Here is a 72089-nt window from a genome sequence, read left to right on the forward strand (position 1 = left end):
CTAGGGTGTGTATGGACGAATTTCTGTCATGAATGGTTAGTGTATGTATCTTTTGTGGCTGCACAAGGATGTTTATTTAAAGGGATTTCAGGAATTAAAACCCTAGGTTAATTAGGTAATCAGAAATTAAGTCTAAAACTTATCTAAATAGGAAATAGAATCAGAAAACTAAAGGGAAATAGGCTAGGAGGTGCGGCTAGGGTATGAAACACAAAAGGAATGTGTTTTAATTCAGAAAATAGGAAAGAATCACTCTCCCTTGCACGGCAAGGAAGAGGAAAGGTCAAGGGATGCGGCTGTGATGTAGGAAAGGTTTAGGGAAAGGTTTAAATGTCCTAAAACTGAAGGGAAAGGGTTCCCTTGCACGGCAAGGAAGATGGAATTGTGGAAAAGGCATGAGAGGTGCGGCATTGATGTAAACCATGCAAGAAATGTGTGCTTGATGTCCTAGAATACTTAGAAGACCTTCAAAGTTGACAACACTTAGGGACACTTAGGAAAGGTCAAACCAAAGTAGGAAACCTTGGCTTAACTTTCCTACTTCAAGTAGGAATCCTTGTTGGAGTTGGAATCCTTGTTCTTCTAGGAATCCTCATGTGATTAGGAATCCATCTTCAATTAGGAATCCTTCGTCGATTAGGAATCCTTCGTCGATTAGGAAATCTAATTTCTTCAAGTCTTCAATTCATCCACTCCTTTTTGCTCCAAAAGGCTCCAAATTACATCATTTTGCACACTTTGACCTTAGAATCTGAAAACACACAAAAGTGACTTTAAACACTGAAATAACTAAAGAAACACAACGTAAAAGCATGAGAACAAGCCAATTAAGTCGCATAAATATGCTCCTATCAAGGGTGTGTAGTCAGAAAATGTGTGAAAATAGAGAGTATCTTGTAAGGAATTGAGCAAATTCTCTAAGGCATGTTACTACATTCAAAACATCATTTTAATTGGTTAAATGTGAACTAGTAAGTGGTGACTGTGATTAAGTATGTACTCAAGTGTAAAGATAACTAAAATCTGTGGGAATAATGATTTTTAACATGTCATGTGCATTGGAAATCCCTAAGGCAAATGTTGGAAGGATTAGAATGTGTTTTGTTTACTTTGTTTTGTTTGTTTGTTTTGTTTTGCTCAAGGACTAGCAAAAGCTAAGTGTGGGGGAATTTGATAGGAGCATATTTATGCGACTTAGTTAACATGTTTTCTTGCATTTACTTAGTTAGTTATTGCTTATAAGAGTGTTTTAAGCTATTTTCGTGTGTTTGTAGGTCCTAATAACAAAGTTGGAAAGAAAGTGCATTTTGGTGCAATTTGGAGCAATTTTGGGCCAAAATGGATTGCATGCATATGGAGCAAGTGGGATGGACGTTTTTGGTCTTTTAAAAAGGGTTTCAACACATGCAAAAATCTGAATAATGAAGTTGAAGTGTGAAAGTGTGCAGATACATACACTTGAGGAACAATTTGAAAGGAAAAGAAGTGAAAGATGCCATTTGTTGGATTACTTTACAAGATGTATCCACATTTTCAGCAACTACAAACATAATTGCAAGCTGAAATGATGCATAGCATGTGTGTAGAGGTGTAAAGTGGCCGAAAGTTGATGTTTGCAAGATGAAATGATGCAAAACATATGTTTGAAGGTTGTCTAACAGCTAGTACATGTGGAAAAGGGATGGAATACAAGGCAAATGCATCAAAAATTGAAGAATGAAGGCACATGGACCGCTACAAAGGAGTTGAATTAGCAAAAGAGGAATGATTGCCTTTTGTTAAAGGCAAGACACAATGATAAAAGAGCATGTAAACTAGCTGTTTTTGCATCACTTTGGTCTTTGTTTGTATTGTTTATTGAAGCCACTTGAGTGATTCTTTGCTTTGGAGCTTCTATAAATAGGGAGTGAAGGGAAGAACACTACACATCACACTACATCAAAAACACAATCAGCCACACCACCCATTCTCCATCCATTCTTTTAGCCAAACCCATCTACACATTCATACACTACGTCACAAACACATTTTCAGCCATCTTTCTCTCTTTTGCCACACCCCCCATCCATCCTAAACACCACCATACCATCTCCCATCCATTCCTCCATACAAATACCATCCAAACCTGTCCCCAAAACCTTGTGCCGCAGCAAAGAGGAATGAGGAGAAGTCTTGGACGTGCATGCCATTCAAGTTAGGATCGTTGGAGCGTTTAGGTGTTTTCTTTCTTTTGATTTCAATGTTTAAATTCTATACTCTTTGTTTTGTACGTATGAGGAACTAAACCCCCCCTTGGCTAGGGGGGATTCGAAACCATGTTTATGCTTGCTATATGATTTGATTACTTTTAATTGCGTTTCATAAGTTGTGAATTCAATTTACTTATCTACATGAATTAAAACTGATTTGTGTGTGTTGGTTGAGAGTGCACGCTTAATTTTCATGCATAAGTTTGATGCTAGGATATAAGGGAATTTCACCTAATCGTTATGAACTTATATTCAAAAGTAGTAAAGGTTGTTGATCACAATCGTGTTAAGTAAATTCTTGGCAGAAGTTTCATGCAATTCATAGTAACGAGTGCCTCGCCAATGCTTATGATTTTCATAGAACTTAATGATCTTTGCTTGTATCTTTGTTATGCAATTCATGTAGGGAACTTGTGAGGAATGCTTTGGGTTGTCATATGCAATTCATCCAATTCGATAACTTTAGGAAAATCTGAGGGTTAATTAGTGCAATTCACGGTTAATTTGGGGCGTTGGGAATTCATGGTTTATTGAGAAGCAATTGGAAATCGTTTTGTATGCAAGTGTGACATGTGTGGAGAAGAACTCCCTAGCTAGCTTCCCATCCATTCACTTTTATCAAATTCGTTTTAGAATCTGTTCAATTTACAAAGTTTGTTCTTGTTTTCAATTTTCGTCAAAACTCAATCCCCATTTATTTTGAAGTGTTAGATTAGTTAGAAATCAATTTAGTTTGTGTTTTTAAGTGTCTTGAGTCAAGTCATAACCCAATTTCGTCCAATTTAGTGTTAGGTGTTCAAAACTGCCCAGAAAGTGTTTTTAAGGCAGTTTTGAGTGTTTATTTACTGTTTTGAGTCTTTTGGTTTGTTTTGGTGTTTTATAGTTTAGTTTTACATTCTTTGAGTCTAGTTTAGTGTTTTAAACTTTGTTTTTACGTTTTGAGTCAGTTTCAAGCGATTTGGCAATCCCTCCTAATCCCCGGCCTAGAACGATCCCTACTTACATACTTTGCTACAATTGATAAAAAGAGGGTTTAATTTGTGTGCTTATATATTTCGCATCAACAAACACCATCCAATCTGTCCAATAAGGGTAAGAACGTGTCCAATTCAGTTCCTACTAATGTTTTTCCTTCAAATGTACCCTTTCCTAGTAGGTTCATGCAAGCCAAGAACGAAGAGGAGGAAAAAGATGTTCTAGAGACATTTAGAAAGGTGCATGTCAACATTCCCCTCCTTGATGATATAAAGCAAATCCCGAAGTATGCCAAGTTTTTAAAGAAGCTTTGTACAACAAGGAAACGTGTCCGGGAGAAAGAAGTGGTACATGTAAGCGAGAATGTCTCCGCAATGTTGCAAAGAAAGCTGCCACCTAAATGTAAAGATCCGGGTAGTTTCACAATTCCTTGCGTAATTGGTAATACAAGGTTTGAGCATGCTATGTTAGATTTAGGTGCATCAATTAATGTCATGCCATATTCTGTTCATGCATCTATGAATCTAGGAGCACTTAAACATGATGGTGTGATTATTCAATTAGCCGATCGATCTAATGCATATCCAAAAGGGGGTGTTGGAAGATGTTTTGGTGCAGGTAGACCACTTGATTTTCCCTGCAGATTTCTATTTGCTTGATATGGAGGATTCAGGCCACTCTTCACCATTACCGCTCTTACTTGGACGACCTTTCATGAAAACGGCTCAAACCAAGATTGATGTGGCCAAAGGATTAGTAACTATGACATTTGGTGGTGACATGATTAGTTTTAAAATTTTTGAATCCATTGAGACTCATAATGTTGTTCGTTCTTGTTGTGCCATTGATAAAATAGAAAAGATAGGACCGAACCGTTCAGCACCAAGCACAAAGGATGCATCAAGAACCATGCAAGACGAGGGAATTGGAGTGGAGCACAAGGACCATACGGCCACTGCCCTCAAAGTGCTCAAATTGGTCGAAAGCACCATGGGGAAGAATGTTCACATTGCTGCCACTTCATCACAACACATAGGTAAGCCACCTAATCCAAATCCAATTCCCATTAAAATTGATAGGTGGTTCCCTTCTTTGGTGCAGGTACCCAAGCAAATCCCCGATGGTGGGCGTATGTACATGAACCTTAGGAAACACAACGCACCCATCAGCAAACATCACTATCCATTTCCGTTCAAGGATTCAATGTATGAGAACTTTGTTGAGCATGTCGTGGAGGAGATCCCACTGCATGCCGTGGGCTCCAATGGGGAATGAACATGTTCTTCATCCGGTTGTACGACGTTAAAGCAAGCGCTATGTGGGAGGCAACCCATGCATACAACAAAGGAAAGCCCTAGGAATCACTCCAATTCCAGATTTGCATTCCTAAAACCCTTCTCTTTGTTGTTGTTTCTATTCTGCCATGTTAACTTGTTTAGTTGCTGTTTGTGTGTTTACTTGTGTTTTGTGTGAATTTATGCTTGAAACATTGAGGACAATGTTTGATTTAAGTGTGGGGGGGTAATTAAGTGTTTTTGATGCAAATTCGTGGGATTTTATCACCCATAACTTCAAGTGTTGTTCCGTGCTGTTTTTAAGTGTTTTTAAGCTGTTTTAGTGTGTTTTAGTGTGTGTTGTTTTAAAAATCCGAAAATCTCATAAAAATTTGAAAAATTGTTTTGAAAAAGCCAAAAAGAGTTGTTTTTGTGTGTTTGTTTGTGTCTTAAGGTACCTTCTGATGCCAAATATATAAGTACACAAATTAAACCCTCTTTTTATCAATTGTAGCAAAGTATGTAAGTAGGGATCATTCTAAACCGGGGATTAGGAGGGATTGCTAAACACTTGAAAACTGACTTAAAAATGTAAAAACAAAGTTTAAAACACTAAACTAGACTCAAAGAATGCAAAACTAAAATTTAAAACACTAAAACAAACCAAAAGACTCAAAACAGCAACCAAACACTCAAAACTGCCTTAAAAACACTTTCTGGACAGTTTTGGACACAAACACAAATTTGGACGAAATTGGGTTACAACTTGAACCAAAACACTTAAAAACACAAACTAAATGGATTTCTAACTAATCTAACACTTTAAAATAAAGGGGGATTTGGTTTTGACGAAATTGAAAACAAGACAAAACGTTGTAATTAAAACAGATTGTAAAACGAATTGGGAGGTTAAATGGATGATGGATTAGTTAAAGGCTTTTTCTCCACACATGACACGTATGCAAACGACTCGATTTTAAGTTATTCCTTCATAGAATTATGAACGACATTGCCCAAAATTAACCGTGACATCACTAGCTAACTCTCAGATTTTCCTTGTATTATTGGATTGGATGACATCATTCGACAACCCAAAGTATTCTTCAAAGGTCCCCTACATGACATCATAATAGAGATACGATCAAAGATCATTACGTTCAATGAAAACTATAAGCAATGACAAAGCACTTGCAACTATGACATCATGTCACTCATGCTAGGAATTGAACTTAACGCGATTGTGACTAGCAACCTTCACTACATATGAATATAGGTTTGTAACGATTATGTGAAACATCCTTATACTCTAGCATCAGATTTATGCATGCCAATCAAGTGTCGACCCCTAATTAACAAACACAAATAAGTTATTAATTAAATAGTTAAACCAATTGCATTCACGATTCAATAATTCATAATTGGAATTTATCAAATCAAATTGCACACATAGTCATGGCTTTGAAATCACCCCTAACCAATAGGGGTTTAGCCACTCATGTTCATAGCAAAACAAAAAGAAAAGAAATTACACATTGAGATCATAAAACGAATTACACCTAGAATGCACCAACAATGAAGCTTGGATATCCAAGGGTCCTTCCTTCTTCCTTCTTGCTGCGACACACAAGTGGGTGAGCGTATGGATTGTGTTGAGGGTCAGAAGTTATGGAGATTGGTGAAGGATGGGCACGGCAAAGGGAGGTTGGATGGTTTTTGGCGTGAATGGGTGATTGAATCGTTTTTTGTGGCTGCAACAAGGAAGTTTATTTAAAGGATTTCAGGAATTAAAACCCTAGGTTATTTAGGTAAACAGAAATTAAGTCAAAAGCTTCTAGAATTAGGGAAACAAATCAGAAATTTAAAGGAAATAAGCTAAAAGGTGCGGCATGGGATTAAAACACAAAAGGAATGTGTTTTAATTCAGAAAATAGGAAAGAATCACTCTCCCTTGCACGGCAAGGAAGATGAAAGGTCAGAAATCCCTCACAAGGTGCGGCATGGGTTTTAGGGAAGGTTAGATGTCCTAAACTGAAGAGGAAGTGGATCCTTTGCACGGTAAGGAAGGTGGAATATGGGGTAAGTGCGGCAAAGGTCCCTAAGGGCCTTTGTTTTGTGTCCTCAAGTGCATATGAAGTCCTCAAAGTGGCTGGAACATAAATATTTTTAGAATTAGGAAAGGTCAAACCAAAATAGGAAACCTTGGCTTAACTTTCCTACTTCAAGTAGGAATCCTTGTTGATTAGGAATCCTTCGTTGATTAGGAATCTTTCGTTGATTAGGAAACCTAATTTCTTCAAGTCTTCAATTCATCCATTCCTTTTGCTCCAAAAGGCTCCAAATTACATCATTTTGCACACTTTGGCCTTAGAATCTGAAAACACACAAAAGTGACTTTAAACACTAAAATAACTAAGGAAACACAACGTAAATGCACGAGAACAAGCCAATTAAGTCGCATAAATATGCTCCTATCAAGTACTTCGAGAATATGTGTGTGTCTTTGGGTCAAACCCAAACAATAATTAATTAGGCACAAGGTCTAATTAATAAAATACTAACGCGGACAAGCCTACTTGTTTACCAAGTCCAACGAATAAGCCATCAACATCATAGTCCGTAGCCCGCAACCCGCAATATTGATAACCCACTGTTGTCTCAATAAACAAGTAATAGATTCCCGAGAGTGCAAAATTACCTTTTTGCCCTTCATTAGGAAATGTACATTGATCATTCGATTTACACCTCATTCACACTCCTGTGTTTGTAAGACATGTGTCGTGTTCTTTTTAAGTGCAAATATAAGGATAGTATAACGACAGAAGTAAGGGTGTCGAACCACAAGGACTAATTAGACCTCTACAAATTACTAGCTTTATGTGAATCCTAACTAAACAATGAAACTAACAAATTGAGTTTTGATTTTGATTTGAGAAGTAAAGTAACTTAAAATGCAAGAGAATGTAAATATGAATAATAGAATGATTAAAAAACAATGGGAATGGAACTAGGGATACCGATTTCACCATTACAAGTCAATTCCATGAAAATTAAGTCAAAACGCATTCAACTCTCCAATCCGCAACTAGGGTTCGTTTTACTCATTTATGATCATCCATTTGATGTGTGGGTGTGATCAAGTACTCCTAATCTACAACCTAGTTGTGATGTTCAACTTAGATTACCAACTAAGAATCCATTAAGAACAAGAAAACTTCAAAGAACCAAAGAAATCACATGGCAAGATGTATGCATAGCAATTTCTTCATTCATTCACATGTCCACCAAGATTAAGCATGATGTGCATTATAACCTTGATCAAATAATTCATAAGCAGCCCTAATGGTGATCAAACATTAAGATTAACTAACAAATTATACTATAAAATCAGTGAATGAAACAAGAACACATATTGGTAATTTGAATACTTTAACTTAATAACACAGAATAGATTTGCAAGGCTACATCGAAATTCCCATCTATGAATTTAATTACACAACATGATTACAGAATATATAAATATCAAGAACAACATGAGTGAAATTAAAGTTCATAGAAGAAACCCCCTTGAAGCAATTCTGATGTTGAACTTCTCCAAGAACAGCGCGGCTGTGTGGTTTCTTTGGTGGCAGTAGATGGTGAAGGGAAATAGGGTTTAGTTTCTGGAAGAAAGGCCAAAGAAAGAGAAGAGATAGAGCTCTGGGCGACCCCCCAAGGGGGGCTTTGTCTAAAAGTGATCTGAAACCCTAGTATTTATATCCTAAATGGGCTGCAAGATATTCCAAAGTGATCCTAACAACTTAGCCTTTAATTTACACATTTTTGCCTGATTTGCCACCTCCAAATCAGGCTAGATATCTCAATTCCTTTCCCATTATGTTCCTGTTCTTTTAACAAGCCAGATTCATCTTGGATTATTTATTTGGGCTTCAAAACAGGCCACGAAACTTCTTTCCACTTTTGAATAAGGGTCAGCTGCAAAAATGGCATGTTTCCACTTCTTTTGCCTTCAAATTGATCGTAAAGTACATGTAACTGCACATTAACACAAAATAAGTTAAAATACAACCAGTTTAACTCAAAAACATCACAAAGAGACTATAAATGAATGGTATAAAGGACAAAGAGTTAATAGTACTCATACATCCACGTAGGAATTCCATGTAGGATTTCCATTTAACTTGTCAGGGGCATTTTCATAATTTTACAATGTTAGGGAATAAAATAAGATTTAATTCGGGACACATTGGCACAAGATAGTCGCACCTTATGCAATAGTTTAGTATCTTCAATAACACAATTGTAGGTGTAAGAAAAGCCTAAAGCAATTTTGTCATTGAATAACACACCCATATCATTTTAATATACTTGTTGATAGGAGCATATTTATGCGACTTAGTTAGCTTGTTCTTGTGCATTTATGTTGTTATTTCTTAGTTACTTTAGTATTTCAAGCCATTTTTGTGTGTTTGTAGGTCTAAAAGGTTAAAGAAACAAAAAAGTGCATTTTGGAGCAGTTTTGGGCACCAAATGGATAGCTTACATATGGATGAAGGTGGATGGACGAAATTGAAGACCTAAAGATGGAAGGATTCCTAGTTGAAGAAGGATTCCTAGCTGAAAAATGATTCCTAGTCAAAGAAGGATTCGTAGAAGAAGGATTCGTAGAAGAATGATGATTCCTACTCAAAGAAGGAATGTTAGCCAAGGTTTCCTACTTTGGTTTTGACCTTTCCTAATCCTTAAAATTCCCTAAGTTCTAGCAACAAAGAAGAGTTCTTAAAAACTTTGGGATACTTAATATAGGTTCTAGAATACCTAATCCCTGCACAAAAGGGATTGCTGCACCTTTCCCTTCACTCCCTTTTCCTTGCCGTGCAAGGGATCCTTATTTCCCCTTCCCTTATTTCTCTAGGACCCTTTGCCGCATATCCCTTTCACTTTGCCCTTAGGATTCTGATTTTATTTCCCTTTTTCTAGTGGATTTGAATTAATTTCTGTTAAACAAAATAAGTTAGGGTTTTGATTTCCTAAGACCTTAAATAAAACCCTTTGCCGTAAACAATAAGGGAGGATTGACTTCCATACACACATCCAGCTGCACCCATCATTAAGAAAAACTATCATACACCATCCATCACCCCAAAAACCCTTACCCATACCTTGTGCTGCAACAAAGAGAAGAAGGAGGACCCTTGGAGTGCTTGCTATTCAAGTTTGGATTGATGGATCATTCTTAGGTGTAATCTATCTTTTGTTTTCAATGTTTAAGGTTATGTGTCTTTGTTTTGCAAACATGAGGAGCTAAACCCCTTTTAGCTAGGGGGAATTTCGACACCATGATCATATTTGCAATATGAATTGATTACTTCTAGTTGTGATTCTATGAATTGTGAATGCAATTTACTTAACTATTTGATTGATAACTTATTCTTGTTTGTGGATTAAGGATGCATACTTAGTTTGCATGCATGAATTTGATGCTAGAATACAAGGGAGTTTCACCTAATCGTTATGAACTTGTATTCATAAGTAGTGAAAATTGCTAGTCACAATCGTGTTAAGTGAATTCATAGCAGGAGTATCATGCTCATCATACTTACAAATGCTTTGTCAATGTTTATGATTTTCATAAAGCTTAATGATCTTTGATTGTATCTCTATTATGCTGTTCATGTAGGAAACTTTTGAAGAATAATTTGGGTTGCCGATGTGTTATCCATCCAATTAAATGATATAAGGAAAATCTGAGGGTTAATTTAAGCGTACCTAATTAATCTGGAGCGTTGAGGTTCATGGTTTATTGGAAAAGCAACTGAAATCGTTTTGTATGCAAGTGTGTCATGTGTGGAGAAGGACCATCTAGCTAGCTTATCACCCATACTTTATTCCAATTTCGTGCTAAAATCTGCCTTAAGTCTTTAGTTACTTGTTTTACTTAAAATTCGTCCAAAACCCAATCCCTTTTACTTTAGTGTGCCAAATTAGTTAGAATCTGTCTTAGTTTGTGTTTTTAAGTGTTTTGAGTCAAACTAAAATCAATTTTCGTCCAAAGTCATTCCTAGTGTCTAGTTTGAGTCTATTTAGTTGTTTTAAGTTGTTTTGAGTCTTTTAATTCTGTTTTGAGTCATTAGAGTTTAGTTAAGTGTTTCTAAGTTTATTTTTGTGTTTTTGAGTTAGTTTAGAGTAGGTTAGCAATTCATTCTAATCCCCGGTCCAGAACGATCCCTACTTACATCTTTACTACAATTGTCAATAAGAAGGTTTAATTTGTGTGAAGTTAATTTTCGCATCAGTTGTCGTTGAAAAATGTAGCCCAAAGACTATTATCACTTTGTATCACTCTCTCTGAAAGTTTTATGGAAGAAGAGACGAATTAATGAAAAACTTTGTCATGATACTTGGTGAGCATTTTTAAAATACTTTAGTATGAAAATCATTATAAGTTAGGCTGTTAATTTTTGGTCAACGAATTTTGTTGTTACCTGAAATTAAAATAACTCCCGTTCCAAATCAACCATACTTTTAAGCAGCCTGTCCAAATTCAAAATCAGTTGCCACAAGCTCTTCTCTTAATACGATTTTAGAGATATGATTAGCAGAAATAAATGATCACGAAATTCAATGTCCCAAAAAAGTTTTAAACTTTTAAGATTATCCCCACCATGTCCCCCCACTCCGACTCAGCAGCAGTCGCTTCCACTTCCGCTTCCACCAGCAGAGACTGGTACTTTCCCTCACCTCCCTTCATCCACGCTAACTCACACTCTTCGAAATTTCCAAAATACCCCCGAAGATTCCCGACCAATCCCAGACCATTCCAGTCCCAACACCTCCCTCCCGATTACCGGCAGCCGCTTGACGGCGTTTCGTCCCCCAATTCCGCGCCGCCGAGTCGCGGCGTTTCGTCCTCAAGCTCAGCCGTACGCAGATCCTTCAACCATGAAAGGCTTCGACGGAGAGTCGACTTCGGTGGCCGGAGAGAGCAGCCGCGGCGAAACGTCGACAGGCAGGCCAGCTGGAGCGCTTCTGACGGCGTTTCGAGAAGAAGATCTGAGGTTGCTTTGGGCGACAAGTTTATTGGTTCTACGGGACATGGCTTCAGGGTTCGATGGAAAATGGTCATTTTAGCTGCGGTACTCTCTCTCTCTAATTGAATTGAATTGACGAAATGGGGCCTGAACCTTACCTTTTTGTTCATGTGACAGATTGTGACGACGGTACTCTCATCAGTGGTGTACCAGAATTTCTGTCTGCATATCAAAGTCAATGAGTTGCAGGTATTTTCTTGCTTAATAAATAATGTGCGATAATTTACATTGAATTCATACGATAATTTGTTTAAGGAGGAAAGAAATGAAATATTGATTACTTGTGCAAATATATATTTTACTTTAATATTGATTACTTGTGCAAATATATTTAAATTTTCTGTATAGGCCTTTACAGTTAAGAAATTTGTGTTCCGTAAATCAACAACAAACATCTGAAATTCAATGAAAATTGGTTGAGAACTCGAAAGCAACATAAGTGGGAATTGGACAGAATTAGGAACAAAAGAAAGAAAAAAAAAAAACAAAAGCACACGTCTATCCCAATGAAGGCAACAAAAAACATTAAGCCTATGTTTGGGTGATGGACTTCCAAGCTAGTAAGGAATTGACCCACAAAATGTTAGATAACATTGCAAGGGCATGTTTGAGGGATTTTAGTTCGTACAAACCTCCTCTTACATGCCTTTGCAATACTGTGCATTTCTAATCCCGTTTTATCTAACATTTTGTGCACCATTCCTTACTAACTGGTCCTCAAATCACTAGGGATTTGGAACTCCCTCACGCGAACATAGACTAAAGAACATCGTACGAGAAAAGGAACCAAACACTGAAAACTAAATTCGAAAGCAACATTATTTGAGCTAATCTAATAGCAAGGACCATCAGTTAATGACCAAATGAAAGAAAAAGAAGACTTAGTTGACATAACATGGAATATTGTTTTTTATTGTTAATCTAAACCTATATTAGATTCACGTAATAACTTAAATAAATTGTTTGTATTTCTGTTTTTTAAATCTGAAATTAATTAATTTGTAGCGACAAATATACCAAGTTGTAGTTCACGTGTCATCATTCTTTTTCGCATTGCACTTTTTTATTGGTTTTCCTGAAGACACATTAATACGAATAGCTAGGAAATTGAAAGAATTTTTAGTCTTATTTGTATTTGTCAAAATTTGAATAACCATAATTTGAAATCACCAAAATCAGCCATCATGCCCTGTCCATGGAGTAGGTTGATTTTTGGTTAAAATGCTTGTGAGATACAAAATGTTATAGTCAAATTCAACCATTAAGCATTGTGCTTTAATGAGATTCAGTCTGGAAACTAGTGTTTTAAAAAACTAGCCCGAGGCTGGGCGTGAGAGTTGCCGCCTTAGTTTCGTGGGAGTGGGCGGAGGCATCACCAGAGCGCGTCTGGTGGCGGAGGCGCGCCTTAGGGCGTTCGGGGCATTTATTTGGACGTTTTTTTCTTCAAAATCTAGGTTTTTGTGAAATGTTTTTTGTCGTTCTAGTTTCAACGAAGAATAATGAGAGACTCTCTCTCCAAATCCCATAAATTTCCATAATAATTGCTCCAATCAGCCTTTATTTCATTTTAAATACTCTATAAATACTCCACTCAACCCTTTATTTTTCTCATTTATTTCATTTTAAATACCCTATAAATACTCCACTCAACCCTTTTCCTTTAAATTCTCATAATTATTGCTTTAGTTTATATCATTTGAAATACCCTATAACTACTCCACTCAGCCTTTATTTCTTTTTAAATTACTTATAATTGCAACATTCAGCCTTTATTTCGCTTGAAATTTTCCTATAATTGTGACCACTCATTCTTATTTTCCTTGAAGTTCTCTATAATTGCTTACAATAAAATAAATAATTGCAACATTTTAAGACTATATGACATAGTTTCCAAGTACAACTAGACTTAGTAATAAAGAAGATGCCAAAATAGAGTTAATTTCTTGATATATTCATCTCCCAATCAGAGGATTTATATAGGAATACAAGCAATGATGATCAGGTATGAAACTAGTACAAGAAGTCATAAAAAACTGCTATGAAACTACTGCCTATATCTAAATTTACTGCTTACAACTACTCTATTAATTACAATGGATTTCATGTTTGATTTCCTAATTCTTTAGTCAACAATGGTTGCTTCAGTTAACACTCCCCCTCAAGTTGGTGCATAAATATCTTGAATGCCCAACTTGCTGAGTGACAGATGGAAAATCCTACTTGACACTGCCTTTGTTAAAATATCTGCTAGCTGGTCATCACTCTTCACATAAGGCAAGTTAATGGTACCATCAACCAACCTTTCCTTAATAAAGTGCCTATCCATTTCAACATGTTTAGTACAATCATGTTGAACTGGATTATGAGTAATGCTAATGGCAGCTTTGTTATCACAATAAAGATTTGATGGCTTTGTAGAATTGAAACCCAATTCTCTCAACAAAATCTTGAGCCATAACAATTCTTGCACGCCGTGTGCCATACCTCTAAATTCAGCTTCAACACTGGATCTAGCCATTACATGTTGCTTCTTACTGCGCCAAGTAACTAGATTTCCTCCAACAAATGTAAAGTATCCAGAAGTCGATCTACGATCAGTTACTGACCCAGCCCAATCTGTATCAGTGTATCCTTCAACTTCTTGATGTCCATGATTGGAAAACATCAAGCCTTTTCCAGGAGCAGACTTCAAATACCTGAGAATGCGTTGTACAACATCCATGTGGGCTTCACTTGGCCTATGCATAAATTGACTCACCACATTTACAGCATAGGCTATGTCAGGTCGTGTATGAGACAAATAAATCAACTTCCCAACTAATCTTTGGTGTCTTTCCTTGTAAGCCGGAACGTCATTAGGATAGTCTCCCAATCTATGGTTTTGCTCAATTGGTGTCTGCAGGTTTACAAGCTAACATCCCAGTCTCAGTTAACAAGTCTATAACATATTTCTTTTGAGAAAGAAAAATGCCATGCTTTGATCTTGCAACTTCAATACCCAAGAAATATTTCAGAATACCCAAGTCCTTCATTTCAAATTCCTTGGCTAGATACTTTTGAAGTTTTTGAATTTCCTCGACATCATTACGTATAACCACCATCTCATCCACATAAACAATTAAGGCTCTAAGTTTACCTCTATCATGCTTAAGAAATAAGGTATGGTCAGCTTGAGTTTGCTTGAACCCATAATTTCTCATCGATTGAGCTAACCTGCCAAACCATGCCCTTGGTGATTGCTTCAATCCATACAAGGACTTTCTCAACCTGCATACTTTGCCAAAATTGCAAGTGGTAGTGAATCCAGGAGGAAGATCCATGTTTACCTCTTCATCCAAGTCTCCATGTAAAAATGCATTTTTCACATCAAACTGTCGTAGAGGCCACCCTAGATTTGCTGCCAATGACATAAGAACCCTCATAGTGTTGATCTTCGCTACCGGAGCAAATGTCTCCTGATAATCAATGCCATAGGTTTGAGTATAACCTTTGACTACCAATCTAGCCTTGTACCTCTCCATTGAACCATCAGCTTTATGCTTTACTGTGAACACCCATATACACCCAACAAGTTTCTTGCCTTCAGGAAGTTTAACCAATTCCCAAGTGGAGTTTTTTCGAAGAGTTTCCATCTCTTCAATCATAGCTTTTTTCCATTTTGGATTTTTAAGAGCATCCCCTAACGTATTAGGAATTGAGACTGATGACAATTGGTTTGCAAAAGCTATATAAGAGTCTGACAAGCAATGAGATGAAACAAAATTAGATATAGGATATTGAATACCCTTTGTAGAAGAATGACCATAACGAACAGGGGGTATCCCTCGATTTTCTCGAATAGGATAACAAGAACCCTGAGACTCATGATGTGGTTCATTTGAATCATTTGGATCAGCACTTAATGAAATCTCATGATTGGACTCATCAAATATAGTAGGCTGAAGAGAGGGAGAATGAGTGTTTACCTTAGGATAATTCGTACGAGTAGCAGCTGATTGGTCAGAGAGTCGGTCAATGAGGGGATCTGTCTGTGGGTGGTCTATCTCATCATCCACTTTTTCTTTTTCTTTTCCTTTATCTCCCATTTTTCTTGTCCTCTCATACACCTTCAATATTTTTCCACTCTTTGCCTCATCATTAGGCAAATTTGCACCAGCATCAGACAAGTGTTCATCCGAAAAATGCATACCACCAATGTCAAGTGGCAACTGCTCTTCCTCCTTACTCCCCATCTCCCCCTGAAGAGAAGTGGCCGAATCTCCCTCTGAAAAATAAGCCTCTTGTTCCTGAAAGGTAACATCCATAGAGACAAAAAATTTCCCATTGGGAGGATAGTAACATCGATACCCTTTATGAGTAGCAGAATAGCCAATAAACATACATTTGATGGCTCTAGGATCCAACTTATCACGATTTTGCATGTGGACGTGAACATAGCAGACACAACCAAACACTTTTGGAGGAATATGAAGGAGTGAAGGAAGAGAATGATATTGGGAAAGGGTTTGGATAGGTGTTTGAAATTGGAGAACACGTGATGGCATGCGATTGATAAGAAAAATAGCTGTGTGAATGACATCACCCCAAAAACGTTTAGGAACATGCATAGCAAAACATAAAGATCGAGCCACATCCAAGAGGTGACGATTTTTACGTTCTGCTATACCGTTCTATTGAGGAGTATGTGGACAAGATGTTTGATGAATGATACCTTCTTGTTGAAAAAATGTTCCAAGTCCATAATTCAAATACTCTTTCCCATTGTCTGATCGAACAACTTGAATTTTAGCATTAAATTGGGTTTGAATCATTTGATGAAAGATAGGAAAAATACACATAACCTCACTCTTACTTTTTAGTAAGTATACCCAAAAAACTCGAGTGCAGTCATCAATGAAAGAGACAAAGTATTTAGCACCAGTATAAGTAGGAATATGAAATGGTCCTCAAACATCAGAATGAATAAGAGAGAAAGGAACGTCACTTTTATTGGAACTTAAAGGAAATGAGACACGATGATTTTTAGAAAAGATGCAAGTTTCACAATGGAAATCAGAAACCTTGACTTTAGAAAATAAAGAAGGGAATAGATATTGCAAGTATTGAAAGGAAGGATGTCCCAATCTTTTGTGGCATAACCAAATTTTTTCAGAAGCTTCGAATTGTTTAGCCTCCACTTGACAACTGTAACTTGTCTTCTCACAATCTGGTGGTAAGTCCAAGTAGTATAGACCTCCCCTCTCTCTACCATGACCAATCAACGCTTTCATTCGAATATCCTGAAACCAACAATAAGTAGGAGAAAAGATGGCAAGACAGTTTAGTTGATTTGTAAGTTTACCAATGGAAAGAAAATTGTGAGAAAGATTAGGAACATGTAAAACAGATGAGAGAGATAGGCATGCTGTTAATGAGATGGAGCCTACTCCAAGCACTGGAGTGGAAATACCATTAGCAACTTTAACGGTATTTAAAGGTGGAGTAGTGTGAGAAGCAAACCATGAAGAGTTATTGGTCATATGGTCAGAAGCCCCTGAATCAATGATCCAAGTTTTATTTGGAGCACCAAATGTGGTGTTCAAGGCAAAACCAAAGTTACCTGCGTCGACTAAGGAAGTGGAGCAGTAATAGGAGAAACTGAGTGAGCAGATTGATCTACTCGAGGCACGGAAGGCGTTGGTGTAGTCAGGTGTGCTTGTGATCTAACAATGCTTTTCTTTTGATTTTCCTTCTTTTGAACCCACCAATAAGGATATCCATGCAACTTAAAACAAGAAATCGAGACGGAGCAGCTACCATGGCTGATCCTTCCACTTGTGGGTCAACCAACATAATGGTTTGCCTACTTGCTTCAGCATTCACAAGAGCATAAGCAGCACGAACAGATGGCAAAGGTGTTTGAGTCAAAACTTGACTGCGAACATGATCTAAATGAGGATCAAGGCCACCCAGAAAATCATACAACCTTTCTTTTGAAATTTCTGTCTCTCGAGCAGCAGCATCATCAGTGCATTTCAACTTTCCAGGACGCAAGAAATCTATTTCTTGCCATGTTTGCTGAAGTTTACCATAATATGCAGATAAAGGCTCACCATTCTGGCGAGTCGCCAGTGCTTGACGGCGAAGTTCATATAATTTTGATGCATCTTTTTCAATCGAGTAAGTTTGGGTAACAGCATCCCAAACATCTTTTGCAGTAGAGAGTCGGAGAAAAATGGCCCACAAATCTCTGGTCATGGAGTTGAGAAGCCAAGATTGAACCATGGCATTCGCTTCCTCCCATATAGCATACGATGCATCGGCTTTTGCTGGTGCCTTCTTTTTTCCACTGACATAAGACCATTTGCCTCTGCCAGTGATGTAGATGCGGACACTTTGGGACCACGAGGAATGGTTGGACCCATCCAACTTGTCTGGGGTGATATACAGAAACATATCATTTTGTGTAACAGCAGCTGAAACAGTGGTCTTGGAGTCACCCATTTTTACTGCAACGAATTCTCTTTATTAAAACAAGAGAGAGTCTCACAGAGAGAGATGCAGGAACAAAATGCAAGGAGGAAGAGGCGACGGCACGGGTTTGTTGGGTGATTCCAACGGGTATGGTTTATAGGGTATGCGGTAGTATTTAAATTTTTTTGTTTTTTGGAAAGTTTTCTGGGTTCGTGGAGATATTGCAAATGGAGAGAAGATGGGTAAAGATGCAGCGGAATGTATATGGTTAACAAGCTCAATATGGGTAGTGATGTTGGCAGATATGGCCAAAAAGAGAGATTGGATTAGTATGAAAGTAGAAGGCCTGCTATTCTGCAGGTCTTATGGGGTAGATGGCGGTAGTGCCGGTAGGTTAATTAGAATAGAAACTCTTTTTTGGATCAGAATGGCTCTGATACCATGCCAAAATAGAGTTAATTTCTTGATATATTCATCTCCCAATCGGAGGATTTATATAGGAATACAAGCAATGATGATCAGGTATGAAACCAGTACAAGAAGTCATGAAAAACTGCTATGAAACTACTGCCTATATCTAAATTTACTGCTTACAACTACTCTATTAATTACAATGGATTTCATGTCTGATTTCCTAATTCTTTTGTCAACAATGGTTGCTTCAGTTAACAGAAGACGATATTATCTTTGATTTAGTTATAATTATATTTGTTTTTACAAAGTATTATATTGTTATAAATATACTTAGTGTGTGTGTGTGTATATATATATATTAAAATTTTAGGTTCCATGGGGCTTCACCTCGCACCTAGGTTGGGCTATCCATTGGATGCCTTGGCCACGCCCCCACCTTTTAATACATTGCTGGAAACACATACTAGAACTAAGCACGGTTAAGGTATTTAAGTGTAGCCTCTTCCGGTTTTGGTTATTCTTTCAGATAATACTTGTGATTGACCAAAGAAAAAAAAAACATAAATGGCTGCAACATTACATTCATATGAAATCAAATTTATGTTCCTGGTGAGAGCCTTATACTTGTTCAGTGCAAGATTAAATTGGAATAGAACTAAGATGTGAAGTCCTTTCCCACCAAAGAATGATAAACTGATTGTTGCTCAGATAAGATGGCAGCCTTTAAGGTCTCTTTTGCTTTTCAATGATGAATATTCCTTTCCAAATGTTACTAAGATGTAGTGTCTTTAGATATGAGTTGGACCTATTCATTTCTCTTCGACATAATGGATGGAACTTTGTTAATATGATAAGAGCATGCTAATTGAGGCACACGTACTTTTCTCAGGAATATATTTCGAAGCTTGAATTTCAACTACAAGACTACAATTCATCCGAATCTGTGGAGCTAATCAGTTTCTCTGGGCAGGAAAGCGATCTCCCTAGCAAAAGTTTAAAAAGATTAGCTCTTATGGTCTCCCTCACACTTTTATCCATACCTATCCTAGCTTTCAAGTACATCGATTATGTCTCTAGATCAAGATCGTCAGAAAACATTTCAGAAGAAGTTTCCCTAAACAAACAGCTAGCATATCAGGTTGATCTGTTTTTATCTGTCCACCCATATTCTAAGCCGCTGGCATTGTTAGTTGCAACTCTGTTACTAATTTGTCTTGGGGGGTTAGCACTCTTTGGAGTAAAAGATGATAACTTAGCAGAATGTCTTTGGTTATCGTGGACTTATGTAGCTGATTCTGGCAACCATACTGACTCTGAAAAGATTGGTGAAAGGCTTGTATCAGTTTCCATTAGCTTTGGTGGTATGCTCATATTTGCAATGATGCTTGGACTCGTTTCTGATGCAATTTCGGAGAAATTTGATTCGTTGAGGAAAGGGAGAAGTGAGGTGGTTGAGCAAAACCATACCTTAATTCTTGGTTGGAGTGATAAATTGGTAATCTCTAACTGTGCTGCTTATTTAAAAAAAAAAAAAAAAAAAAAAAGTTTCGAGCTTTACTTTTGGGAGACAATAATTAGTAGCTTGAATTGCGTTTTTATTCCCGTTGCTAAGAATTCCACTATAAGTTCAGGGATCACTATTGAATCAGCTTGCAATAGCTAATGAGAGTTTAGGTGGAGGGATTGTTGTAGTCATGGCTGAGCGAGACAAAGAGGAAATGGAACTTGACATTGCTAAAATGGAGTTTGATTTCAAAGGAACATCTGTAATATGCAGAAGTGGGAGCCCTCTTATTTTGGCTGATTTGAAAAAGGTATGATTGCTTGCCTTCTTTTTGTTTGTTTTACTTTAAAACATGGAATAATTTTCTCCTCTGCGACATCCATGAGTTTCCGGTGAAACATCCTCAGATAGGAGAGGGACATTGAAATGTGATGAATTTATATATTTATCCAATAATTTATACTGAATTTTATCCCTACGTCAGTAGGATCACTGAAATATTATAGTTATACAGTTCAGCAAAGAAAGACTCATGTAGGTTGGAACTTGGGACGAAGTATTCATGTGACAACTCAAGTCACTCTGGTCTTCTCACTTTAAGTCATATTTTTACCAAATCATATGGAGAAATTTTAATTTCCCAAACTGTTTTGGACTTCAGAAAATTTCTGTAAGTTTTGTCAGACGCTCATGGAGTTCACTATTTGCAAATCAACTTTACTTTCTGTTGAGGAAATTCAGAGTTCCCTATTTTCAAATCAACTTTAGTTCTCTGATTACTTTTCACCTTCGCTCCTACTGGTGTTAAGTATCCCTTACAAATGTTACTTTCTTCCTCCTTTTATAAAATTGATCAAATAAATTTTGTTTCGTTGTATAAAGAAGATAGAAAGCCTTTTTCCAGGAATTTCTCAAAACCTTTGTGGTTTGTGTGGACGAGGGACTATAAAAGGGGTTTTGGAAGTTCCAATTTTTAAACACCCTGTTTGGGTAATAATAAGGAGTTAGGAAGGATCTAGAAAACACGGGATTAGATTAAGGTATTAAAGCATGGGTTTTTTAAAACAGAAAAACACATCGACAATGTTGTGTCAAGGGCTCCATAAGTGTCCACTATTAAGGCTGCCATAAACCGATATTGACCCCACTTAACCACCTAGGCGCAATCCCTGGGTGCTATCAAGCCCAATGGACCTTCGTGTCAGGGTTTTCCAGCTCATGGTGAGTTGTCCTAAGGCTATTGAGAAATAGAGTCCTAGAGGATTAAATTGTTACCCAATAGGAGTTGTTTTCCCAATTGAAGTTAGTTTATCATTATATATTATACCAAACAACCACCTTGTGTTGCCCATATCAAATATATTGTGTTCTTGCAATGTTTTAAAAGGCGAAGGTGAAACCAAGGTATTTCATGGATAGCCCTCACGGTACCTAAAATTATTATGGTACTTAACATATATATATGTGGGGGCGGATCCGTGGCATCTACCTAAAATTATTATAATACTTAACATATATATATATACATATATACATATATACATATATATATATACATATATACATATATACATATATACATATACATATATATATATATATATATATACACACACAGAGAGCTTAAGGGGAGGGATCCCCATTTTTTGAAAAAAATGGGGATTAGGTGTGGGGCCCACTTCACATCTAATTTCAACGATCCAAACCGTCTATTTTGTTAGTCTCGATTCATAGATCATCCTTGCAAAATATTAGCTAAATTGGAAATGTTTAAGACATCTAATTGGGTTCAAGGAAATGAACGAATACTTTGTTATATAAGAAAATATGAAATTTGATATTGATAATTAAATAGGCAAATGGTTTCGGATTGAATTGAATTTTTGCAAGGATGATCTATGAATCGAGACTAACAAAATAGACGGTTCGGATCGTTGAAAATTGATGTGAAGTGGGCCCCACACCTAATCCCCATTTTTTTCAAAAAATGGGGATCCCTCCCCTTAAGCTCTGTGTGTGTGTATATATATATATATGTATGTATATATATGGGGGCAGATCTGTGGCATCACTCTTTTTATTATTTCTCTAATTCACATCTTAAAGTCATAATAAACTAATAGAAACGTCGTTTTGGGTTTGGACTTCTTTCACATAAATAAAAAAATTCAAACAACCAGGTGCTGCTTCGACTGCGCCTTAGGCTACTCTATAGCCCACTCCCACTGGCAGAGGCCTTTTCTTGATAGTCCCTCCCATAAAACCGCCTAGGCTAGTCTCAATACTAGTTTTTTAAAGCATTGAGTGCTTGCAATCAAATACTGTTGAAGCTCTTCGTGGTATCTTCTCAATGCGTTTGCTTAAACCACTATTTGCAGGTATCTGTTTCCAAGGCCCGTGCAATAATTGTCCTTGCCGAAGATGGAAATGCTGATCAGGTACATCTGAATGAAAATAATTATGTTCCCGTATATCTGATACTGATACTATATATTCCTTACTTGTTGGTTTAATGCAGAGTGATGCCCGTGCATTGAGAACAGTTTTAAGTCTGACTGGAGTAAAAGAAGGGCTTCGAGGACATATTGTAGTTGAACTAAGTGATCTTGACAATGAGGTTCTTGTTAAACTTGTTGGTGGAGATCTTGTTGAAACTGTTGTGGCTCATGATGTAATTGGTCGTTTGATGATTCAATGTGCTAGGCAGCCTGGACTTGCACAGGTCAGTTTCTGTTAGCGCACATACTTTTGACTTTGTTTTGTTTTTATTGTCACTGATTTTTTTTATTCTTTCTTTTTTCCCGGATGGACCATTGCAGATCTGGGAAGATATTCTTGGGTTTGAACATTGTGAGTTCTACATCAAAAGATGGCCACAGCTGGATGGCATGCATTTCGAGGATGTATTGATCAGTTTTCCTGATGCCATTCCTTGTGGAGTCAAGGTGGCATCATTAGGTGGTAAGATTATTTTGAATCCCGATGACTCTTATGTTCTAAAAGAAGGTGATGAGGTGCTTGTCATAGCAGAGGATGACGATACCTATGCTCCTGCAGCATTGCCAACGGTGATTTCCAATTCATTTAAAGTAATAGAAATTTCAAACTGTTAGTTTAGTGTTTCTGCCAGTTTTCTCTTTTCTCTTTTTTCTGTTTTATTTCTCCCTTTGCCTGTGGTGATGGTCCACTTAATGTTAACAAGTTAATAATTCTTTTTCCAAAAGAAACATATTTTAGTTTAGTTCTCAAAGGCCCCATATCATAGTGCATTTAGGCTCACTGTTTGAGGGTGCCAGAACAAATAAATAAATAATATATTACGGGTATTTTTTTTATTCAACAATTGTCATCCATGAGATCTGAACTCAGGTCTTCCAACGTTGAGAATGGATACCACTATATCATATGATTATTTAAAAATATGGTACATGTATAGAAAAGAAATGTCCATTAAAGAAAGTTTCCGGTGACGTGGCTATCAGTGGATAATTTGCTTGCTAGTTCTCTGTATTGCGGCATGCCCTTGATTTTATATTTGATTTGGTTATGAATCATTCATTCAATTAGTTTTCTGATGATTAATTATGGAAAACAATAACTGTAGAAGCTGTAGGTTTGTTTTCAATGTTTCGGTGTTTAACTTTGAAAAAAATAAAAATAAAATCATTCAATTTATCGGATTATGATCGTTTAGGTAGTGGCCCTTAGATGTTGTGAGGTCTGTCAATTTTATTTTACCATCCTCCCGGGCTGTTGTCACAGTGAAGTGCTTTTTTAAGCGCCTTTTCCTCCTTCCCATGTCCCCTTATCTCTGTCTTCCCCCCATTTAGTGCACCCTTTCCGCCACAATTATTACCTACCATATAATGCAATAAAGGACTTCTGTAGTTATGCACATGAGAATTTGATCAAACGTCAGAATCAATCAACAGAAATTGAGTGAAAATGCAATCAAAGAAAACTAAAGCTGGAGAGAAAGGGCCATAAGTTAGAGGTCAATCATTTAAAGAATAATCTTTTCTAGTCCGCATTAGGATGATGCCTACCATGGAGTTATAGTAATGGGAGATACCATAATTAAAACTCACAAAAGTATAATCACTTTGATCATTCAGGTCAAAGAGGCATCTTTCATACATATTGCCCGAACAGCAAGAAAGCCACAGAAGATTCTACTTTGTGGATGGAGGAGGGACATTGATGATATGCTTGTGGTAAGTTCTTTCTATTGACGCCCCTAATTTTTCTTTTTCTTCGCCTGAATGCTGCAGGTCTGGAGAGGTAGTCTACCCCAAGATTTTATTGTTCCAAAGTCCACAGAAAGGATACTTTTTTGTGGTTGGCGGCGAGATATGGAGGATATGATTATGGTAATGCCACAAGATGTCTGCAGTCATGCTTCCAGTACTTAGGGAGCAGTTATAGTATACATACTGATGATAATAATCTCAGAGACAGCTTTCTGTTTCTCTATGCTGCTTTTTCTTGATTCAAATTTAAAAGTTTCAGAAGTTTCACTCCCACATCTACATTGGTGCTGTGAACTGATTATTAAATTTACCTTTAGAAAATTATATTCATGCATATGATATTTAGGTATTGGATGCCTTTCTAGCCGAAGGTTCCGAGCTCTGGATGTTTAACGAGGTTGCTGAAAAGGAGAGGGAAAAGAAGCTAATTGATGGTGGCCTTGACGTCAGCCGGTTGGTTAATATAAATTTGGTTAACCGCGAGGGTAATGCTGTAATACGGCGTCATTTGGAGAGCCTTCCTTTGCAGTCTTTTGATTCGGTGAGCAGCAAAAATATATGGTCCCTTCTTTACAAGTATTTATATCAAGTAGTAAAAAGGAATAAGGATGAAAAGTTCCTACTTATCGAAAATGAGGATTCATGTTGTATGTGAAATGATCAACATCAAAAGGACCTGCAATGGGAAAGAACCTGATGGCTGAATGTTACCGTATCTGAGCGGTGATGGCTGAATGTTACCGATAATTATGTACATGTATGATTCACTTCATAGGTTAAAAATGCGCTCATGTTGTAATTCATCTGTGCAGATCTTAATTTTGGCTGATGAATCTGTGGAAGATTCAGCAATTCAAGCTGATTCCAGATCTCTTGCCACATTACTTTTAATTCGTGATATTCAGGTAATCTGCGATTTGATTTGAGTACACCTTTGAGTACACAACAAACTTAAGCAATTAGCTTTCGAAAAACTCGTGGGTGCAAAAGATTAGATTTTTTTTTTTTGTGTGTTTCTTTTCTTTTTCTGGGTGGGTCGACTTCACTGCTCTTCCCATCTGCATTTCTGTATACATCGATTTGGGCACAAGTCAAATTAGAAAGCTTAGCATGTAATGCATCTGGGTATTAATATTCATAGTTTATTGTATCCAACTTGGCACTTTTTAGTAGAATTACTTCTTACTTCAATTATCAAAGATTTAATTTTCTGGGGACTATTTGTGAAGATATAATAATTGTGGTTGCTGACGAGATTGGAGTTATCAGTTTTGATGGTTTATCTATCCTCAGTTCCAAGCATACAATTTTTATGTTATTCCAGGCTAAGCGTCTCCCTATGGTAACACGTGCTGAAAGAGGAAGCTTCTATCAAGGGTCATGGATAGGGGAAATGCAGCAAGCTTCAGATAAGTCGGTTATAATTAGTGAAATTCTGGACCCAAGGACAAAAAATCTATTATCCATGTCAAAGATCAGTGATTATGTGCTATCGAATGAGCTCGTCAGCATGGCATTGGCAATGGTAGCAGAGGATCGGCAAATAAATGATGTGTTGGAAGAGCTGTTTGCTGAGGAGGTATTCGTCCCTTTTTTTATATGTGATTTCTTTTTTCTTTTTTAATTTTTTTTTCTGATAACAATGTTATATATGATTCAATAAATACTATTACCATGGCAGAACTGGAACTTTATTTGCAGCCAAAATAGACTTAGCATAGTCTCTCCCATCAAAATGTCCACTAAAACATGTGACTTGACTCCAAGGCTCGATCATGATCTTGCTAACATCATCGCAGATTTGCCATCCAAGTCACAGACAAGGGAATGAAATTAATTACGCTAATTGCATAGTTCCGACCTTTGCTCACCCTCCCTGTGGTAGTTTGACAAATCTTTGGTTTAAAAATGTAGTTACCAGATTTTAGTATGCAAAGTCTTGATTGACGCCCGGAGTCAAACACTGCTAATACGGAGGAGATATCCTTTCATTATGAAAATGCAAGTTGAAATTCTATAAACTGCTTTTTGTAAAGCAGTAGAATCACCTAATTTAGTATCCTGGATAAAATCATTAAAAAACCGTATTTTTATTAAACTATATATATTTCTTCTTTTAACAGGGTAATGAGTTGCAAATAAGGCAAGCAGATCTCTATCTACGGGAGGGTGAGGAATTAAGCTTCTATGAAATAATGTTGCGAGCGAGACAGAGGAGAGAGGTGATGATTGGTTACCGTATGGAAAAAGCTGAGAGAGCTGCCATCAATCCCCCTGCCAAAAGCGAGAGGAGGAGGTGGTCTGGGAAGGATGTTTTCGTGGTAATTGCTGAGAAGGAATGAAGAATATCTTTAGGAAGTGGCTAGTGTTTGAAATTCCATATGAAATCAGGGTTGATGGATATCATACGCACATAAACACCGGCGGCTGTTCATCATTTGGTCTTAAACATTTGCTTTCTCCAATTCTAGTAGGTTTATTAATTAAACCAAAGCTTGTCAAAACTTGACAACATCTTATTTGGGTTTTTGGGTTGTAGTCAATTTCGCCCCACAATGTCCAGTTCTCATCAAAACTTTTTCATTTTTACATTATTCAAAAGGTCACCTTTATCTATATATAGAATAGGATTAAGGGACAAATATTTTTACAAATACTTTTACACTCTTTTTAAGCCTTTTGATTATATGACAACCAAGGGTTCTTATTTATTCATTAAATGATATGCATGCTTATGTGGAATTTAACTAATATTAAAGATAAAATAAAATTGAAAAAAACATAAAATCTGAAAGAAAAAAATATAATTAAAAAAGGAAGATAATTTAACTAAAATTGATTCTCCCATCCCCATTTCGATCAAGACTTGGATCCAGACTTTGAACCCTAATAAAAACAATCATGAAACTTCTTTAAATTCATGTACTTGTGCAATTAAACACATGCTTGAGTTCAACCATGTATTGAAAGGTTCCCACAAACAGACCTGATATTATCAGAGAAGATTATATGAACGAATTGTGCATTCTTCAAGATGACGTTCCTCCCTTCCCCATTCAGGTAAAATCTCAACTTACCAAAAAGTTATTGTTTCCAATTGCTTGCATTTGTGATGAGCCACTTCTACTTTGTGGGGTTTGCTTAACTTATTATAGCATATGGCATGCATTGCTTCAGGTTGCCTTCGACATAATAGAAGAAGAAATGGGGCGACCCCTCGAAGCTGTTTTCAGTAAAGTTTCATGATTTTTTTGTTAGGGTTCAAAGTCTGAATCCAAGTTTTGATCGAAATAGGGATGGGAGAATCAATTTCAATTAAAGTATCTTCCTTTTTTAATTTTCCAAATTTTATGTTTTTTTTTTCAGTTTTATTTTATCTTTAATATCCACATAAGCATCCATGTCATTTAATGAATAAATAAGAACCCTTGGATGTCATGTAATCAAAAGGCTTAAAAAATGTAAAAGTATTTGTAAAAATATTTGTCCCTTGATCCTATCCCTATATATATATATATATATGTGTGATATCAGCTGCTTTTTGAAGTTTTTGATATTTTAATAGCAATCAATCTGGCTTCAAATGCTGCATTGTATATATGTATGTGATATCAGCTGCTTTTTGAAGTTTTTGATATTTTAATAGCAGTCAATCTGGCTTCAAATGCTGCATTGTAGTTTCTGTTACGTATTTCTGTGATTTTAATTTTGCATTTGCGCTTTTGTAGTCAAATTAGTTGCCTTTTATGTCAGCATGATATCAGAGTAGTTTATTGTGATAGCCCGCCTCGGATGTATATATTATTTATCCTCGAGAGCGTGGGAATTTCTATTATACCCTTGTTATTATTGAGTTGTGTGTGTGTGTATTAACTAAGGTTTTGGACCAATAGGTTCTATCCCTTATTATTTGGACCTAATTAGAACTAAAGACTTAAGATTTTGGTTGGTTGACTGCAAACTGGACCACACACACATACCCTCCCCTTATCCCGTTGACTCTCTCTCCTCCCTCTCGTATTTTCTTCCATGTCCGTACAATTGTATAGACAAACCTTGAACCCTCCATTTCATGCACGGATCGAGCTCGTGGTTAGCATCATCATCTTCATCTCATCGTCACGCACTCATCTATACCTTTTTTAGAACGTGAAGACCTCATTTTCCCAAGAACCCGAGAACCCAGTTTTGGGTCATTGTTCATGCACTCGTGTTATCAAAGTTTTTAAAAGATTTAAAGCTACTAGTGAGCTTTAGGACATCTTCACGAAGCTCGGAGAAGAAAAACGAAGTGAATTGGACGTCGGGAAGTCGAGTTTGGCGAGTTTCAAGTTTGGCTGGATTATCGAGGTTCCTCTGGAGAAATCCCGTGGATTTCAAGGTTTGAAAGTGGTAAGGTTTTGTTCCTCTCGTCCTAAGCTTCATTTTGGTACAAATTTCATGAAATGTGGTTGAGAAATGAGCGGAAAATGATGATTTGAAGTTTTCTAGTTTTCTGGCGACGGCATTGGTCACCGGAGTTCGAAGGTTGAAGACGACGGAATATTCTGTCAAGTTTGATGAAATATTCTGACGGCGTCAGGTTAGTTTTAACGGAATATGCTTCTTTTTGACATAATATTCCCTAACGCCGTTAAAGATTATGTTATGTGTCCAAGCACATGGGGGTGCGTTTGGGCGTAACCTTGCCGGCGCGTGGCGGCGTATGGGGCATCGGAAATTTTTTCTAAAAATATGGGGGTGTTCCTGAGGTTGAGTAGGTCATGGTGGTATATTTAAATGCCCGTTTTGCGCATTGTATGAGAAGTTAATTCCTAGTTTTGTGTATGTGCTTTAAATAACGTTTATTCAGTTATTTCGCATATAGGTGAGACCTATCCTGAGGACAAGCACCATTAATCGAGGCTCGGGGGCTATGACCCTTCGACGTATCAGTGAGTGGGCTTTTGGTTTTCCGTACATACCTATATACTTAAGATTTTTCCCAGAAAATGAATTTGAATGATTATACGTTTTGAAATGCCATGCAAAGTATCTGCCTATTTTATTTATGCATTAGTAGTTGCATATAATTATGATTGGTGTTGTGGACACACATCTAAGTGCTAGGTAAGTTCATAAATTAAAGATGTGAGATTACTTCAGTTATGCGAGTTATGATGTGATGTGATGAGAGCTCATAAACTTGCACCCGGTGTTAGTGCTCCCACTTAAAGTTAAGGCACAGTCCTTCACGTGATGTTCACCTCCCGTACCATATGCTCACCTTGGATCCAAGTTAGGTGCACAGTCTTGTTGTACAGACCACTTTAGGTGGTTCCGACTCGTAGGTGATCCGCGATTATTCGCACAGCTGTCATGTGATCGTAGCACTAAAGCATATTTACTTTACACCTAGTCTTGTCATACAGACCACTGTAGGTGGTTCCGACTTGTGTGCAGGATTTGATTTGATGTGATTGAGATTGGTTATGAGCTATATACTCAGCAGTGCAGTTTGAGTTAGAGAGATTTGGCTGATGCAATATCTGACATTTATATATTTTGCCTAGTTTACCTATAGCATTGCATTAAGATACTTTGACATGGTATACTTCTATGGATTTTCATCTTGAGTATGATTTCTGATTCAGATTATTATTATTATTATTTCTGGGAAGTTATACAGGTTTTACGGCGAGGGGTTAGAACTTTTGAGAAATAAAATCATTTTGAAAAGCTTTGTTTTTGCCCACTCACACTTTCTATTTTGTGCCCCTCTAGGTTTTAGGTAGAAGTGCTTGGTGGATCACGAGGATTTCGACGGGGGTTCTGACAGAGCATCATAAATGTAGGATCACCCTCGGGTGTTCTATAATTAGTACTTGTCCTGCTTGACTGCACTTAGGATATTTATGCTCTGGTTGTGTATTTCACGTTTAATCTCGCACTAACACTCTATCTTAACTAGTTCTGCTAGTAGTTTGGTTTTTATTCCTTCGCAATTCCCTTATATCTTTGTTGCTTCCGCACTGTGCACATGGTTACGTCACTCCCACATGACGACCAATGATGCGTAAAATAACTAAACACACAAATTAACCATCTTGTTGACAATTGTAGTATGGATAAGTAGGGATCGTTCTTAAACAGGGGATTAGGAGGGATTGCTAAAACACTCTAAACTGACTCAAATCTGTAAAACAAAGTTTAAAATACTAAACTAGACTCAAAGAAATAAGGTGGGATTGATTTTGGACGAAAATAATTAAATGGGCAGATTGTAAAGAAAACAGATTGTAAGACAAAATTGTGATGAATCAATGGATGATGGAATAGCTAAGGGGTTCTTCTCCACACATGAAATATATGCAACGTAAATCAATTTCCAGTTATCAATTTAATAAGTTATGAACCTCGACACTCCAGTTATCAATTTAATCAATTTCAGATTTCCCTAGAATCATTGAATTGGATGAATATGCATCGCAAACAAATTATTCCTAACAAGTTCTCTATATGAATAGCATGATAAAGACACAAGTTAGAATCATTACGTTCTTTGGAAATCATAAGCATCGACAAGGCATTTGTAACTATGAAAAGCATGATACTCTTGCCAGGAATCTACTTAACACGATTGTGACTAGCGACCTTCACTACTTGTGAATATAAATTCATAACGATTAGGTGAAACAAACTTATATCCTAGCACCAAATTCAAGCATGCAAATTAAGCGTGCACTCTCAATCAACATACAAGAATAAGTTCTAAATCAAACGGTTAAGCAAATTGTATTCACGACTTATGCAACGATAACTGGAAGTAATCAACTTATTTCACATATATAATCATGGTTTTGAATACACCCTTAGCCAAAACGAATTTAGCCAATCATACTTAAAGCAAAACAAAGATTAAATGAATTAGACATTGAAATATAAGATCGAATACACCTAAAATTGTTCAACAACTCAGAATGAAGAGCCAAACAATTGAGTGAATCTGTCCCTTTTCCTTGCTTGCGGCAGATTGGTTGTTGAAGGTTTGTGGGCTGTTTTGATGATGTAGAATGGATTTTGGGGGGTGTAGGGTGAGTGTGGAAGAGTGTTTGATGGTTGGAAGGTGGTGGAGAACTCGGCAAAGAGGGTGGAAGAAGGTGGAGCGGCTGCTATGATTTTCTGGGCGCTAGAATGGTGTTTTGGGGTGTTTTGCTGCCTAGGGTGTGTATGGATGAATTTCTGTGATGAATGATGAATATGAGAGGTGGTACCTTCGGCCAAAAGGTTTAATGAGTATATATAGGCACTTAAAAACCCTAGCAAATCAGATTAGGGTTTCTAGAAGCCCAAATCCATCAGAAACTAGGTTAAAACAATCAGATTTTTAATGGGAAAAAGGCCTAGGGTGCGGCTGGATGGATAGGGTAAAGGATGGGCCTTCTAGAATGCCTTGCAAGGCAAGGCAAAGGGTTTCTAGAAAGGGGAAAGGTGCGGCCCAAGTCTAAGAGGATGAGGATAGGTCATCTAAAAGCCCAAAGCCAAGAAAAGAAACTCTCAAAAATGGAAACCTCCAAGAATAGAAACTTCCAACTTTAGAAACTTTGGTTTCCACTTCTGCATTCTTTGTTCTTCACTTTCATTTCTTCATCTCTTAGGCTCCTTTGACCTTCAAACTTGTCCATTCCTTGTGCTCCATATGCATACACTCCATTCCAGCTCAATTTTGCTCTAAAATGCTCCAATTTGCATCATTTTATGTAATATGCCCTTAAAACCTGAAAACACATGAAACTAGCTTAAAAGACTACTTTAAACTCAGAAAATATAATGAAACTGCATAAGAACTAGCTAACTAAGGCGCATAAATATGCTCCTATCAGCCAACATGCCCTGATTTAGGTCAGGGTGTGTAATTTATTCTCACTTTTAAGAGGATAAAGCATTTATGAGTATGTTTGTAAGAGAGAGAGAAAAAAAACCTTGTTAGGTCGTTGACTTTAAAACTGAAAGTCTGTCTTTTTGCCTAAACTAATACTATACTAGTTGATTTGAATTTTAGACAGCAGGTCAAGTAAAATCTCTTAGTAAGGATAATAAGAAACTCTCATAATAAAATAATTAAATAAATAATATATATATTTTTTTAAGGAAAACTAACCAAAAGGGCTTCAAAACTTTGAGTTTTAACCAAAAACCATGTTGTAAGTTTATTTAATGGTTAGTACAAAGTCCACTTTTAAATGAGCCCAACTTAAATGGCCCAACCTAAATAACAAGTTGATTTGTCAAATTTGCCCCTAATGGTTTTAGGTTAACTTACGTTAATTAATTAATTTGTTAGTTTAGTTACTTTGAAATTAGCACAACCGACTAGAAGGGTTCTTTTTTGCTAAAACGTTGCAGAGTTCTTCAATCTGCAGATTTTAACTTTTTTTGTGAACTGGGCAAAGGTTTTGAGATTCGATTTTTTTGAAATCTTGATTTTTGTGTTGTTCGTTTAGGTCTTTCGAAGTAAGAATTATTCTTCAATTGAAGGTTCATTGAAGCTTCTAAGATTTTATTTTTCCCGAAACTGAAGGTTATGAGATTTTATTTTAGATTCGTGATCTTCATTGTTTTTCATTGTTTCACTGGAGTTCTGTAATTGATCACCGTTCTTCATAGTTTTGTTGTTTGGAGGTAATTGGCATTGCATTACAAGTTAGGAGATTCTAGTTTCATAGTTTTTCAAGTTTTTGCATTGATTGATATATTTTGTGTTCAAATTACAATATATCAGGTAGTTGATTCCTTTTTTTTTTTGTTTTGAAATTTTCAGTTTGGATTTTATTGTTTTGAAGAATGTGCAGGTAAGTCTTGACTTGTTCATCACGCTGTCTGTGTTTAATTTTTCATAAATAGTGGATGTAGTATTATAATAGTTCTGAAACAATTGTTATTATAGTACTTTTTAGCTTTTTAATTTTGTTTGTGATGTTTTGTTTTAGGAATATTGTTAGTTTTTTGTTCATTTTATATAAATATGATTTATGAAATACTTATTGTTTTGTTTTACAAATATTGGGTTTTGTTTTGCAACAGATTACTAAACAATTTTGGGTCGTGTGTTACATTTTGTCGTTGTGTGTTTAATTTTGATAAATAATGGATGTAGTATTATACTAGTTTTTGAAACAGTTGTTATTATAACACTTTTTAGCTTTTTAATTTTGTTTGTGCTGTTTTGTTTTTGAAATATTGTTAGTTGTTGGTTCATTTTATATGAATATGATTTCTGAAACAGTTATTGTGTTGTTTTACAAATATTATGATACATTTTGTCGTTGTGTGTTTAATTTTCATAAATAATGGATGTATTATTATAATAGTTTCTGAAACATTTGTTATTATAGTACTTTTTAGTTTTTTTTAATTTTGTTTTGTGATGTTTTGTTTTAGAATATTGTTAGTTTTTGGTCCCATTTTATATGAATATGATTTTCTGAAACAATTATTGTTTTATTTTACAAATATTGGGTTTAGTTTTGCCACAGATTATTAAACAGTTTTTGTTGTGTGTTACATTCTGTCGTTGTTTTTTTTTTTGTTCTTTAGTTATGGAGAATTGTAAACTAGCTCAGTTTACATATGGTGGTTTATCTGTTATTAGTTTTATTTCATCAACATCTACATTCGATCAAATTTGTATTGATATTTGTTCTAAGTTTAAGGGTTTGAGACTTGGTTGTTTTGAGTTGCGATATGCTTTGAATGAAGATCTTACTTGTCTCCTAGATTGTGATGCCGATGTTATGAATATGTTGAAGGTTCTTGATGTTGTTGGAAAATCTATCATTGAAATATTGGTTATTGATAAATGTGATGGTTCTATAGTTCAGTTACCTACAAAGATCACATCTTCATCTTGCCGTACATCAAACTCTATGATTGTTGTTAGTGAAAATGATCATTTAGGAAAGTATGGTTCTCATGGTATCCATAATTATATGTCATGTGAATGGGATAGTTATATACAATCTGAGGGGCAAGTTTTTAGGGGAGGTTGTGTTGATTTCCAAGATAGGTTGAAGAAGTTTTATGTTGAATGTGGTTTTCATTTAAAGTATTTGAAGAATGATAAGAATCGCATTGGTGTTGAGTGTTCTAGAAAGGAATTTGATGGTTGTCTTTGGCATGTGTATGCATCCAAGTGTGATATTAATGACTTTTTCGTTATTCGAAAGTTGCATAATGTGCATACATGCAAGGGTATGTTTCGAAAGAAGAAAAACAGGACGACAGCTTGTTGCTTCTCTCATCAAGGACAAGGTTTAATCAAATCCTCTTATTAAACCGAAGGAGATTATTTCAAACGTAAAATTGTTTTTTTGGATTAGATATTCATTATGCTACTGCATACTTTGGCAAAGTGTGGGTAGTTTTTGAACTAAATGGTGATGATGTCGATGCTTATAAGTTTTTGCCTTGGTATGTTGAATCTACCCGTTCAAGCAATCCCAATTATGTGTTTGAGCTTGAAGTTGCACCGGAGACCAATAGATTTCTTCTTTTGTTTATTGCTTATGATGCATGGATAAATGATATGATATTAACTAGCACTCAAATTAACCCTCTTTTTATCAATTGTAGTAAGTATGTAAGTAGGGATCGTTCTAGGCCGGGGATTAGGAGGGATTGCCAAATCACTTGAAAACTGACTCAAAAACTTAAAAACAAAGTTTAAAACACTAAACTAGACTCAAAACAGCAAACAAACACTCACAACTGCCTTAAAACCACTTTCTGGGCAGTTTTGAGCACTAGGGAAGAATTTGGACGAAAATTGATTTTAACTTGACTCAAGACACCTAAAAACACAAACTAAATGGATTTCTAACTAATTTGACACTTGAAACTAAAGGGGATTTGGTTTTTACGAAATTGAAAACAAAACATAAACTTGTAAATCAAAACAGATTTTAAAACGAATTTGATTGAATTGAATGGATAGAAAGCTAGCTAAGGGGTTCATCTCCACACATGTTATACTTGCATTCAAAACGATTTCCAATTGCTTTTCAGTAACCCATGAATTCTCAACGCCCCAAGTTAATTAGGTCCGCTTAAATTAACCTTCAGATTTTCCTAACGTTATTGAATTGGATGATTGCATACGACAACCCAAAGCATTCCCCACAAGTCCCCTACATGATTGCATAATAGAGATACAAGCAAGAATCATTAAGTTCTATGAAAACCATAAGCATTGACGAAGCACTTGTTACTATGATTGCATGAAACTTATGCCAAGAATTTACTTAACGCGATTGAGATCATCAACCTTTACTACTTATGAATATAAGTCCATAACGATTAGGTGAAATTTCCTTATATCCTAGCATCAAATTCATGCATGCAAATTAAGTGTCGACCCTCAACCAACATACACAAATGAGTTTTAATTCTTGTAGATAAGTAAATTGAATTCACAACTTATGAAACGCAATTAGAAGTAATCAAATCATATAGCAAGCATAAACATGTATTTCGAATCCCCCCCTAGCCAAGGGGGGGTTTAGTTCCTCATACTCGCAAAGCAAAGATACATAAATTTAGAAATTAAAATCCAAAGAAAGAAAACACCTAGAACGCTCCAACTTGGCAGCAAGCGCATCCAACGAATTCTCCTTCCTCCTTGCTGCGGCAGAGAACTTTAGAACAGGTTTTTGGGGTTATTTGTGGTGTAGGATGGATGGGGAATGGTATGGAAAGGTTTAGGGTTGATGGGGGTACGGCTAGGGATGATTTTGGGCAGAATTTTGGGACTTTGGTGATGGAAAGGTGCGGCAGAAACCAAGGGCAGATTTCTGGCGTGAATGATTGTGTATGGGAGATGATATTCTGATCTAGGGGTTATAATGAGTATATATAGGCATCCAAAACCCTAGGGTAATCAGATTAGGGTTTCTAGAAGCCCAAATCCACCAGAAATTAGGTTAAAACAATCAGATTTTTAGTGGGAATAAGGCCTAAGGTGCGGCTAGGGTTAGGGTTTAGAGATGGGCCTTCTAGAATGCCTTGCAAGGCAAGGAAATCAGATATTCTAGAGGCCTAGGTGCGGCTAGGGTTAGGGTCCACAAGGAATTAGGGTTTAGGTCATCTAAAAGCCCAAAGCCAAGAATAGAAACTCTCGAAAATGGAAACCTCCAAGAATAGAAACTTTGGTTTCCAAATCTGAATTCTTTGTTCTTCACTTTCATTTCTTCATTTCTTAAGCTCCTTTGACCTTCAAACTCGTCCATTCCTTGTGCTCCATTAGCATACACTCCATTCCAGCTCAATTTTGCTCTAAAATGCTCTATTTTGCACTTCTTTGCATACTTCGTCTCTTGATAGGAGCATATTTATGCGACTTAGTTGGCTTGTTCTTAAGCATTTATGTTGTTTTTCTTTAGTTATTTTAGTGTTTAAAGTCATTTTCGTGCAATTTCAGGTTTAGAGACGAAGTATGCAAAGAAGTGTAAAAGGGAGCATTTTAGAGCAAAATTGAGCTGGAATGGAGTGTATGCTAATGGAGCACAAGGAATGGACGAGTTTGAAGGTCAAAGGAGCTTAAGAAATGAAGAAATGAAAGTGAAGAACAAAGAATTCAGATTTGGAAACCAAAGTTTCTAAAGTTGGAAGTTTCTATTCTTGGAGGTTTCCATTTTCGAGAGTTTCTATTCTTGGTTTTGGGCTTTTAGATGACCTAAACCCTAATTCCTTGTGGACCCTAACCCTAGCCGCACCTAGGCCTCTAGAATATCTGATTTCCTTGCCTTGCAAGGCATTCTAGAAGGTCCATCTCTAAACCCTAACCCTAGCCGCACCTTTGGCCTTATTCCCACTAAAAATCTGATTGTTTTAACCTAATTTCTGGTGGATTTGGGCTTCTAGAAACCCTAATCTGATTACCCTAGGGTTTTGGATGCCTATATATACTCATTATAACCCCTAGATCAGATCACGACCTCTCATACACAATCATTCACGCCAGAAATCTGCCCTTGCATTCTGCCGCACCTTCCCATCACCAAAGTCCCAAAATTCTGCCCAAAAATCATCCCTAGCCGTATCCCCATCAACCCTAAACCTTTCCCTACCATTCCCCATCCATTCTACACCCTAAATACCACCCAAAACCTGTTCTAAACTTCTCTGCCGCAGCAAGGAGGAAAGGGAAATCATTGATGATCTTGCTGCCAAGTTGGAGCCTTCTAGGTGTTTTCTTTCTTTGGGTTTTAATTTCTAAATTTATGTATCTTTGCTTTGCGAGTATGAGGAACTAAACCCCTCTTAGTTAGGGGGTGATTCGAAACCATGTACATGCTTGCAATATGATTTGATTACATTCAGTTGTTATTTCATAAGTTGTGGATTCAATTCGTTCATCTATTTGATTGATAACTTATTTGTGTATGTTGATTGAGAGTGCACGCTTAGTTTTCATGCATGAATATGATGCTAGATTATGAGGGAGTTTCACCTAATAGTTACAATCTTATAATCACAAGTAGTGAAGGTCGCTTGAAAACGATCGCGTTGAATGAATTCTTGGCATAAGTTTCATGCAATTCATAGTAACGAATGCTTCGTCAATGCTTATGTTTTTCATAGAACTTAATGATTCTTGCTTGTATCTCTATTATGCAATTCATGTAGGGAACTTGTAGGGAATGTTTTGGGTTGTCGTATGCAATCATCCAACTTAATAACTTGTGGAGAAACTGAGGGTTAATTAGTGCAATTCACGGTTAATTTGGGGCGTTGAGTATTTATAATTTATTGGAAGAACAACTGAAAATCGTTTTGTTTGCAAGTGTGACATGTGTGGAGAAGAACCTCCTAACTAGCCTTTTATCCATCCTTTTCATCCAAAAACGTTTTACAATCTGTTTAGTTTTAAGTTTCTGTTTTGTTTTCAATTTTCGTCCAAAACAAATCCGCCTTTATTTTGAAGTCTTAGATTAGTTAGAAAGTGTTTTGATTTGTGTTTCTAAGTGTTTTGATTCAAGTTTTCACTCAAATTCGTCCAAGTTCTTGTTAGGTTCTCAAAACTGCCCAGAAAGTGGTTTTTAGGCAGTTTTGAGTCATTAGGTTGCTGTTTTGAGTTTTAGGTTTGTTTAAGTGTTTTAACCTTTAGTTTTGCATTCTTTGAGTCTAGTTTAGTGTTTTAAACTTTGTTTTTGAGTTTTTAAGTCAGTTTCCAAGTGTTTAGCAATCCCTCCTAATCCCCGGTTTAGAACGATCCCTACTTACATCTTTGCTACAATTTGACAAAAAGAGGGTTTAATTTGTGTGCTTATCTATTTCGCATAATCTCTAAACCTGAAATTGCACGAAAATGACTTTAAACACTAAAATAACTAAAGAAAAACAGCATAAATGCTTAAGAACAAGCCAACTAAGTCGCATAAATATGCTCCTATCAATAAAAGGTTTCATATTTTGTCACCCGATGTTATTCATTGATGATACTTTTATCAAGAGCAAATACAAGGGCATACTTTTATCTTGTTGTGCAAAAAATGGGATCGACGATGAGTATACTTTCTGACTTTACATTCAGTATTATCTATTTTTTGTGTTTCTTTTTTATATATTTGCTGTGCAAAAACTTTTAATAAATAGTCGAAGCACAGTTTAATGAAATAATGCCATGACATTTATACTAGTAGTTCTATCTTAGTTTGATAAGTAGTTGACAATTGAATTTATTTATTTCTTTTTGTTGTTCCTAGATATTTGATTTTATTATTAAATAAAAGAAAAAAAGTTGTAGATATACTTCAGACACAGTTTAAGAAATAGTTTAATTGGAGTTTCAGAAGTAGTTTATATTTTGACAGTACATTTTCCTTTTTGTTTGTACAGAGATTTTTAAGGTTGGCTATTATTGATTCAGAAACTAGCAAATTGGAGATGGTTCTTGTCAATATTATCTGGTATTTGAGGCCTCAAAAGAGAGTGATCACATTTATGTCAGATAGACATGATGGTATTTTGAAGAGCGTTGCAGAATTCTTTCCCAAGTCTCCACATTCATTTTGTATTGTTCATTTGAAACAAAATGTCAGTACTTTATTTCCAATGGTGGCTGGTGAAGGACTAAAGGAGAAAATGATGAATCTTTTACAAATTGTGCATATGCATATACTCCATCTAATTTTGATGATTACTGATGTGAAATATTCTAACACACAAATTAACTAGGCCGGGGATTAACTAGGGCTCGTTCTAGGCCGGGGATTAACTAGGGCTGTTAATCTACACAAATATGACTCAAAAACACAAAACTAGACTTAAAAACACTTAACTAGACTAAAAAACTCAAAACAAACTAAAAAGACTCAAAACAACACAAAACAATCAAATAGACTCAAACTAGACACTAGAGGGTGAATTGGACGAAAATTGATTTTAACTTGACTCAAAACACTTAAAAATACAAATTGGACTGATTCTAACTAACTTGACACAGCAAAATAAAGGGGATTGGGTTTTTGACGAATTTAAAGTAAAGACAATTAAATTAAAAACTTAGACAGATTAGTGATGCGATGAAAGTTAAGCACTCAAATTAAACCCTCTTGTTGTCAAATTGTAGTATAAATGCAAGTAGGGATCGTTCTAAACCGGGGATTAGGAGGGTTTGCTAAAACCTCTAAACTTACTCAAAAACATAAAAACAAAGCTAAAAATGTTTGAATAGACTCAAGGGACTCAAAACAGATTCTAAAGACTCAAAACTACCTAAAAACACTCAAAACTGGGCAGATTTGACTCTAACACAATTTTGGACGAATTTAGTGTTTTGGTTTGAATCAAAACACTCAAAAACACAAAAAAGACCGAGATTTAACACTTTGAAACAAGAAAGTAAAATGGGGATTTTGGTTTTGATGAATTTGAAACAAACAAACAAGTTATAAAACTAGGCAGATTGTAAGACAAATTTGAGGAATACGATGATGGATGGATTAGTTAGAGGTCCGTTTTCACACATGACACACTTGTACATGAATCGATTTCCAATTGCTTTTCAATAAACTATGATGCTCAACACCCCAGATTAACCGTGATGCACAAATTAACCCTTAGATTTTCCTTTACTCATTGAATTGGATGAATGCATGTGACAACCCAAATCATTCTCTAAAAGTCCCCTATATGAATGCACAATAGAGATACAATCAGAGATCATTACATTCAATGAAAATCATAAGTGTTGACGAGGCAATTATAACTATGAATGCATGATACAATTGCCAAGAATTCAATTAACGCGATTGTGATAAACAACCTTCACTACTCATGAATATAAACTTGTAATGATTAGGTGAAACTCATTTATATTCTAGCATCTAATTCATGCATGAAAACTAAGTATGCATCCTTAATAAACATACAAGAATCAGTTATGAATAAAATAGATAATTGAATTGCAATCATAACTTATCAAATCACAATTGGAAGAAATCAATTCAAATCTCAAGCATGTTCATGGCTTCAAACTTCCCCCTAACTAAATAGGGTTTTAGCCACTCATAATTGCAACAAAATTAGAAAATAACAAAGTAGACATTGAAAGCAAGAACGAAGTACACCTAAAACACTCCAAAGTTCCAAGCTTGAAACGCCAAGGACCTTTGTTTTCACCACCTTGTTGTAGTACAAGTGTCTAGGATGTGTATGCATATATGGATGGAATGGATTTGCACGGCTAAGAGATGAAAGTGTATGGATTGGTGAAATGTAGTGTGGCTAGATGAATGGATGATGGTCATGGCAAGGAAATTGTGTTTGTGAATGAAGTTGTGAGATGTGAAATGTAGTGTCTTTGGATGATGGCCCCCCAAATTATGGTGAACGGTGGATGTATTTATAGGCTAGGGAGAGGAGTGTATGGAGTTGTAATGAGTGGATGTAATGGGTGTAATGGGTGAGTGTTGTGGTAATGAGTGGATGTAATGGGTGTAGTGGGTTGTGGTAATGAGTGGATGTAATGGGTGTAGTGGGTGGATGTTTGAGTGGATGAAATGGGTGTAGTGGATGAATGTTTGGTAATGAGTAGTGTTTGGTAATGAGTGGATGTAATGGGTGTAGTGGGTGGATGTTTGGAGAATGGATGTGTTGGATGAAATAAGTGGATGTAGTGGTAGGTGAATGTGTTGGGTGAAATGAGTGTGCTAAAATGGTTATTTATAGGGAGAGGATGATGCACAAACTTCAAATTTCATCCATTCCTTTTGCTCCAAGCATATGCCATCCATTCCATGCCAAAAAATGCTCCAAAATGCTCCAAAATGCACTTCTTTGCCACATTAACCCTTTGGACCTACAAACATACGAAAATAGCTTAAAATACTAAAATAACTACGAACTAACAACATAAATGCCAAGAAACAAGCTAACTAAGTCGCATAAATATGCTCCTATCAATTAGACACGAATTTGGGGGAAATATGGGTGATTGGCTAGCTAGAGGGTTCTTCTCCACACATGATACACTTGCATACAAAACGATTTCCAGTTGCTTTTCCAATAAACCATGAACCTCAACACCCCAGATTAACCGTGAAAAGCACTAATTAACCCTTAGATTTTCCTTAAGTCATTGAATTGGATGGACAACGCATCGGCAACCAAATTATTCTTCAATAGTTCCCTACATGGTAGCATAATAGAGATACAATCAAAGATCATTAAGCTTTGTGAAAATCATTAGCATTGACAAGGCATTCGTAACTACGAACAACACGATACTCCTGCCAGGAATTCACTTAACGCGATCGTGACTAGCAACCTCACTACTTATAAATATAAGTTCATAACGATTAGGTGAAACTCCCTTATATTTTAGCATCAAATCCCTGCATGCAAACTAAGTGTGCACCAATCAACAAACAAGAATAAGTCCTTAATCAAACAGTTAAGTAAATTGCATTCACGATTCATGAAATCACAACTGGAAGTAATCAATTCATAAATATGTTCATGGCTTTGAATTCCCCCTAGCTAAAACGAGTTTAGCTCCTCATGTTCGCAATTAGACAAAGACAATTAAATTTAAACATTAAAACAATGGATAGAATACACCAAGAAATGCTCCAACAATCCAACGTCTTGAATGGCAAGCACGGCTCCAAGGGTCTCCTCTCCTTTCTCCTTGTAAATCTACGGCACAATGGGATGAATGTGTATGGGTGTATATGGCACAAATTTGTAGTGAATGGTGGTAGAGGGTGGTGATCTGAATGAATGCTGTAGCAATTATATTTATAGGGAGAAAATGCACGGCCTAGGTAGCATCGGAAAAGGATTGGCACTCCAAAACCCAAGTGTTAATGGGTTAAAACAATCAGAAACCAAGGGAAATTAGGATGACACATCAAAAACCATCAGGAACAAGGATATAGGGTGCGACACAACTAGAAAAAGGGGTTCTAAAAGGGGTTGGGGCGCCACTTTTGTAGGCAGAGGAGATAAGGCTTCTAGAATCTGAAATATGTATTTTAAATGCATAATTATCCCTTATAAATGGCTGGAATTAAGGCACAAACTGATTTGTATGAGATAAGATTGGATAATGCTAGATTAGGAAAGGATAAGATAAGATAAGGTTAGTTTGGATAAGGTTTTGGATAATGACTCATTCTTTTGAGCTGATTTCTTATCTCCTTTGTCTTGGATTTATTTTCTTTATCTTTTCATCACATTCCTAGCCTCTTGAACTTCAAATTCATCCATCCATCTTGCTCCACTCATAAGCTATTCATTTGATGCCCAAAACTGCCTCAAAATGCTCCAAATTGCACTTTCTTGCCAACTTTGTCATTTGGACCTACAAACGCACAAAAATAGCTTAAAACACTATAATAAACACAAACTAACTATGAAAATGCAAGAAAACAAGCTAACTAAGTTGCATAAATATGCTCCTATCAAATTCCCCCACACTTAGCTTTTGCTAGTCCTTGAGCAAAACAAGAGAAACAAAACAAACAAAACATAACCTAAACCTTCCAACATTTATCTCAGGGATTTCCAATGGAACATGACATGTTAAAAATCACTACTCACATAGATTTTAGCCATCCCTACCCTCGAACGCGTACTTAATCACAGTCACCACTCACTAACTCACATTTAATCAATTTAAAACATGGTTTTGATGGTAGTAACATGCCTTAGAGAATTCCGTCAATTCCTCACCGGATATACTCTCTATTTTCACATAGATTTTCTGACTCCACTCCCTATACTAGGTATATGTGAGAAGATTGATGTAAACATGTAGACTAGCCACTCACATATGTTATAATCAAAGAAAGCACTTTCTGGAATTATCAATGCATGTATATATATGATTTCATGAACGGAATGCCACTACTTAGACGCGAGAACCAGGGATACCATATGCTCATACCAATCAAACTCCACATATTGAAACACACAACAACCAAGATAGAAGTCTAAGGGTTGTAATAGGGCTAAGGGTAGTATGCAAATCAAGGAAATCAACTTAGAATTTACTCTTGAATGCAACAAATGACTTGAAACACTAAGGGGATTTCGTACAACTTAGCGTCATATTCAAACTTTTTGGGCCCTTTCTTCAACAACCAATACTTGTGAGCTCATTCTCACTTATTTCACAACTCTTTTTTTTTTCTTTCTTTTTTCTTCTTTTCACGTTTTTTCTCTTTTTTTTTCTTTTTTTTCTACCCGTATACATATCTTTCCCCCACACTTGATTTCTGCAATATGTTTGATCAAAAGGAATTCCATCTAAGTCATGCTCCACTATACTTTAAGAACAAGGGTATGGATAGTCCTATTCTAGGCTAGGTGGGAATAATGTGGCAAACAACGAAAATAGGCTAAATAAGGCTCAAAGGGTGTTAAGCCTACAATACATATGCAAGGGATTAAGGCTTTTTGGCTTTGGTGGTAACTACTAAACAACTTCATCTTGTTATATGTTATACACTCAATTTTAAGTTTTGAATGAAACGGGCATGAGTTCTAATATTTGGAACTAAAGTGATAAAACGCATTCTAAGTAGCAACCAAGCAAAGAATAATGAGATCATGCAACGACTTTAGAAAACAAGAAATCATAGATTAATAACTCTCCAAACAAAGTTTAGGCTCAAGTCTCTCAGGGTTGTAGCGTTAGTTTGAGTTCCTTCCTTCAAGCATGTTACAAAAATTGATTTTTTTTTCTTCTTTGTGATTACATGTGAATTCGTTAATGACAACTACACCCAAGCATAAACCAAAGAGCATATCAAACTTCCACCTATGTTTGTAACTTTCTTTAACAGTCATGCAATTAAAAACCAAATCCTCATCATTGTGTTGGAAGGTACCCTAAGACACAAACAAAAACGACTCTAAAACGACTCTTTTTGGGTTTTTCAAAACTTCTTCTATTTTTTTTTTCAAATTTTCGTATTTTCCTTTCAAAACACACTAAAACACTTCAAAACACAATAAAAACACTTAAAAAAAATGAGAAACAACTCTACTGGTGCTAGGTGATAAAAACCCACGAATTTTCAATAAAAACACTTGTTTACCCCCCCACACTTAAACCAAACATTGTCCTCAATGTTTTAAACATAAACTCACACATAAGCAAGCAAACAACACAACTAACAATCACGACAATTATGGCATAGTAAAAGCAATAAAGAGTAGAGTTTAAGAATGCAAATCTGGTTATGGAGTTGGAGCTTCCTAGTTCTTCTTTATTTGAACGCATGGGTTGCCTCCCAAGAAGCGCTTTCTTTAACGTCTTTCAGTCGGATTGATAGGAGCATATTTATGCGACTTAGTTGGCTTGTTCTTAAGCATTTATGTTGTTTTTCTTTAGTTATTTTAGTGTTTAAAGTCATTTTCGTGCAATTTCAGGTTTAGAGACGAAGTATGCAAAGAAGTGCAAAATGGAGCATTTTAGAGCAAAATTGAGGTAGAATGGAGTGTATGCTAATGGAGCACAAGGAATGGACGAGTTTGAAGGTCAAAGGAGCTTAAGAAATGAAGAAATGAAAGTGAAGAACAAAGAATTCAGATTTGGAAACCAAGGTTTCTAAAGTTGGAAGTTTCTATTCTTGGAGGTTTCCATTTTCGAGAGTTTCTATTCTTGGTTTTGGGCTTTTAGATGACCTAAACCCTAATTCCTTGTGGACCCTAACCCTAGCCGCACCTAGGCCTCTAGAATATCTGATTTCCTTGCCTTGCAAGGCATTCTAGAAGGCCCATCTCTAAACCCTAACCCTAGCCGCACCTTAGGCCTTATTCCCACTAAAAATCTGATTGTTTTAACCTAATTTCTGGTGGATTTGGGCTTCTAGAAACCCTAATCTGATTACCCTAGGGTTTTGGATGCCTATATATACTCATTATAACCCCTAGATCAGATCACCACCTCTCATACACAATCATTCACGCCAGAAATCTGCCCTTGCATTCTGCCGCACCTTCCCATCACCAAAATCCCAAAATTCTGCCCAAAAATCATCCCTAGCCGTACCCCCATCAACCCTAAACCTTTACCTACCATTCCCCATCCATTCTACACCCTAAATACCACCCAAAACCTGTTCTAAACTTCTCTGCCGCAGCAAGGAGGAAAGGGAAATCATTGATGATCTTGCTGCCAAGTTGGAGCCTTCTAGGTGTTTTCTTTCTTTGGGTTTTAATTTCTAAATTTATGTATCTTTGCTTTGCGAGTATGAGGAACTAAACCCCCCTTGGCTAGGGGGGATTCGAAACCATGTTTATGCTTGCTATATGATTTGATTACTTCTAATTGCGTTTCATAAGTTGTGATTTCAATTTGCTTATCTATGTAAATTAAAACTTATTCTTGTATGTTGATTGAGGGTCGACACTTAGTTTGCATGCATGAATTTGATGCTAGGATATAAGGGAATTTCACCTAATCGTTATGAACTTATTTTCACAAGTAGTAAAGGTTGTTGATCACAATCGTGTTAAGTAAATTCTTGGCATAAGTTTCATGCAATTCATAGTTACGAGTGCCTCGTCAATGCTTATGGTTTTCATAGAACTTAATGATTCCTGCTTGTATCTCTATTATGCAATCATGTAGGGGACTTGTGGGGAATGCTTTGGGTTGTTGTATGCAATCATCCAATTCAATAACGTTAGGAAAATCTGAAGGTTAATTTAAGCGGACCTAATTAACTTGGGGCGTTGAGAATTCATGGGTTATTGAAAAGCAATTGGAAATCGTTTTGAATGCAAGTATAACATGTGTGGAGATGAACCCCTTAGCTAGCTTTCTTTAACGTCTTTCAGTCGGATGAAATCTCTTCTTAAGCTTTATTGGACCCCATGGCATGGAGGGGTACATCCTCCACGACATTTCCCTCGAAACATTTCATGCTTTGGATCTTTGAACGGAAGAAGATAGTGATCCTTCCTGATTGTGGTGTTTTGCTTCCTTAAGTGAATGTGAACTCGCCTACCACCTTGAATTTGATTAGGTACCTGCACCAAATGAGGTAACAACCTATTAGTTGAAATGGGAATGGGAATTGGCGTAGGTGGCTTACCAATGTATTGCAATGAAATGGCAGCACTGTCAATAGATGCACAAGGGGTTCTCTCAACTAGATTTGGTGGTATGAGGGTTGGGGCGTGTCCCTCATGCTTTACTCCAATTCCTTCTTCATTGGTGCTTCGAAATTCATCCCTCTTAATTGGTGTTGAACGTTCCTGCCCTACATCTTTAATTACATCAATGGAAAAACAAGAACAAACATCATTAGGATTCTTAATAGATTCAGGAATTTTAAAGTTAATCATATTGCCACCAAACGCCATTGTTAACGCTCCCTTGGCCACATCAATAGTCGAATCCTAGATCAAGATTATGTTTACGATCATCCCTGGCATGTACATTCTGGACCAATTTTCTCGTCTGTTCCTTTCCCTCAACGACATATTGTTTTCCTTCATTGACATTGTTTTGAACATCCTCTGCTATTAGAATAATTGGTTCCACTATCGGTGTTTTTTTAAACTTCCATTTCAGCCCCATTTGGCATTAGTTCCACTGTTGGTGTCTTCATTTGAACTTGTATTTCAGCTGCATGTGGTACTGGTGTCAATTATTTCTTATCTTTCAAGGTGTCTGGAGAAGCACTCGAATATGGAATTTGTGAGGGTTCCATTACAACTACCTTTGATTGAGCTTTTTCTAACTTCTTTTTCAAGCTCCCAATCTGTTTCAGATAGTCGTTGATCTTTAGAATATTTGCACTGGTCTTTGTCTACATCTTTAACATTTTGGCGCTATGTGCATTGTTATTCTTCTAATGAACCTCTACTTTTTGGAGAAGCTTTTCAACTTCACTACTCAACATTATGTTCATTTGGCTGAGTATCAAGCATTCTCTGTTTGATGCATCCATTGCATGTGCCATCATTTCCCTAAATGTTATATACCTTTTCTCAGCAATGCTTCTAGCTTTCTTGAACTCATCGAATAACTCTTCACTTATAATTGTATTCATGCCAATAATGTGTTTTTGGACAATAGCATCGAGCTTGATCATTTTCTCACCAAACAGTTTATTGAATTCTATTTGGGCTTCATTGATGCTGATATTCTCTAGTTCATCAGTTTGCTCTGTTTTCTTGTTCACATATTGATCATTTCTTTCACCGTTGTTGATAACATTCTGATCAAGTCCAGTTATGTTTTCCATGTTTTGTCCTTCATTTTCAGAATGAACCTCAGTAATTTCGGCATTGGTTGTCTTGTATTTCTTTGCTTTCTTTTTATGCCTTTTTGCCTTTGAAGATTGTTCTTCTAGATAAGTAGAAGGACTTTTAGAACCAGCTTGCACACAAGAACATTACATATTGATAGGAGCATATTTATGCGACTTAGTTAGCTTGTTCTTGTGCATTTAGGTTGTTATTTCTTAGTTAAATTAGTATTTCAAGCCATTTTCGTGTGTTTGTAGGTCCAAAGGGCTAAGGAGGCAAAAAAGTGCATTTTGGAGCTTTTTGGAGCAATTTTGACCATGGAATGGATAGCTTATGAATGGAGCAAGGGAGATGGACGAAATTGAAGATCAAAGAAGGCTAGGAATGAATAATGAATTGAAGATGAAGCACAAAGAGTTCATAATTGGAGGCCAAAGTGTCTAAAGTTGGAAGTTTCTATTCTTGGAGGTTTCCATTCTTGAAAGTTTCTATTCTTGACTTGGAGGTTTCCTAATCCTTCCTCACCTATGTTCCAGACACAAGAGGATTCCAAAATATGTTAGAACATTTAATTACATGTTTTGGAAGTGATAGGAGCATATTTATGCGACTTCGTTAGCTTGTTCTTGTGCATTTACGTTGTATTTCCTTAGTTATTTTAGTGTTTAAAGTTATTTTTGTGTGTTTTCAAACTCTAAGTACAAAGTATGCAAGATGATGCATTTTGGAGGCCTTTGGAGCAGTTTCAGGCTTGGAATGGATAGCAAATGCATGGGCCAAAGTGGATGGACGAATTTGAGAACTAAAGAGGCCAAGAATGTGAAGAATTATGGTCCAAAAGATGAAGAACTCAGCCCAAAATTCTGTCACCCCAACTTGCCTTCATTGCCGTGCAAAATAACATAGAATTCCCTTTGGATTCCCATGCCATGCTTGATCACTCTTGTCCCCTACATAATTTCTGATTTCATGCTTCAATTCATTTAATTATTACACTCAATTGCTTGATACCTCTTGTTCCCTTCACCCATCAGATTTTATACACCCTTTACATCCATTACATGCACCAATTGATGCTCCATCATTCACATTTGGAATCCAATGCCATGTGCAACACATGTTGCTGCACCTTTGACCCATTTGTTGACACATTTCACCTCCATTTCCATCTCTATGCAATGAACACAATCATTCATGCTCCCTAGCTGCAACACCACTCCATTTTACCCTTCACACTTTGCATCATTACTTGATTTTCACCCTTGGACCATTGCACATCACAAACCCATTCTTGCCGTGCACTTCATCCCTGACCTAACCTGATTCTCTAAGGTTTTTGGGGCCTATATATACATGTTTACACCCCTTGGCAAAGGGTTCACACTCTCATATTCACCATTCATCACAGAAATTCGTCCATACTCACCCTAGGCAGCAAAACACCCCAAAAACACCATTCTAGTGCCCAGAAAATATCACAGCCACTCCACCTTCTTCCACCCTCTTTGCCGAAGTTCTCCACCACCCTTCCACCATCAAACACTCCTCTACACTCACCATAAACCTTTCCATACTATTCCCCATCCAGTCTACACCATAGAACTACCTAAAACCTGTCCACAAACCAATCTACCACAAGCAAGGGAAAGGAGGAATCTTGGATGCACTTGCTGCCAAGTTGGAGCATTCTAGGTGTTTTCTTTCTTTGGATTTTAATGTCTAATTCATGTAATCTTTGTTTTGCTTTAAGTATGATTGGCTAATTTCGTTTTGGCTAAGGGTGGATTCAAAACCATGATTATATATGTGAAATAAGTTGATTACTTTCAGTTATCGTTGTATAAGTCGTGAATACAATTTGCTTAACCGTTTGATTTAGAACTTATTCTTGTATGTTGGTTGAGAGTGCACGCTTAATTTGCATGCTTGAATTTGATGCTAGGATATAAGTTTGTTTCACCTAATTGTTATGAATTTATATTCGTAAGTAGTGAAGGTCGCTAGTCATGATCGTGTTAAGTAGATTCCTGGCAAGAGTATCATGCTTTTCATAGTTACGAATGCCTTGTTGATGCTTATGATTTCCAAAGAACATAATGATTCTAACTTGTGTCTTTATCATGCTGTTCATATAAAGAACTTGTTGGGAATAATTTGTTTGCGATGCATATTCATCCAAGTCAATGATTCTAGGGAAATCTGAAGGTTAATTTAAGCGGACCTAATTAACTTGGAGTGTCGAGATTCATAACTTATTAAATTGATAACTGAAAATTGATTTAGGTTGCATATATTTCATGTGTGGAGAAGAACCCCTTAGCCATTCCATCATCCATTGATTATTCATAACTTTGTGTTACAATCTGTTTCTATTACAATCTGTTTTCCTTGCAATCTGTCCATTTAGTTCATTTTCGTCCAAATCAATTCCCCATTTATTTTGAAGTCCTAGATTAGTTAGAAAGTGTGTTGGTTTATGTTTTTAAGTGTTTTGGTACAAGTTAAAACCCAAATTCGTCCAAATTGGTGTTTTGTGTTCAAAACTGCCCAGAAAGTGGTTTTTAGGCAGTTTTGAGTGTTTGGTTGCTGTTTTGATTCTTTTGGTTCGTTTTAGTATTTTAACGTGAGTTTTGCATTCTTTGAGTCTAATCTAGTGCTTTAAACTTTGTTTTTACATTTCTAAGTCAGTTTTCAAGTGTTTAGCAATCCCTCCTAATCCCCGGTCTAGAACGATCCCTATTTACATACTTTGCTACAATTGATAAAAAGAGGGTTTGATTTTGTGTGTTAACTTATTTTTCACATCAAGAAGTCCTAAACTTTCCCTAAAGGCCAAGCCGCACTACCCTAGGGCTTTTCCTTTTCTTGCCGCACAAGGGATCCTCTCCTTGCCTATTTTCTGACATAAATCAAGATTCCCTTTTCTTCAAGCAAGAAGCCGCACCTTCCTTCCCTTTTCTCTCTTAAATTCTAACCTTAAATACCTTTCCTATATTGTGCCACATCTTTGTTACCTAAATCTCTTTAATTTCTGATTTTCCCTTACCTATTCAATTGTGGGACAAATTAGTTAAGTTTTTAAGACCCTTTTCTGAACCCTAGCCGAGTTTTAGCCCATATATACCATCCTTAGCCGCATCCCTATTTCATTCATCATTCTATACACATAGCGGCACCCATACACATCCAGAAACCATACACACACATCCTTGTTGTAGCCATCCACCCTAGACCACCTTCCTGACCCCAAAACACATCTCATACACTCCATACGCCTTTGTGCCGCATCAACAAGAAAGAAGGAAGGACTCTTGGATGTTCAAGCTTGATTGTTGGAGCATTCTAGGTGTAATTCGTTCTATATTTACAATGTTTAATTTATTTTCCTTCTGTTTTGCTGTAAACATGAGTGGCTAAACCTCTCTTGGCTAGGGGTGATTTCAAAGCCATGATTATGTTTGCAATATGAGTAGATAAATTTCAGTTATGAATTCTTGAATTGTGAATGCAATTAGCTTAACTGTTTGATTGATAACTTAGTTGTGTTTGTTGATTGAGGGTCGACACTTAATTAGAATGCATAAATCTGATGCTAGAGTATAAGGGAGCTTCACATAATCGTTACAAACTTATATTCATATGTAGTGAAGGTTGCTAGTCACGATCACGTTAAGTTTAATTCCTAGCATGAGTGACATGATGTCATAGTTGCAAGTGCTTTGTCAATGCTTATGAATTTCATTGAACGTAATGATCTGTGATTGTATCTCTATTATGATGTCATGTAGGGAACTTTTGAAGAATGCGTTGGGTTGTCGAATATTATGATGTCATGTAGGGAACTTTTGAAGAATGCTTTGGGTTGTCGAATGATGTCATCCAATTCAATAATACAAGGAAAATCTGAGGGTTAACTAGTGATGTCACGGTTAATTTGGGGCATTGTCGTTCTTAATTCAATGAAGGAGTAACTGGAAATTGATTCGTTTGCATACATGTCATGTGTGGAGAAAGAACCTCTAGCTAGCCTACCATCCATTTAATTCAACCAAATTTGTCCAAAAATCTGTCTTAAGTTTTAGTTACTTGTTTTATTTTAATTTCGTTCAAAACAACCCCCCCCCTCTTTACTTCCTTGTTTCAAAGTGCTTAGAATCTGTTTTGTTTGTGTTTTAGAGTGTTTTGAGTCAAGCCAAAACCCTAAATTCGTCCAAAGTTGTGTTTAGAGTCGGAAACTGCCTAGTTGGTGTTTTTAGGCAGTTTTGATTGTTTTGAAGTTGTTTTGAGTCTTATGAACCTGTTTTGAGTCCTTTGAGTCTATTCAAACGTTTTTAACTTTGTTTTTACGTTTTTGAGTCAGTTTAGAGGTTTTAGCAAGCCTTCCTAATCCTCGGTTTAGAACGATCCCTACTTGCATTTATACTACAATTTGACAACAAGAGGGTTTAATTTGAGTGCTTATATATTTTCACATCACATATTTTGTTAATTTTCACAAAATGTCCAACATTTTTTATGGACATTGAGTACATTGTTTATGAAATATACACACTATTTATGAAATTAACCAACGCTGTTTATGAAATATACACACTATTTATAAAATTAACTGACATTGTTTATGAAATGGACACTCTCTTTATGGAACTACAACATAATTACTCAAACTATTTATGAACAAAGACATAATAAGCCACGGTTTTTTATGGAATAATACAAAAGACACATTGAATGAACCTTTTTTTTTGTGAATCAGTTAATTGTTTATAGATGTTATTTGGTCATATATGATAGTTTTTTGTTTGGAGATTGTTTTCTATCTGTTGTGGTGTGTCTTCTCTATTTAATTCATCTTCGTTGTTTGATTCATCCTCTTGAGTATCAGGTTGCTTTCTTTTATTTGGCTTTGTTTTTTTTGTGGTTGTTTCTTTGTAGGTTCTTCATGTGGTTGTTGAGAAGGAATGGCATCCTTAATCAGCAAACAGTCACATTAGATAGGTGTCATTTTATATGATAAATCATTATTTTTGTGTTGGAAAATAGCATTTTCAAAGTGAAATATATTGATTATTAGTGATTACCTTGATTTTTTCCACTGGGATATCCTTGATTGCTTTGTGGATCATGCTTGTGTCCCATCTTGCGATCGTCGGAATCATGTTTTCTCGTCCTTTTATTGTCTCCGCTAGATTTGTGTGAAGACATATCTAGTACTATATGAATTAAGAAAGTGATGTTAGTTTGTGCAAAATTTTGTAAGAAACAATTCATGTTATTTTTATTAACTATCTAGCACTAGTGGTCGGTTATCTCCTTCCTCCTTTTTTTCCCTTTTCCAAGCATCTGGAATAGATAGTCTTTTACTCCCTTGGCCCAATTGTACTTGTTTAGGTGTTGCAAATTCGTACAGATTTTCAGGAAACTCGAGGTCATGTAGGTGCCAGAGTTTGTAACCAGCAATGATTGAACAAGGTGTGCTCATATGAGCGAAGTAATATCTTGTGCATTCTCAGGTGTTTCGTCTTCGAGTGCTTTCTCATATGCCTCTGTAAGATGCTTCTTCTTAACTACCTTGACATATGTGAAGTACTTTTTGATGAGGCAGACATCATCACCAAATTTGGTTGATTTGTAAGTATTCGGTAGATCAATTCCTTCGTTGTTCAATCCGAAGATTTGGACAACATTATCGGTGAAAATCCCTTGTGATTTATGACGCCCAAATTTGAACTTTCGGTTTGTTGGGTTGTAGCAATTAATGATTTTGATCAAGTCCATATCGAACTTCCTCTTCCTTTCTGACGTAATCAAAGTCCCATCCATGTACGTCTTCAGTAGACTCCAAAATGGCGTCTTTGCTAGTTCATCATAGATGTCTTGACGTTGTTGTAACATAGGGTTGTAGACTTTCATTGCTTCTGCAACCCAGTCATGTTGCATCTATACTGGAGGTATTCCTTCTTCTGTTTAGCTTCTTTTTTCTTAGTTTTACCCTTCTTTGTAGGTTTTTTCGTTGTTTTCATCTGCAACAATGAAAATTTTTAGGATACTATTTATTGAACTATAAAAAAAATGCATTTTATTTATGAAACTATGCTAAATAGACTCTATTTTATGTAATGTACCAAAATAAACTCCATTGGAAAAAAAAAAAAAACTAGACACCAATGGTAGAAACTAATAAAAAAAAATGATATAACTCACAATATTTATGAAATATCCCACACTATTTATGGACATAGAACAATATAACACATTGTATATGAATTATCCCACACTATTTATATGGAAAGGGAGCAAAACAAAACAAAATCAACCTAGATTGTTTATGAAACGGATAAAACAAAACCAAAACAATCCTTAATATTTATGAGATATAACTATTGAGAACTGTTTATGGATCTAGAACAATATAACTACACTGTTTATGAAATATCCCACACTATTTATTTGGAAAGGGATCAAAACAAATCAAACCAACCCACTTTGTTTATTAAAGGGATTAAAACAAAACCAAATTAATCCACATTATTTATGAAATGGAGCCAATTGAATATTAGTCCAAAATAGCCGCCAATATTTATGAGATATAACAAGTAAGAACTGTTTATAGGTATAGAACAATATAACCACACTATTTATATGGAAACTGATCAAAACTGAAAATTATTTCTGGAATTTAAGCGTAATAACCTATATTTTGTGAAATTAATGAAAAATAACCCCAAATTTTTATGAGGTATAACAAAATATACACTGTTTATTGATCTAAAACAATATAACCTATACTAACTGTGGATTTGAGGCAAAAATAACTCACAATATTGCTTGAACTATCCTAAAATTAAACATGAAAATGAAGAATAGTAGTAAACATACAGAATTTCAGTTTCGATAAAAAATTGATTAGTTATCAAAATGCAGTTTCTAATTTAAAATTGATAGATTATTGATGTGATAATAGGAGCATATTTATGCGACTTAGTTAGCTTGTTTTCTTGCATTTTCATAGTTAGTTTGTGTTTATCATAATGATTTAAGCTATTTTCGTGTGTCTGTAGGTCCAATTGGCAAAGTTGGCAAGAAAGTGTATTTTGAAGCATTTTAGAGCAATTTTGGGCTGGATTGGATTGCATGCATGTGGAGCACAAGGAATGGACATTTTTGAAGATCAAATGAAGCGAGGAATGTGCTAAAGAGATGGAGAAATTAATTCAAGACTTAGAGGATGAGTAATCAGCTGCAAGGGGACCTAAAACCCTTTTAGAAGGCCTATCCCTTCTCTTATACATGTGCCGCCCAACCTTTCTAGAAGCCCTAGAAAGGTGGCGCCCCAAACCCTGCTAGAAGTCTCAATTTCTACACAAAACATTACGTTTCTAGAAGCCCTAGAAAGGTGGTGCCCCAAACCCTTATAGAAACCCTAAAATCCTCCAGAAACCCTAGTTATTTTCCCCCTTGGATTGGGCCAAGCCTTGTGCCGCAAAACCTAAGCCTTTTCCTCCAGAAATTTGGCCAAACCCTAACCTATAAATATATGTTTTCAGCCATAATTTCGACCCACCACCCCCCATATAATTCTACACCCCTTTCATTCGTAAAAAACACCAATTAACACCCTTTGCCGCAACTTTGGAGAAGAATAAGCCTTTGTCGTGGCTTCCATTGGAGAAGGAGGACCTTGTGCACAAGCCACCTGCAATCATTGGAGTTCTAAGAGTTCTTTCTTCCCTTGTTTCGTTTCCATGTTTATTTTCTGTTGCTTTTCAATTGTTATGAACATGTGGAACTAATTCCTTTTTAGTTAGGGGTGAATTCAAAGCCATGGAGATATGTTCAAGATGAATTGATTACTTTCATTTTTTGTTTTGTAAAACATGAATGTGATTTACTCTGTTTGATTGAGAACTTATTCTTGTGTGTTGATTGAGGATGCATACTTAGTTTACATGCATGAATCTGATGCTAAAATATAAGGGAGTTTCAACTAATAGTTACAAACTTATATTTACATGTAGTGAAGGTTGCTAGTCACAATCGTGTTAAGTAGATTCTTGGCAGGAGCATCATGCAGTTCATAGTTACGAATGCCATGTCAATGCTTATGATTTTCATAGAACTTAATGATTTTCATAGAGCATCATGCAGTTCATATAGGGAACTTGATAAGAATAATTTGGTTGCAATGCGTTGTCCATTCAATTCAATGAACTTAGGAAAATCTGAAAGTTAATTAGTGCATTCACAATTAATTTGGGGCATTATCATTCATGAATACTGGAAATCAATTTATGTGGATATGTTTCATGTGTGAAGAAGGATTCTTTAACTAGCTTTTCACCCTTGAATTCATCTTAATTTCGTTTCAACTTTGTTTGCTGCAATTTACTTAGTTTTATCAAATTCGTCCAAAAACCCCCTTAGTTCTTATTTGGTGTCTTAGTTTAGTTAATTTCGTTCAAATATGTCCCCATTTAGTATTTTGAGTCTAGTTAGTTTAGAATTCGTCCAAATCACTCTTTAGTAGTTGTTTTGAGTCTTTTTAACTTAGTTTTGCTGTTTTGAGTCAATTTGGTCAGTTTTGAGTCATAAGAGTCTAGTTTTCTATTTTTGAGTCTAGTTTAGTGTTTTGAAGTTTAAATTGAGTAGATTAGCATACCTTCTAATCCCCGACCTTAAACCCTCTTTTTGACAATTGTAGTATGGATAAGTAGGGATCGTTCTAGGCCGGGGATTAGGAGGGACTCTAATCTACACAAATTAGACTCAATTACACTTAACTAGACTCTTATGACTCAAGACTGACTCAAACTACTCATAACTACACAAAACAAACAAATTGACTCAAAACTAACACTAAGGATGACTTTGGACGAAAATTGAACTAAAAAGACTCAAAACAATGTGCATGGATGAATTCTAACTTATGTTGACTCAAAATACTAAAAAGAAACCATTTTGGACAGATTCTAACTAAAAGACACAAAATATAAAGGGGGAAGTGGTTTTTGACGAATTTAAAGTAAAAGCAGACATATTTAAAGACTCTAAACAACTTTGGACGAAATTGGGTGTTTTAATGGGTGAATGGCTAGCTAGAGGGTTCATCTCCACACATGACACATATGAATACAAATCGATTTCCAATTATTATTCCTATCGACCATGAATGACAACACCCGAGATTAACCCTTAAATTTTCCTACGTTCATTGAATTGGACTCAGCATTGCAACCAAATTATTCTTATCAAGTTCCCTACACGAACAACATGATAGAGATACATATCAAAGATCATTAAGTTCTATGAAAATCATAAGCATTGACAATGCATTCGTAACTATGAACAACATGATACTCCTCCCAAGAATTTTACTTAACGCGATCATGACCAGTGACCTCCACTACTTATAAATATAAGTTCATAACTATTAGGTAAAACTCCCTTATATTTTAGCATCAAATTCATGCATGCAAACTAAGTAGGCCTCCTTAATCAACATACAAGAATAAGTTCTGAATCAAACAGTTAAGCAAATTGCATTCACGATTTATGAAATAATAATTTAACGTAATCAATTCATATGCAATTTATGTTCATGGCTTTGAATTCTCCTCTAGCCAAAACGAGTTTAGTTCCTCATGGTCGCACTTAAACAAAGATAACTTAAATTAAACATTGAAAACAAAAGGTAAAATACACCTAGGAACGCACCAGCACTCCAAAGGTCTTGAATAGCAGGCACAGCTCCAAGCTTCTTCTTCCTTGCAAAGCTTCATCACTCTTTATATTTTTTTCTTCTCTAAATTTCTCTCTAAAGCTCTTTGAAAATCCCCCCTAAAACCTATGGCACAATTATGTTTATATAGGGTAGGGTTCACGGCACCAATCCTTGGAGAAAAGGGATTAGGTTGTTTGCATTGTTTTAGGACTCCTTAAATTAGATAGGAAATGGTTTAATGTGAAAAGGAATCCCCCTTGCAACTGAAAATATTGTAGCATAAGATTAGGATAGGATAAGATAAGATAATGTTAGTTTGGATAATGTTGGATAAGATAAGGTTGGTTAAGATAATGTTCCTTCTTTTTAGCTGATTCCTTATCCTCTAAGTCTTGATTTAATTTCTCCAGATTTGTAGCACATTCCTAGCCTCTTCAAACTTCAAAAATGTCCATCCCTTATGTTGTCCATTCCAAGCCCAAAACAGCTCTAAAATGCTCAAAATTGCACTTTCTTGCCAACTTTGTCATTTGAACCTGAAAACACACGAAAATAGTTTAAAACACTCTAATAAGTAGAAATTAGTTATGTAAATGCAAGAAAACAAGCTAACTAAGTCGCATAAATATGCTCCTATCAATTATATGGAATCACGAACATACAAACAAGGATTTCAGTTTAGTACCATTGTTTGGAGGCAACTTGTTGTTTGGCCGAAATTTGTTGTTTTTATGCCATTGTTGTGTAGATTTTGGTTTGAAATTTGGTGTTTGAAGTTGAAATTGGGTTTTGCGGAAAGGATTTAAAATTGGCTTATTTTTGCTGGTTTGTAGGGGTGGTTGGTGGAAAGCCCTTTTTAGTAAGGGAGTTTTAACGAAAAGCCCGCGGTACTGTTCACTTTAACGAAAAAGCACATTTTTACACTAAAAAGTCAAACCTGGTACTATTCATTTTACCCTTTATTTTGTCCTTATCGTTAAAACTCAAAGTTTTCAAGGCCTTTTCATTAGTTTTTCTTTTTATTAAAGCTCCTTTTTTTTTAACTTATATAGAATATTAACCAATAAAATATATTAATATATACACTAGGGCTATTGTATTTTATAGTAAGTTTTTTTAGTAGTTTAAATTTAAAATTGTCAAAATATTTTTTTTTATTACGGGTCGAAACGGGTTACCCATGAGTTACTCGCGTGTAAATCCATTAAGGACATATTATTAACTGGTGACCCGATAACGACCTGATTAGTTATTGTGTCAACCTAAAATATGTTATTTTCGTGTCGTGTTAACGGCTCGTGTAAGAAATTGTCAAGTCTAAGCGGTCACAATGAATTTTAATGTGTGGTTGTTTTCATCTAATGGTTCAGAATTGTAATTGTTGAGATAGGCACATATATTGCTCACAGTAGACCTTCTACATTTTGTATTTTGTTTTTTTAATTTGTAAATAATTTATGAATGGTATTATATTACAATTTTGGCCCTATTTTTGTTAGCTTTGTGTGTTAAGTGAGGTATTTTCATCATTTCGAAATGCTTTACCGTTTTTGCCTAATGGCTTCATATATACTAGCCTTTCCACATGCGCTTTAGCAAAGATTAAAATAACCATGTATAAGTATTAGCTAACTCATATAAGGAAAGTTTGATGAGGTGAAAGACGGTGTTTAAGTCAAGTTCATATTGGTAAGGCGATAAAAAGAGGCATCGATTGGAAGGCCAGTTGATGACTTGCAGAGAAAGGCAATGACGTCGAGCAGGGTGGGGCTCACTAGACTAAAGGGCAAGATCATCATATTAGTGGCCAAGCACCAGAAGTTTAGGGTGGCCACCAAAAGCTCACAGTCCATATTGATCTCAACTGTAAAGATTTTGTTGGCATCAAGAATGACTAACTTTTTCTAGGAGTCGTCGAAGTGTATCTGGTTGACCCAAGAAGCCCAAGCAGTGGGGGTCGAAGGCAACTTGGGGTTTGGCAACTTCCCACTTCGAGCGACCATCTCCCTTGAAGAATGGGTCGAGTAGAGTCGTCTGCATCAGCGAGACTAATATGAGCATATTTATGCGACTTAGTTAGCTTGTTCTTGTGCATTTTTTTGTTATTCTTTAAGTTATTTTAGTGTTTAAAGTCATTTTCATGCAATTTTAGGTTCTAAGGACAAAGTATGCAAAAATGTGCATTTTGGAGCCTTTTGGAGCAGTCTTGGGCATGAATTGAATAGCTTATGCTTGGAGCAATATAGATGGATGAAATTGAAGACCAAAGCATGCTAGGAATCAGCTAAAGAGAGGAAGAAAAATTAATTCAAGTCAAGGAAGGAAAAGGAATCCAAGAAGAAGAAGGATTGATCAAGTCAAAGTTTCCTAATCCTAATCTACAAAGGTTTTAGCTACAAAGAAGGAGTTCTAAACACTTTGGGATATCTAATTCCTTGCTCTAGGAGGATGCCGCACCTTTCTCATCAATTACCCTTCCGTGCCGCACAAGTAAACACATTCCCTTTTAATTTAGGACCCAAATCAGCAAGGAAAACTCATTATCTTCCCTTGCCGCATAGGTAAATCCTTTTCCCTTTATTTTCAGTCTTTGCCGCACTCTACATCCCCTTTTCCTTAGGATTTTGACTTTAATTCCTATTTCCCTTTAAGTTTTGGTTTAATTTCTGTTACCTAAATTATTTCCTAGCCTTAAATACCCTAAAGTCTTTAAATAAACACCCTAGCCGCATTCTCTATCTGGGATTCACCATTCTACACATTCATTCACTCCCATACATAATTCCAGCCATTCTCCTTCCTTTGCCGCAGCCACATTCAACCTTAACACATCTCTAACCCTTTCATTCAACCACAAACATCCATAATCACTTGTGCCGCAGCAAGGTGGGGAAGAAGAAGGGCCTTTGACGTTTCAAGCTTGAAGATTGGAACGTTTTAGGTGTACTTCGTTCTTGTTTTCAATGTCTACTTTATTATTCTCTGATTTTGCCGTAACTATGAGTGGCTAAACCCCTACTTAGCTAGGGGAAAGTTCGAAGCCATGAACATCCTTGAGATATGAATTGATTTCTTCCAATTGTGATTTGATAAGTTGTGAATGCAATTCAATTAACTGTTTTCTTCAAAACTAATTCTTGTATGTTGATTAAGGATGCATACTTAGTTTTCGTGCATGAATTTAATGCTAGAATATAATTGAGTTTCACTTAATCGTTACAAATTTATATTCATGAGTAGTGAAGGTTGCTAGTCACAATCGCGTTAATTGAATTCTTGGCAAACGTATCATACATTCATAGTTACGAATGTCTTGTCAACACTTATGATTTTCATGGAACGTAATGATCTCTGATTGTATCTCTATTATGCATTCATGTAGGGCACCTTTGGAGAATGATTTGAGTTGTCGCATGCATTCATCCAATTCAATGAATAAAGGAAAATCTAAGGGTTAATTAGTGCATCACGGTTAATCTGGGGAGTTAAGCTTCATAATTTATTGAAAAGCAATTGGAAATCGATTCATGTACAAGTGTGTCATGTGTGAAGAATGGACCTCTAGCTAATCCATCAACCATCTTATTTCCAAAAAAAAATTGTTTTACAATCTGTTTAGTTTTACAATTTGTTTGTTTGTTTCAAATTCGTCAAAACCGAATCCCCCTTAACTTTGTTGAGTCATATTAGTTAGAAACTGTTTTAGTTTGTGTTTTTAAGTATTTTGAGTCAAGGTAAATCCAATTTTCGTCCAAATTCACTCTTAGTGTCTGTTTTAAGTCAATTAGCTTGTTTTGTGCTGTTTTGAGTCATTTGAGTTGTTTTAGTATATTAGAGTCTAGTTTTCCATTCTTTGAGTCTCGTTAAGTGTTTTCAAGCCTAGTTTTGTGTTTTAAACTCAGTTTAGCATAGATTAGCAATCCCTCCTAATCCTTGGTCCAGAACGATCCCTACTTACATCTTTACTACAATTGTCAATAAGAGGGTTTAATTTGAGTGTTGGATTATTTCACATCAGAGACGATCGAATTTGGGACGGTATCCTTGAATAGAAGGCCAAGGACTTGAATTTTGGTCTCTTTTTTCATCTGGGTATCTAAAAAACACATAGAAAAAAGGGTTCCAAAAATCAAAGTGACAGGATCCTAAGGTCACAAATGAACTAAAATGTGTTCAATTTCAAAACCTTATGGTGCAATGTGAGAAAAATGCAAGCTCATGGCCAATTATGAAAATCAATTCAAACTTAAAGGGTTTGACATTTTTTTTTTGGGTCAAACGATAGATTTTATTAAATTAGATGTTAGATTAACCACCGACGGGGTTTGAACTCACACTGTTTGGCAAGGGTTGAACTTCTTTCCACCACTGTAGTAAATGGCCACTTGCATTTTAAATGTAGTTAGTCCAAAATATTAAGTAAACCCAAGGCCAAGGTCATACCTAACTAGCATTTTCAATTCAGTTCAATTAGTAACTGAGTAGACCACAAGATTTAGGAAACCGGGGGATACAGGATTCCAAAGCACCTTGGCAACAATAAAAAAAATGAGAACCTGCTAGACATCTACTTATCCATAGCTATACTATTACCTCATCACCTTCTATAACAATATTACCACACCCCAGTTTAACGCACAGGGAAGACTAAGTGCATGATGTAACAGCAGTTAAACAATCCGCAAACAAATGCTAAAACCAATCCTTCATTGGTACGATGAATGATAAATAAAAGAAGGTAGACCTATTCTATGAATAATAAGTATAAGTTTTCAATTTATAGCACAACAGTGACACTCCGCCTCACTTGCAACTAGGCTTCCCCAGATGAAGTACATAGAATAAAATGCTTCATAGCATGTTATCATATTGTTTGCATTTACCAGCAGACCCAAGTTCTAGAATCTTACTGATAGGAGTATATTTATGTGACTTAGTTAGCTTGTTTTGTTTCATTTTCTTAGTTAGTTTGTGTTTATTATAGTGTTTTAAGCTATTTTCATGTGTTTGTAAGTCCAATTAACAAAGTTGGCAAGAAAGTGCATTTTGGAGCAATTTTGGGCATCAAATGGATAGCTTACATATGGAGCAAGATGGATGGACAAATTTGAAGTTCAAAAGGATAGGAATGTGCTGAAAAGATGAAGAAAATAAATCCAAGACAAAGAAGATAAGGAATCAGCTCAAAAGAAGGAACATTATCCAAAACCTTATCCAAGCTAACCTTATCTTATCTTATCCTTTCCTAATCTAGCATTATCCAATCTTATCTTATCCAAATCAGTTTGTGCCTTAATTCCAGCCATTTATAAGGGATAATTATGCATTTAAAATACATATTTCAGATTCTAGAAGCCTTATCTCCTCTCCCTATAAAAATGGCGCCCCAACCCCTTCTAGAACCCCTTTTCCTAGTGGTGCCGCACCTTATATCCTTGTTCCTGATGGTTTTTGATGTGTAAGCCTAATTCCCCTTGGTTTCTGATTGTTTTAACCTATTCCTTGTGGATTTTGGAGTGCCAATCCTTCTCCTTGATAGCCTAGGCTGTGCCTGTTCTCCTTATAAATATAATTGCTACAACATTTATTCAAATCACCACCCTCTACCACCATTCACTACAAATTCATGCCATATACACCCATGCACATTCATCCCATTGTGCCGCATATTTGTAAGGAGAAAGGAGAGGAGACCCTTGGAGCCGTGCTTGTCATTCAAGACGTTGAATTGTTGGAGCGTTTCTAGGTGTATTCTATCCATTGTTTTAATGTTTAAATTTAATTTTCTTTGTTTAATTGCGAACATGAGGAGCTAAACTCGTTTTAGCTAGGGGAAATTCAAAGCCATGAACATATTTGCAATATGAATTGCTTACTTCCAGTTGTGATTTCATGAATCGTGAATGCAATTTACTTAACTGTTTGATTAAGAACTTATTCTTGTTTGTTGATTTTGATTGTATCTCTATTATGTTGTCATGTAGGGAACTATTGAAGAATAATTTGGTTGTCGATGCATTGTCCATCCAATTCAATGACTTAAGGAAAATCTGACGGTTAATTAGTGCTTTTCACGTTTAATCTGGGGCATTGAGGTTCATGGTTTATTGGAAAAGCAACTGGAAATTGTTTTGTATGCAAGTGTGTCATGTGTGGAGAAGAACCCTCTAGCTAGCCAATCACCCATATTTCCCCCAAATTTGTGTCTAATCTGTCTAAGTTTTTAATTTAATTGTCTTTACTTAAAATTCGTCAAAAACCCAATCCCCTTTATTTTGCTTTGTCAAGTTAGATAGAATCAGTCCAATTTGTGTTTTTAAGTGTTTTGAGTCAAGTTAAAATCAATTTTCGTCCAATTCACCCTCTAGTGTCTAGTTTGAGTCTATTTGATTGTTTTGTGTTGTTTTGAGTATTTTTAGTTTGTTTTGAGTTCTTTGAGTCTAGTTAAGTGTTTATAAGTCTAGTTTTGTGTTTTTGAGTCATATTTGTGTAGATTAGCAGTCCTAATTAATCTCCGGCCTAGAACGATCCTTACTTTCATATACTACAACTATCTTAATAGGGTTTAATTTGTGTGTTAGAATATTTCACATCACTTGCAAAAGAGGAAACTATATAAAAAGTAATTGTTTCCATGATATATGTCCGTACGTTTGCAAAAGAGGAAACTATATAAAAAGTAATTGTTTCCATGATATATGTCCGTACGTTGAAAATGTAACAGCAACACCCTCAATTGGCAAGGAAATAAAGATCATTGAAGAAAAAAAAGATCAAACACTTGTACAAAGATTTGAGAAATAAAAGAGTACGTGTCAGAAATTCCATTTGCATAAAGTTTGGAAATCACCTTTACTCTGCCTTCCTATTTACTTTTAGATATGGCAAGGCTCCAATCACGTTGTCATAATCACTTTGACTAACTGCATGCTGCACATAGCAAAAGCCAAAGTAACATAAGAAACCGAGTAGCAGTACTAAACCTGTGGGCATCTAGATGGTGGGGGTGTGTGGGTTGAGTGCTGGGTAATTGGTGGGCTATGAACCTAGGGTTCATTTAGATGAGCTATATGCGTTCATTTGGATGAGCTAGATGGGTTTATAAGAACCAAGTAACATAAGAAAACATTACTTTTTCCCTTTTCCCATGAAGAGCTCACTCCAAAGCTTCTCCTTCCCCAATTTCAACAGTTCACTCTTTCCAAATTGCAAGCTATTGAGGGTATTGCCTTGCCTTTTGAAGTTGAGCTTTAAAACAAGCCAACTCAAAAAAATAAAAATAAAAATAATAATAAATAAAAAAATAAACACACACACACACACACACCCTGAAACAAGGATGAGCTTAAGGGTAATAAAACTCAAACTCTCTCTTCTCTTTAAGTTGTTAAAGTGTATTTTGGTTCACCATTCACTAGACTTTGAAAGTCATGGGTTTTTAGAATTGTTTTTTTAATGTATGCCTACTTTAAAGTGTTATTAGTTTGCTTATGTGTTCAAATGTTTTCACATGTTCTTAGCTAGGAGTAGAGAATGTGCCTCCACATTATTTTTCTCTAAAAATACACTCTAATGAACTTTTGTCTATAAAGTCATTTTTATAACACCTCACAAGTGAGTGGCATAAGTGAAATTATGGCCATCCTTTCCCCTGTTGGAAATATGCCCTAAAGCCAATCATAGGGTGATACTTTACGGACATTTCACATGTTAAACTAAACTAGTTCAATATAAGCCTAAAGATGATTGTTCAAAGCTGCCTCATTAAATGTTATACGCTTAAATAATAAGTCCAAGGAATATGTAACTAGGAGGATATGATCTAAAGAAGTTAGATTCATGAGACCATTCTATTTTGTACACATATCCTAAATGTTCTTGATAAATGATTGCTGATTGGGAATTGGCGACCCGTTAAGATCAGTACATTCTATGTCTTCTCTTCGGGAGAGGGACTAGTCACGAGTCATTGGTGTGAATGACACCAAGAAAAATATGCAGGTGCTCAATAAAGATTGAGTCCACCGAATGCGATCAACGAGGAATTCTCATACTTATGTCACATGAGAGCTCATAGTTGGGATAATGCAAAGTAGTCCTTTGACCTGAGTTGTCTTATGGTTAGGTCCTTAGTCTTTAAGTGTGTTAAAGACATTCCATTAGAGAGTGTCCACGACATAGTTGGAGCTAAGCTACTTAATCATGGGGGCATGTGAATATGCAACAAGGAATCTCCAACCTTCAAACTGTTGAGGGAGAATGCTCTATGATATAATTAAGAATATCTAGCTAGTGTATGAATGAGATTTAGGAAGTTGTTTTGAATTGCATTCAAGGTAATCATATAGACAAGAGAGTCACATTGGATAGTAGACATGAGTAAAATATCAAACCAAACAATGTGCTCAAGATTATTGTATTAGAGAAATACTGTATTGCATTTTTAATCCTAAATTAAATAGGTTCCCCAACCTCTTATGATTAGTTTGGGTAGCCATGACATACTGCTAGGTGTCACTCATGGCTTATGGAAGCTCTGGAGATATATAATCACTAAAGGTAGAATTGAAAGCAAGTTTCAATTCACAATCGATTAGTAAAAGTACTAATCTCCCACTGCCTCTCTAAAAGGAACCTAATAGATTGCAGACTGTGTCAGGCAATGATTGAAGGATATGATGAAGATGAGTAAAGACAGTTAAATAGTTTAGTTGTATAAGGCAAGGATTAATTAATATGTTAATTAATCAGACGAAAGGTTCGTATTTGGCTTTTATGTTAGTTTTGGGTTTCAGGGTCCAAAAGGGTTTTGGTCCACAAGGCCCATTGAGTTTAAGTTGTACGAAAACTAAAATAAGTGAGAATTAACCGAAAACTAAAGCCAAAACCAGCCTTGCACAAGAGGAAATGAGGGTGGACTTATTACAAGTTTGCCCTTCACTTAGAAAGAGGTATAAAGGCAACTTTATAGCCTTAACCTCTTTAGGGTTTTCCTCAAGGAAAAATGAGAGAACTTTTTCTCTCTTTTTCTCTCTTTTTCTCTCTCAGAGGTCAGCCCTAGAGGAGGGAATATCTAGCAATCTCTTCCTCCATCCGAATCCAATAAGATATGGAGCCAACAAGCAAAGTTCTTCCATCCACATCCATGGAGCCAAAGAGTGTAGAAACAAAGGAAAGACGGGCCTCATGGGTGAATATCCTTTACTAAACAAAGAGGTGCTTCAAAGGTATAAAAGTTTCTCAACTCACTTTGTTTTTTAGTTGCATCTTGGTTCACCACCACTACCAGGCTTTAAAAGTTCATGGTTTAACTTTTGTTTTAAAGTGCATACAAGCATGTTTCTATGACGTAATTGTTAAATACATGCAATATGTTGCTTAATGAACTTAGTTTTCCAAATATTTTCTTTCAAGTGGTATCAGAGCCTAGGTCTAGTAATTGGTGAACCCTTTTGGGTATTGTTGTTTGTTGATGCACAAAACCGGAGGTCTTGGAACAACGTAAATCCGACCGTGAATCTGCATGAAATGTAAATAACACAAGGGTTATCGTGGTTCACCCCAAGGTTTGGGCTACGTCCACACTGATTGTATTTATTTGAGGGAGAGAGAGCTCTGAGAGTGAGAGAGTTGAGAGGGGGTGAGAGGGCCTAGGAATTGGCCTCCTCTAATTATGAGGGTGAGGGGTCCTTTTATAGAAAAAGAACTCCTCACTTATTACATATTTGCCCCTTCCTTTATTACATAATTACATTTAAGTCCTCCAAGTATTTATACGAGGTCTAACTACGAGGCCCTAAATATGGTATAAACAGTAGTCCCCCAAGTCTTCAGTCAAGAAAGTCCTTCAATTTGAAATGACGCTCAACTAGAAGTAGCACACGCTGTTCGGCTGCTCGGCTTGCGGCGTTTGAAGGTGAGGGAGTCCCTTTTATAGAATAAAGGCTCGCTCCTCGATACATGAATGATGGGCTAGAGTTAATGCTCTCTAATGATGGTGAGGGAGTCCCTTTTATAGAATAAGGGCTCGTTCCTCAATACATAAATGATGGGCTAGAGTTGATGCTCGCGGCGAGGTGGTTGCTCAGTAGGTGGCGATGCTCTCTAATGGTGGTGAGGGGGTCCCTTTTATAAAATCAGGGCTCGCTCCTCAATACATGAATAATGTGCTAGAAGTGATGCTCTCTAATGACGGTGAGGGAGTCTCTTTTATAAAATAAGGGCTCGCTCCTCAATACATAAGTGATGGGCTATGTCCCCCAAGTATTTTTCATGAGGCCTAATTGAGGCCCAATATATGGTACATAATTTAGTCCCCCAAGTCTTCGGTCAATAGAGTCTGTTAGTTAGAGACTTCAAATTGAATCTATGTATGGGTCGAAGTGGTGGTTGTTCGGAGGTGGTATTTGTATACCCTGCACTGAAACTTTGTAGGTGAAGCTTTGTAAGTGAAGCTTTGAAACTAGAGCTCTGTAAATGAAGCTTTCGAAGCTGGAGCTTTTGTAAATGAAGCTTTTGAAGCTAAAGCTCTGTAAATGAAGCTTTTGAAGCTAGAGCTCTGTAAATGACGCTTTTGAAGCTGATTGACATGAGTGATGCTCATGGATGTTGTCATGAGTGATGCTCATGAATGTTAACATAAGTGATGCTCATGAATGTTAACATAAGTGATGCTCATGAATGTTGACATGAATGATGGTCATGAATGTTTATGTATGATTGTCATGAGTGATGCTCATGAATGTTTATGTATGAATGACATGAGTAATGCTCATGTATAATTTGGAGTACTGGGCGTACTTTTGATCACCTGGTTGGTGGCATAAAGGAGAGTACGGGTTGTACATTTCATCACCTGGTTGGTGGTAATAGCGGCAAGTTGCTGAATAATTTTGGAGTCCTGGGCGTACTTTTGATCACTTGGTTGGTGGTAATAGCGGTAGGTTGCCAAATAATTGTGGAGTACTGGGCGTACTTTTGGTCACCTGGTTGGTGGGCATATGGACCTTCGCCCTCCACATGACATTGCAGCCCATTATTTTGGGCCTTTTTTATTTTTATTTTTTTTATCCTCTAATGGGGTTTGTACATATTACCCTCTGATGGGGTTTATACATATTACCCTCTGATGGGGTTTATACATATTACCCTCTGATGGGGTTTATACAGATGTCTGCGAAAGGTCAGAAAAATAAATTACATCATTCAAAACAAAGGTTTCAACAAAAAAGCTTCGACAGTTACAGATCGTTGGTGCGTTGCTTTTGCTTTCTTTTTCTGCTTTGCTTTCTTCTTTTACTTTTGTTTTCTACTTTCCTGTCTTGGCTTTTCTCCATGAGCGACTGCTTTGGATATGTGGCTGGATGCCATGATTAAGGGCAATATTCTTTAAAGTGACAGCTGCTTTGACAACTGCTTGGACAGCCTTTTCGACACCACCCCATTGCTTCTGATTCTGAGCATAAATGGGCTCCAATGGCATGTGCAAGCAATACGGGTCGGATTGCTTCACCTTTGTGATCTCGTACACGTGCCTCATCGACAGCGTTGACGCCACCGCGTGTCATAGACGGTTACTGGTAAAGCACCAACACCTTCCTCTTTAATCATGATCCTAGTGACCTGGGTAGCTGATCCCTGACCCAATTGAATTCTCACCTTGATCATATCGATTGGCTAGAAGACATAGGTAGCAAGCATACCAGAGGCTCTTGTGATGCAATGGCCTGCAACGCACAAGGACCTGCACACTGACACCATTTTCCTTCTCATGCATGTTTGTCGAATTCAAATCCCCGGATCGCAGATCTCGCACCGACTTATCGCTTGACCTTGGCATCTGTGACGGTGATAGTGATACCAATCCTCCTCTTCCCTATTGGGACTGCGAGGAATCCCCGTCAGCTTTGATGGAGCTGAGAACCCCAAAAACCTGAAGAAGTGATTTAAGTGGATCGATTGGCCGGCGAAGGAGAATTCAGAGAAAAGTGGAGCTCCGCCGGTTTTCGGGTCGCGGATCAACAGCTGCAACTTGAGAAGGCGAAGATCGACAATGGTGCGGGGCAGTTTGAGTTTACTATACTCGACGGCGGGCATGGTCAGGTAGACGTAGGAGAGGATGATAGAGAAGACCATGACAATGGCGAGAGCCTCCGCGAGCTCCCACCGCGAAAGCGGAAACCTTTCAGACTTGAGCTTCTTGCCAGTGGACTAATCATCCTCCTTGGCATTCTTCTCGTCCCTCGGCAGCTTCCCAGCGTCCCAGCGTCCCAGCGTCCCATGCCAGATTTCTCGGAGCCGCCATGTATAGATTACACCAGCACTGATACAAAGATGATGAGGGCCCACGTTAATTGTAACACTCATTCATCTGTAAATTTGCACCCTTGGATTCGCTGTCAAGGTCGAAGCTTCAAAGTGTGGTTTTTAGAACGCGACCCACATCGATCAAAGATTTGAAATCTGAGACAGACACATGTTGTGGATCAAATTCTTGGATACAAATTTGGGAATTGAATTTGGTTTCAGTTTTGGGTGTTAAAATTGAGATTCAATTCCTCTTTGTCGGTGGGTAACAATCAGGCACAATTTATGTGATTAGGAACAATCAGACTCCATTTAGCGGTACTGGTTGCCGCCGTAGCTGAGGCAGCACCAGTTATCGATGAGATCGAGACAGAGGGGTCATCGGAGGCAGCATTAGTTATCGGTGCAGTCGTCGGCGAGATCGCCGCCACCACCCAGCCCGTCAGTATTTTCATGGCTTCAAATTCCGCTGGTGCTCGGGATCCCGACCTTGTTCCCAAGCTACATGAAATGTAAACCCGACCTAAACTTCAAATCATCTTCGAGGCCTAGTCCCAGGCTTTGTTCCGCGCTCCCGCAGCCCGGAGAGGAGGGAGTCGACCCAGGTTGCGATGTCGGAGGGGTTGCAGAGGACGGCGTTGGAGAGATTTTCATAGGCAGTGCAGATTTGAAATTGAGGAGAATCTGAGAAAGGGAAAAGCAACGAGCTTCATATGAAATTGTGGGCTTAGAGAGAAGAAAAGATATTTGTTGATTGGCTCTGTAAGCTGCGACCCTGTAAATTGTGATGTGTGAGTTTATTACTATGATGACGTCGTGATGGACGACAGAGATTGAAGCAGCAGAGAAATTCATTGTGAAATAAACAACGATGAGTTGAGGTTTTCTTGAGTTGTGTTTGAGTGGTGTTTGGAGATTTGAAATGGATTTTGCAGATTCACAGTGGAAGTGAAAAAATTAAAGAGAATCGACACAACTTTTCGTATCGATTCCCACAGACGGCGCCAAATATTGATGCACAAAACCGGAGGTCTTGGAACAACGTAAATCCAACCGTGAATCTGCATGAAATGTAAATAACACAAGGGTTATCGTGGGTAACCCCAAGGTTTGGGCTACGTCCACACTGGTTGTATTTATTTGAGGGAGAGAGAGCTCTGAGAGTGAGAGCGTTGAGAGGGGGTGAGAGAGCCTAGGAATTGGCCTCCTCTAATTATGAGGGTGAGGGGTCCTTTTATAGAATAAGGACTTCTCACTTATTACATATTTGCCCCTTCCTTTATTACATAATTACATTTAAGTCCCTAAGTATTTATACGAGGTCTAAATACGAGGCCCTAAATATGATATAAACATTGTTCATAGTTTTTCTATTTGAATGTTGTAATGGTTACAAGCATATTCTTACTTCTTTGAATGTAAATGTTGTTTGAAAATTTGTCATCTCAAATGTTGTAGATGTAGTTCAAAGTTGCATTAATTTAGGAACTAAAATTTGGTCCCTTTTGTTTGTGGAAATTTGGCCAAATCCATAGGGTGGATTTTTGGGTTCATGTTTGTCTTCTTAAAAAATTTTAAAGTGACATTAGGAACCCATAAGTACCCTAGTATGTTAATATGTTATTTCCCTTAAGTTTAAAAGGTTTTGGGGTGTCTTTGGGTGAAAAATGTTCCTGAAGCTCTTATGGGTTTTCATGGATGTTCTTCAATGTTCTTGTTTTTGTTCTTTATGTTCTTCATGTTTAGGGATGTTCCCAATGAGCAAATCGTAGTTGATCAAATGCCCATGCCCACCAAGGGACTTCCCGTCCCCCTTTTGCCTCACCCTACGACCACAACACCTTAATTATCTAGCTACGCTTATACTTAAAACTACAGAACCATCAAACAAGGCTTAATTTGTATTTTTTTTTCTTTTTTTTTTCGAACAAACGATATTACCTACACTAATGGGGTGGAGAATGGGCTAAGCTTCTGGTCTAACTATAATAATGTGGTTCAAATTCGCCTTTGGTGAGAATCAAACCTAATACATCTCACTCACAAGTGAAAATGAATACCACTAGACCATAATATTAAGTGGTTGTTGTCCTTTTTATTTATA

The 72089-nt window shown here is 36.5% G+C and overlaps 1 protein-coding gene and 1 pseudogene across 2 annotated transcripts; both read left to right on the top strand.

The window, feature by feature from the left end:
* Nucleotides 1-11029: 11029 nt before the first annotated feature.
* LOC126607352 (ion channel CASTOR-like) lies at nucleotides 11030-26763 on the top strand. Of its 2 annotated transcripts, none has more exons than XM_050274904.1 (12): nucleotides 11030-11631; nucleotides 11704-11775; nucleotides 19343-19948; nucleotides 20085-20267; nucleotides 22336-22395; nucleotides 22476-22679; nucleotides 22777-23025; nucleotides 24073-24171; nucleotides 24554-24748; nucleotides 25020-25112; nucleotides 25532-25786; nucleotides 26331-26763. In XM_050274904.1, the coding sequence occupies exons 1-12, from the start codon at nucleotides 11161-11163 to the stop codon at nucleotides 26547-26549; spliced, it is 2706 nt and encodes a 901-aa protein (XP_050130861.1). In that variant the 5' UTR covers nucleotides 11030-11160; the 3' UTR covers nucleotides 26550-26763. The 2 variants fall into 2 exon arrangements, with proteins under 2 accessions (XP_050130861.1, XP_050130860.1); XM_050274903.1 differs by lacking the exon at nucleotides 24073-24171 and adding an exon at nucleotides 24229-24327.
* Nucleotides 26764-33367: 6604 nt separating this feature from the next.
* On the top strand, nucleotides 33368-34728 carry LOC126609265 (uncharacterized; annotated as a pseudogene).
* The last annotated feature ends 37361 nt before the right edge of the window (nucleotides 34729-72089 follow it).

This window comes from Malus sylvestris, chromosome 16, assembly GCF_916048215.2.
Source record: "Malus sylvestris chromosome 16, drMalSylv7.2, whole genome shotgun sequence".
Lineage (NCBI taxonomy): Eukaryota > Viridiplantae > Streptophyta > Magnoliopsida > Rosales > Rosaceae > Malus > Malus sylvestris.

Excerpts from the sequence above, each read along its gene's own strand:
- LOC126607352 (XM_050274904.1), top strand. The coding sequence starts at position 11,161 with ATGTCCCCCCACTCCGACTCAGCAGCAGTCGCTTCCACTTCCGCTTCC. Across the intron at positions 20,268-22,335 it reads TTTTGGCTGATTTGAAAAAG|GTATCTGTTTCCAAGGCCCG; the intron begins GTATGATTGCTT and ends CACTATTTGCAG. Across the intron at positions 25,787-26,330 it reads AAGAGCTGTTTGCTGAGGAG|GGTAATGAGTTGCAAATAAG; the intron begins GTATTCGTCCCT and ends TTCTTTTAACAG.